General features: G+C 37.7%; 1 protein-coding gene across 4 annotated transcripts; it reads left to right on the top strand.

Annotated features, from left to right (window-relative positions):
* The first annotated feature begins 23,208 nt into the window (after positions 1–23,208).
* Positions 23,209–51,386, top strand: RAD21 (RAD21 cohesin complex component). Of its 4 annotated transcripts, none has more exons than XM_033126456.1 (14): positions 23,209–23,413; positions 30,682–30,856; positions 35,250–35,379; positions 36,421–36,520; positions 38,293–38,399; positions 39,091–39,297; positions 39,778–39,903; positions 40,251–40,373; positions 42,185–42,408; positions 43,720–43,879; positions 44,317–44,465; positions 47,119–47,262; positions 48,844–48,927; positions 49,658–51,386. In XM_033126456.1, the coding sequence occupies exons 2-14, from the start codon at positions 30,713–30,715 to the stop codon at positions 49,847–49,849; spliced, it is 1,890 nt and encodes a 629-aa protein (XP_032982347.1). In that variant the 5' UTR covers positions 23,209–23,413; positions 30,682–30,712; the 3' UTR covers positions 49,850–51,386. The 4 variants fall into 4 exon arrangements, with proteins under 4 accessions (XP_032982347.1, XP_032982346.1, XP_032982344.1 ...); XM_033126455.1 differs by having other exon boundaries at positions 23,210–23,413; positions 39,094–39,297; positions 47,113–47,262; XM_033126453.1 differs by having other exon boundaries at positions 23,211–23,413; positions 47,113–47,262; positions 49,658–49,849.
* Positions 51,387–72,089: the final 20,703 nt, after the last annotated feature.

The raw sequence follows: 72,089 nt of genomic DNA, 5'->3' as shown, positions 1-72,089 counted from the left end.
GATCATTGATATTAGAGGACTTTCTGTTGCCTCTTTGTCTTTTGTTTTCTGGTAACTTTGTATCTCCATTGTTTTCTTTTCCCTTGTGTTTCTGTCTGCTGTTTTATTTTGGTGATTTTCTATGATTTTTTTCCCTCCGTTTCGTATATATATATATATATATATATATATATATATATATATATATATATATATATAACATGTCTCAATTCTACATTTTTGTTTTGTGATTACCATTAGGTTACCTTGGTTATTCATGGAACTTGATGGATTGTTTCTCTGCCTAACCATTTGAGATATTAAACTCTTCTTTTATAGGTACTATTTTGCTTTTAACAATTCAGCGTTGATAAGTAGAGGTCTTTCTTTTGTTTTCCAGTAGATGGCGCGATAGCACAATATTTTGTTTTGTTTCGTTTTCTCTGATTTGCCTTACTGGGACTTTCAGGATATCTGTGGGGCACTATCCCCTCAGCCATGGAAAATGCCCCTTATTCCCTGAGGAAGTGGGGGAGTCCTCTCTGTGACCAGGTTGCCTCAGGGTACCACCTCTATAGTGAGAAAGGGTGGGCGATGGGGCTGCAGATCTGTGAGTTTCTAGTGCTGCCTTCTTGTAAGCAGAGGTTGCCAGCTTTTCTGTGGTATCTGAGGTGTCCCACCTGCTTCTACCCAGCTGTGCCTTGAGGGTAGGGGTAGGGCGATTGGCAGAGGGGAGGCCGTTCTCATGTCAGTGGCTTTCTTTTCTCCCTGGTAATCGTGGCTGCTAGGCCATGGCTGCCGCATCTGTGTGCCACATCTCTACCCCACCACTATGTTCATTCATAATGGGCACCAGCCACTGAAGCCAGAATGCTGCTTCTGCCCCTCCAGCCCTCCAGGCTGCTGAGTGTAGACTGCAGCCTGACACCTCCACCACTACTGCTCAACTGGGGCCACAGCAAGTACTGCACTGTGTCTGTGCCTCCCGTCTCTGTCCTTCCCCCCTTCCTCATCCTGCCTCCCCTGCTCATTCTGATATGTCCACCTTCAGGTATCTAAATGTATGGATCGCTCAGACATGTTTGTTTGTTGAGCAGGGAACCTTTTTTTAGAATTATGGTTGTCCTATTTGTTGGAACTTTAAGAGGAGAAATGAAGATGTCTTCTTACTCCACCATGATGCTGAGGTCACTGTTTGTAATTTTCTGATTATTGAATTGGATTGCAGGTATCTTGATAATAAGAAGGAGAATTGCAGCTGTTGGGCATGATAACATTGGTCACAGCAGTTAAATCTTGCTATTAATCAATCCATTGGCATTCTAGTATATGGATTAGTCTCTTGTAAGTTAGGAAAATGTATGTTAATACTAAAGTTAAGTATACACACACACACACACACACACACACACACACACACACTCACACACATACAAAGTTATAGAATCAATCTAACTGCTTTAACTAGAGATTGACTCCTCATTAACTAGATAAGAACATCTTGATGCTGTCCGGTTAATATTTCTTATTTGCTTCACGGTTGATTGTAAATGAGTTGAATAGAGTTATAGCCAAAAAAATTCCGGATGACGCTATGGACAATATCAAAACTGAACAATATCTATACGAACTAAGATTAACCAAAAATGTTAACCAATAACAAATTAGCTAAGGATGAATGTAACAAACAATTACACAAACAAAGGAAGATGTGACTTAGCAGCAGCATGTTTAATAATTTAAAAATCAGAGGATCTTTGATTGACAGTAAGCTTAGTGTGGATTAAAACTAGGATATAGAAAAAAACTAATATGAACTCAGCCTATTTTTAAATGCAGCTAATATGCAGTAAGTTCTTATTTTGCACTATAGTTGGGTCTCCTATGTCATTAAAGGTTTATAATGAGAGAGGGGATCAATCAGTTTTATTCTGTGAAGGTTGGACCCCATCTGGAGAACAGTGTTATGTTTAGAGCAAAAGGAAACAGTTTTGTATGTTGGAATTGCATGTTTGGGCTTGCAAGTTTTTAATGATATAAATTCTCCACAGAAAATGTTTAGCAGAGTATTTATTCTAGAAAGTCTTTAATAGAGAACTTGATGTGTGCCATTTGTTTTAAATTCTAAAAGGTGAAATTGTTAATATAACGGGAAGAACTTATAGAGAAAGTTGTTCATTTCTTACCATCCAAGGAGAGCTCTTGAAAAGTATCTCATAGACACAGACAATAGTTTAGTGGTTACCAGAGGGTAAGGGGGGAGGGAGGTGATAGATGAGGGTAAAGGGGATCAAATATATGATAATGGAAGAAGAACTGACTCTGGGTGGTGAACACACAATGGGATTTATAGGTGATGTAATACAGAATTGTACACCTGAAATCTATGTAACTTTACTAACAATTGTCACCCCAGGAAACTTTAATTTAAAAAAAGAAAAAAGAAAAGTATCTCTTAACCTCAGGTCACTTCAGCCTGACAGTCTAATGACTGAATCAACAATCTGTGATGGTAACTAACTAATTCTTATCTGTGTCATATCTCTGTTAAAAAAATATATTCACTTCATCCCATAGAGACATCTTCTTAAAGTAAAATAGAATGAGAATCACCTAATTAAATCCATGAGCAAATTGCGAGCTTTAGCAAAACCAATTTTAGCATAGCGGTGAAGTTTGTTGTTTTTTGTTTTCCCATCAGGGAAAAGGACTTTCAGTTTACCCTGAATTTAGGACAAGCTGTATGGTACTGGAGTTCCATGAGCTACTAATTTAACAGATAAGAACTAACTCCCAGATGTGTCGTGCTATTTAAAGAGAAAGATTCATTTGCCTCTGAGCTACATTCAGAAAACCTCAGATAGTAAAAGACTCCTTAACATAAATGAACTAAGAATATTACATGAAAGTCAGTTTGCTTTCCTACTTGGAAAGTTTTGACTTCTAGGATGAAGAAAATGACTATAACTCTATATAAATTTATGAATTCAATTATATGAATGCAAGCACCAATAATATATCTTAATGGAAACATGGGAAGTTATTGCTGGCATCCTATACTTCCCCATTAGAAAACCAAAAGACTCCTCCTGCTATCCCATATTTCATGCAATAGTCTACTTCTCTATCGCCTGTAGTTGGAACAAGCCATCAGAGTAATAACTGAAATCTGGAATGAGTTGTAAGCCACACTAGAAGTGCTGAAATTGCACAGTTTAAAAAAGATATTAGGGTTTTGATCCCATCTTTGGGCTACAAAGAGTTGTTTTGTTCCCATAGGACACTGCTAGTACTAGAAAAGACCTGCCGGATGCAGCTGAAACCACTGGCAAAACCAAATTTCTAAAAGCTAAGTAGGTATAACTGACGGTTAAGTCCATAGGTTAGAGTCAGACAGATCCAGTTCAAAGAATGAGTCTGTCACTTACTATCAGAGACTTAAATCTCCCTAGGATTCTCCATCTGTGAAATGGTATAAAAATATTACCTATATCAGAATAAATAACATATTATATATAAATATACATAATATGTGCACATATTTTATTTCTCTCTAGAAACTAAATGACGCGATGTCCACTTTCACTTATCACCTGTCAAAATGCCTTTAATATAGCAAATGTTCAAGAAATAGAAGTGGTTATCAATATCATCATTATTATGGGCAAGAATTACCATCATTAGCCCAGTGGTTAAAGCACAGTCTATGAAATTGGACTTCAGGGTTTAAATACACCCTCCCCTTTTCCTAGTGATCTTGGATAAGTTACTAAGCCTTGGCTGTCAGTTTCCTTGTCTGTAAAATGGAGACGATGATGATACTTAACTCTTTAGGTTTTCATAAGGATTAAATAAATTAACACATAAAAAAATGCTTCGATTTTCAGCTAATGGTGATAGAACTGGGCATTCACATGCAAAAAAATAAATTAAAAAAGGATGACCCTAGACACAGAACTTACACTCTTCACAAAATAAACTCGAAATGGAACCTAAAACACAAAAACTATAAAACTCCTAGAAGATAACATAAGAGAAAATCTAAATGACCTTTAGTTTGGTGATGACTTTTTAGATACAACACCAAAGGCATGATCTATGAAAGAAATAATCAATAAGCTAGACTTTATTAAAATAAAAAATATTCTGCTCTGTGAAAGACGTTATCAAGAAAATAAAAAGGCAAACCACAGACTAAAAGAAAATATTTGCGAAACACATATGTGATAAAGGACTGTTATCCAAAATATATAAAGATTTCTTAAAACTCAACAATAAGAAACCAACCCAATTTAAGAAAGGGCCAAAGATCTTAATAGACAACTCACCAAAGAAGATGTACCAGTGACAAATAAGCCTATGAAAAGGCGCTCCACATCATATATCATGAGGGAAATGCAAATTAAAACAACAATGAGTTACCATTGCACACCTATTAGAATGGCCAAAATCGAAAACACTGACAACACTAAATGCTACCAAGGATATGGCGCAACAGCAACTTACATGCATTGCTGGTGGGAATGAAAAATGGATAGTTTGGTGGCTTCTTACAAAACTAAACATACTCTTACCATACAATCCAGCAATCACACTCCTTGGAGTTTATGCAAAGGAGTTGAAAACTTATGCCCACACAAACACCTGCACGTGAGTGTTTACAGCAGCTTTATTCCTAATTGCAAAACCTTAGAAGCAGCCAATATGTCCTTCAGTAGATAAGTGGATAAACTGTTGTGCATCCAGACAATGGAATATTATTCAGTGCTAAGAAGAAATGAGCTATGAAGCCTTTAAAAGACAGGGAATAAATTTAAATGTGTATTACTAAGTGTAAGAAGGCAATGTGGAAAGGCTATATGCTGTATGATTCAAAATATATGACATTCTGGAAAAGGCAAAATTTTGGAGACAATGAAAACGATTCAGTGGTTCTCAGAGATTAAAAGGAGGGAGGGTTGACTAGGCAGATCCCAGAGGAAGATTCGGGCAGTGATAATACACAGTATGATACCATAGTGATGGGTACAAGTCATTATACATTTTTCCAAACCCACAGAATTTACAACACCAAGAATGAACCCCAATGTAAACTATGAAATCTGAGTGCTAATGCTGTGTCAGTGTAGGTTCATCTATTGTAACAAATGTCCCACTCTGGTGGAGCATGTTGATAATGGGGGAGTAACATGTGTGGGAGTAGGAGGTATGAGGGAAATCTCTGTAACTTCCTTTCAATTTTGCTATGAACCTAAAACTGTTCTACAAAAAACAAAGTCTTAAAATACCAAAAAAAAAAACAAAACCAAAAGTGCGTACAAGAGTGGCTGACAAAGTACTATATAAATATCGATTGCTACTATTAGTAATAGTATTGAATTAGAAAAATATAGATGATGTATTACAGAGTGGTACACTTGAAACCTATGTCATTTTACTAACCATGGTCACCCCCAATAAATTTTAATTAAAAAATTAAATAAAAAATAAACAGAAATAATAAAAGAAACATACAAGATCAGGTGCAAATTCACCCACGTGCCTTTGAACCAAGCAAAAGAAAAAAATACAAGGGAAAAAACATGAGTGTTATGTTTCCTGGAGAAACCATAACTTGAAAGTGACTTTTGAAGACTGATATTCCTGGTCACGTACAGCCAGCCAGGAGGACGGGAACAAGTACGAGGGTGATAGGAAAAGAGCCTCCTGCCACCTTACAACAAAGAATTGTCCAGCCCCAATTCAATGTCTCCTGTTAGTTTTCTCTTCAGCCCACTTCCCATATGTTCCTTTTAATCGCTACACTGATATATGATTATAATGATAAAGCAATGGTTTCTACAATAAGATCACCTTTGTCTCAGACAAAAACTGGTATTCCTAGAATATGTGTGTTACTTGTGAGGGTGGAATATTTGTCAAAAGAAGATAACTGTACATTGCTCTCGCCTACGGAAATGAGTTTATTTTCTCACTTACAGCCTTTCATTGAAAAGAAGTAGTGTGTCAAAACCAGACTACTTTTTATTCTCCACGCTTAAGACATGTTTCAGTGATGCATCTGACAACTTATACTCGGATTTTCTTCAGATATAATAACTGAACTATAATAAAGATAAAACCTGTTGTAAGAATCTTCCAAAAGATAGAATTCAATCATGTAACTCATTAATTCTTCACACAAAAAATGTTACATCAAAGACAGAGGGTGTATTTTTCAATTTTTTATGATGATAAAAATCTTAAAAAATAAAGATAAAAACCCCAAACTAGGTATGACATCTTTAATAGCACAGAATATTATTTGAAAGCAAGTAGCTTCAAATATATTGCTATTACTAAATCTGTTCTATCATTTCAAGAAGCATATATTAGTTTGACTTCTATCCAAATCTTTAAATATCCTCATCCAAATTACACAATAGCAAAACCAAGCAACAAATTACTTACGAAATCTCTGAATAAATTTCTAGTTTGGAATAAGAGTGAATCTCTGACAGAGGACTCATCCCCTTATTCACTCTACTCCAGCCACATTTGTGTTCGCGGTGTTTCTTCAAATTTCCAGGGGAGCTCCTATCTCGGAGCCTGTGTACTTCCTGTTCCCTCTCCCAGACACTCCTTGCCTGGAGACCCACATGGTTCATCCTCTCATTTCCTTCAAATCTTCAGATGAATATCACTTTGTCACGTGACCTTCCCTCACCTCCTCAATGCTCTCTACTCCCATTCTCTGCACTATTTCTCTCCATTGCACTTATCACCTTCTAATGTATTATATATTGTACTTGTTGGTTGTAATAAGTACTCAGTAAATTCATGCTGCATTCATTTACTAAATAAAAGGAAGGAAAGGTGGTGATTCCAGTAACATACATCTTGCTAGAGTGGATTTAGCAGGTGTGATCTGGCTCTGGAGTTTGAATGCCCGTGGCAGCTTCTAACTTCAGTCCATAGCTAAGGTGTGTTGCTGGAACCAAGTGTGCCAACAATGCCTTCCTTCCTGACTCTCCAGCTTTCTGATAGTTGCAGAGGTAGCCCTTTCTTTAGAGGGTGGTTCTTGGTTGATATTCTGGGAGTCATTGCTCTTGGAGACACAACTAGAGCCACCTATTCTCCACAATCATTATCCAATCTATCTTCGATGATCCAAGTGTTTTTTATTATCTAAAGTAGAGCCCTGACTATTGTATGCATATTATACTATTTATATTTATACTAATATTGTATTTCCATTTTACAAGAACACTAAGTATCAGGAACACTAAATAAGAACAAGACATCAAGCCCAAGTTTATATGATCCTACAAACAAGATGAACAATTCTCGATCTGTCTTCCAATGACACAGAAAAACCTACTCAGTCCCAAAAATTCCTCCTCCTAATCCCTCAGAAACATGAATTTCTGGAACTGATGAATAAATATATTCTTTTCAGCCCAGCCCTTTGCCGAGAATAGTTTGCACCTGCTATCGATATCTGTTAAGACTGCTCCCGACAGGCAAGAAAATCTTGCATCTCAATATTTGAGCACTTTGTATAATGTATCCTGTATGATATTTCTGTGGAATTTTCTGGATATGTTGTACTGGGAAATTCAAGTCACAAAAAACCGGCTGGTTATAAAACATTCATTTTGAGTTTACAGAGCATATTATGGATTCAAATCTTCTTTCAAGTACATATGGTTCGTTTTTCCTTTTCTGATTACTCAGTTGATGACTTGTGTGATTTGGGACAATCAGAGGCTGGGGTTCTGGCTGTTGCTTCCTATCTTTTGCACATTCTGTTGAAGCAGCTAAACACTTTCCACATCTACTTATTTTTTTGTACATCTGTGGAGTTTGCTCTTGAATCTGAAAACATTTTTCGAAGAGAAAACCATCTCAGAAAAACATCATGGGGGAAAATCTCCATTATTTATATAACATTATACAGGCAAGCCAAGGACAGCCTGCTCCTCTGAAGAGACATTTCTGGTAAGAGGAAATTCCATAATATAGAAAGCAAATAAAGTAGGAGGAATCAAAGGATGACTAGGGCTAACATATTTTTTCAGGGATATTTGAAAGTAATACAAGGTTATCAAATAAGTGTAAGATGATTATATTGCACTTTTAACACACACGTGTGTGTGTTTTTGTATTTAAAGAGTTATTCCATGAGTTTTTAAGAGTTGGTCCAAAAATGTACAGAAGGAACTATCCCTTCTAAAGTTGCAAGTTAGATAATGAGAAAGTGTCGTTATTGTTAAAATTTATTAAAAGAAAAGAGAAATTCTCTCTTAGCCATCAAAGTCAACAATAAATTAATTACTGTTCAAATGGAAAATGGATCCTAACAACAAAGAGAATGCCCCTTAAAAATATTAGTTTCGTATTGAATTTCATGTTAAATGCATAATAGTTTATTAGGTTTAAAAGAGAGAAGAGAAAAGAGAGAAAAATCTTTACTACCATCAGGAGAAATTATATTTTTAAAGGATTTTATATTAGAGAATTAGGTCACAAAATACCATTATATAAAATCTTGTCCTAACTATGTAGTACATATACAGAGGGTGCCAAAAAAAATGTGTACACATTTTAAGAAAGAAAAACTATTAAAATTGTAATTCTCAATATATATGGATAACAAAAGATGAATACGAGTCACATTTGACTTCTGCAATTACAAGAGGTGCTCAAAGTGGTTGCCATCAACGTCCAGACACTTCTGATTATGGCGAATGAACTTTGAGCAACATTGACCAAAGTGTCCACTTGTATACATTGTTTTGGCATCCTGGTATGTAAATAGGATAACACCAAAAATGTACCAGGAAGATTCAGGCCAGAGGAATTGCTTGAGTGGGCAGGGGTTACAGAAAGACCCTGCTCTGTGCAGAGTGCGGCATGTGTAGGGTGAAAAAGGAATCCTAGAAAAGAGAATTCTCATATTTGGATCTGCAGAATTTGCTTAAGGTCTGGGAATGGACCTTCTTTGATGGATCATTAAATTCCACAGCCTGGCACATTGCCACACACGTCATGTTCAGCGAATATTTGTCAGTTGAAGGCCAATAATGTCTGCTGAGCACAGATGCACAGGGCAACTTCTCCCTTCTTCTTGTTTTAAATGGTGAAATGATGTCTAGAGCAACAGGAGCCATGTTCCAACCATGAACCAACAAGCCAGTGTTCTAAGGATGACAGAGCAGAAAGACATACAAGGTCTGACAATTAAGTTCGCGAACTTGTTGCAACAATGTTGCACACTTTTTTTTATATATCAGAGGGATTATTGATCATGATTTTGTACCAACTGGACAAACAGTTAATTAACCAAGTTTACTATTTGGAAGTGCTGAAAAGGCTGCGTGAAAAAGTGACAACCTGAACTTTCCACCAACAATTAATTCATGGCTCTTGCATCACGACAATGCACCAGCTCACATGTCTCTCTGTCTGTGAGGGAGTTTTTAGCCAGTAAACAAACAACTGTATTGGAACAGCCTCCCTACTCACCTGATCTGGCCCCCAATGACTTCTTTCTTTACCTGAAGAGAAAGGAAATATTGAAAGGAAGACATTTTGATGACATTCAGGACATCAAGGGTAATATGACGACAGTTCTGATGGCCGTTCCAGAAAGAGTTCCAAAATTGCTTTGATAGGTGGACTAGGCACTGACGTTGGTGCGTAGTTCCCAAGGGGAGTACTTCAAAGGTGACCGTAGTGATATTCAGCAGTGAGCATGTAGCACTTTCTCTAGGATAAGTTCACGATCTTAATTGTCAGACCTTGTAAAAGGTATGGTCTTAGAGGCTCTACGGTACTACTTCCTCTGTGTAACCTATGTGAGATAATTAAATGTTCTCTATTCTCGAAACCACTGTTATTTATTACTTGCAGAAAAAAAATGGTCATTTATTACTTGCAGGAAAAAGCATTCTTAATTGATGTGCCCCTAAAAGGAAAAAATGTATTTTTCTTTAGATCCTCAAAAACAGGCCCAGTCTGATTTCACTGCTCCTTCACCACAGTATTCCCAGACAAAACAAACAAACGAACAAAATAAATTATTCATTTAATAGAACACTTTATCCAGAACATGTGATATAAACTCATAGTTAATTGTATAGGACCTGCTTTTGACATTATCTTGGTGTCTGTTCCAAGAGAAAATTTCCTGTTTGGGGAAATTTTTGGCTGACAAATTCAGGTAATCCTTAACATACCAATTTTTTAACTATTACAGATTTTCTTGTTCAGCTATCACTAAGCTTTTTCTCAAATTAATCACACTGCTACCATGTGTTGCATAAATAACCACCTCTGAAATGTTTCCTCATAAACCATCTTTTTCCTGGATTCTCCCCTCCAGTAGTCACAGATCACCGTCTGTGCCACTTACCAATTTATTGTCTCTCAGCTCCAAATCCGCCTTTCTTTGTCTTGCTTTGTGATCCAGGAGCTGAACTAAGAAAACACTTTGTTAGCTGATGCAATGCTAGGCTTTGTCAGTAGGGGGTGCGGAAGAGACATTGCTGGAGGAAAGGGCTGCTCTTCCTGTTTCGTGTGTGTGGTTTTTGCAGTTCTGGACGGCAGGCAGCGTAGGGGACACCCAGTGGCATTCATGCTTAAGCAAGTTTTGCCAGCACCACTTCAGAGTCTCACTCTGAAGAGGGTGGCTTCCCAGTTGGTTTCAGCAGCCGCCCAGAGAACTGATTCCCAGCTAGTTTCACTGAGGCCCCAACACAGGTGGTTTCCAGCCAGCCCTGGCTAGTGGCACTTCAGCAAATTTGTCTGCCATTAAGTAGGCTACAGCCACACCCTCTCTCATAGGATCTGGATGTCAGTGTTGGCCTCCTTCCAAGTCTTTTCCTTCCATGACTGTTAGCCTCAGCTGTACAGGTAGTAGCTTCTCCTTCTATCTGCTATTCTTGTATTCTATACAGTTCTCTTTATGGCTAAGTTGTAATCCCCTGTTATTAGTTCATTATTAATAATTTATCCCTTAGTAGTTAATCCCTGCTATTAGTTCATTATGAGGTAATAATTCTTTATATTGAAATGTGCCACTCAAATTACTGAGTGGTTTCTGTCTCCTGACTATACCCTGACAGACACATTGTCTCTAGGTCGTTCATAGACTTTCTGCATGGGGTAGCTTTATTGTACGCAAATGTCAGGAGCCTAACTGACTTCTAAAATAAATCAACTCATCAGTTGTAATTTCAAACATATAAGACCAAATTTCTGATCCTGGTAATCCAGTACGGTAAATGTAATCAATATATATTACTTTGCAAAGGTCCAGGAATCAGGAAAGACTCAGAGTCATTGACTTTTTGTTGTGGTGTGCTTCCTTACACCCATTAACTTTTATTTTAATTGTGGTTCCAACCAAATATTTTGATTCTCAGTCTGAGAACTAAGTTGCACATCTAAATACTTCAACGTTTGTGGAAGCGTTTGGGAATTAGAACTGGCCTCTGCTATTGCCTACATTTCAAGGGTTTGAAATAATTTTTATTTCTAATAATGAGTCTATAGGCAAACTACAATTTTTTTAAAAACTCCATTGCTTTTAGTTCATTCAATTGAATATTAAACATTGGAGATTTTTAGGTGCTATCCTTTGTCAAGAATGACCCAAAGTAAAGAAAATACTTGCAAATGATATATATGATAATGTCTAGTATCCAGAATGTGTTAAGAACTCATACAATTCAACAACAGGCAAACAAGCCAGTTAAAAATGGTCCAGGTATTTAAATAGACATTCTCCAAAGAAGATATATAAATGGTCAACAAGCACATGAAAAGATACTGAATGTAATTTGTCATTAAAGAAATGTAAATTAAAGCTAAATGCTACTAAATTGTACACCTGAAACTTCTAAATGCTACTGAATTGTACACTTTAAAATGATTAAAATGGTGAATTTATACGTGTGTGTGTGTGTGTATGTGTGTGTGTATGTCTATAACCACAGTAAAAAGATTGATTATGGGAGGGAAGGAATTAGAGGTGGAAAACATGAACAATTCTTTCAAGTTTTGTTGTACAGGTTGCTGAGAAATGATGCAATGGCTGGAAGAGGATGTGGGGTGAATAGAAAGTTTTTAAAATATTGAAGATAGTGCTATCATATAATAATTATCAAATAGATGCTTGTTGAATGGATGGTTACCAGACAGATGTGGAAGATGGCAGAGTTCACCTCAGGATGAATAGATGAAGACTGCCATTGATCTATTAGATCATTGACAGATAATATAATGACCCACCTTTGCCACTGATACTCATGGTCTCATTGTGCTAAAGAAGTGCATATTGATAGTAGGGAAGCAACATGAAATATGGAAAACAATAGAGACTAACTGATGCGTTGATTAAAATATCAATTAGGTTTCATCCCAATTCATCTTTCCATAGTGTGATAATGGATGAAGCTCACTGATTTGTTCTCACAGCAAGATAGGAGAAATCCTATTTCCAACTGATTGTTGGTAAATAAAACAGATGAATAACTTGTTGAACTGGATGGTTCCAGTTTATATATTTATAAAGTAAATATACTTTATAAATTCCAAATGATCTAGAGTAAATGCTGGTTGAAAATTATTCTGTGACACTTTGCAAATTTGCTTTTCATAGTTAAAATTATTCTTTTTCACTTTTTTTATTTCTCAATTACAGTTGGCATTAAATATTATATTAATTTCAAGTGTACCGAATAGTGGTTAGACATTTACATAATTTACATAGTGATAGCCCCAAAAGTCTTGCATCCTCCAGGCACCATATATAGTCATTACAATATTATTGACAACATTCCCTAAGCTGTACTCTACATCCTCCTGACTATTTTGTTTTAAGTTCCAATTTGAACTTCTTAATCCCGTAACCTTTTTCACTCGGTCCCCCAAATTCCCTCTCACCTGGTAGCCATCAGTTTGCTCTCTATATCTCTGAGTTTGTTTCTGTTTTGTTTGTCCATAATTTTGTTTTTTAGATCCCATATATAAGCAATATCATACTTATTTTACTTAGCATAATCCCTTCTACGTCCATCCATGTTGTTGTAAATGATAAGATTTCATTCATTTTTATTGCTCAGTAATATTCCACTGAATATATGTACCACATCTCCTTTATCCATTCATCTTTTGATTGGAACATTTAATCCATTTACATTTAAAGTAACTATTGATAGGTATGTAGTTATTGCCATTTTAGTAATTGTTTTCTGATTGTTTTTATAGTTCTTCTCATTTCCTTTCTTATTCTCTTTCTTCTCTTGTATGTTGATGACTTTCTATAGTATTGTGTTTGGATTCCTTTCTTTTTACTTCTCGCATATCTCTTGTACATTTTTGGTTTGTAGTTACCATGTGCTTTATATATACCAAGCTGTGTTTATAGCAGTTTATTTTAAGTCGATGGTTGCTTAAGTTAAAACACGTTCTAAAATCACTGCCATTTATACTCACCACGTCCACATTTATGTTTTTGTCATTATTTTGTACTTCTTCTCTGTGTGTCCCTTAATTTACTGTTGTAATTACACATGATCATCCTATTTTTGCCTTTTAACCTTTGTGTTAGCTTTACTGTTGGTTGATCCACTGCTTGTAGTATGCCTTGTCCATGACAATTTTTTTCAGTGAGATATTTTCTTATTCATATTTTTAATTTATTTTCTTCTTCTTCTTCTTAAAGGCATCCCTTTAACATTTCTTGTAATATTATTTTGGTGGTGATGAACTCCATCAATTTTTTATTGTCTGGGAAGTTCTTTATCTCTCCTTCAATTCTAAATGATAACCTTGCTGGGTAGAGTAATTGAGGTTGTAAGTCCTTGCTTTTTATCACTGAATATTTCCTGTGAAACCCTTCTTGCATACAAAGTTTCTGTTGACAAATTAGCTGACCGCCTTATGGGAGCTCCCTTGTAGATAACCAACTGCTTTTCTCTTGCTGCTTTTAAGCTTCTGTCTTTGTCTTTTTGCCTTTGCCATTTTAATCATAATATATCTTGGTGTGGGCCTCTTTGGGTTCTTCTTGTTTGGGACTCTCTGCACTTCCTCTGTTTATATATCTATTTCCTTCTGCAAGATAGGGAAGTTTTCAGTCATTATTTCTTTAAATGGGTTTTCAATTCTTTATTCTCTCTCTTCTCTTACCCTGTGATGTAAATGTTGTTACGCTTGGTCTTCCAAATCATGATTTGATTCTCTGCTTCATCTAATCTACTATCTAATGTAGTCTTCATTTTGGTTATTATATTCTTCATTTCTGATGGGTTCTTTCTTTATGTTTTCTATCTTTTTTTTATGTTTCCTAACTTTGTTGAAGTTCTCACTGAGATCATCTTCTCCTAAGTTATATATCCTAACCTGATTATAAGGTTGAGCATCCTTATAATCAGTGTTTTGAACTGCATCTGGTAGATAGCTTGCCTCCATTTTATTTAGTTGTTTTTTCCCTGGAGTTTTGTCCTTTTTTTTCATTTGGGACATGTTTCTTTGTCTTCTTGTTTTGGCTTCCTCCCTGTGTTTGTTTCTATATTTTAGATAGATCTGCTACATCACCCAGTCTTGGCAGAGTGTCCTTAGGTAATAGGTGTCCTATGGAGCCTGGTGGCACATTCTCCCTGGTCACCTGAGCCAGATGCTCCAGGAGTGTCCCTTGTGTGAGTTGCGTGTGCCCTCCTGTTGTAGTTGAGCCTTGATATCAGTGGGTGAGATTGATCCTCAGGCTGACTGGCTGTGAGGATTGGCCTGACTATAGCAGACAAGCTGTTGCTTGGGAGCTGACCCCGCAGAGCAGGATTCACTGTAGCAGGGCTCTGGTGCTTGCCGAGTTTACCCTTTGGGTGTATTGTTTATGGTGCTAATCGGATGGTGCTTTGGCATGGTCTGACCACCAGGTATGTTTGTTCTTGGGCCTCTTGGGAGGGGTTCCAGTGCAGGCACATGTCAGCCTAGGGCCTGTGTCTAGCCTAGGGCCACCTGGTAGGAGCTACAAAGTGATCTGTCATTGACAGCTGCCTGTGCTGGGCTTGGAGGTGCCTAGGAGTGGTTATGCTGTGAACTAAGACTGGCTGCCACTAGTGCTGGACTTGGGGCTGCTTAGCAAGAGGTACAGGGCACACCAAGAAAAGCTGCTGCTTGTTTGAGGTTTTTGGACATTTGAGAGATTTTAGGAAAGTTTGCAGCATGACCCTAGGCCACTCGCTTGTGTGCATTAGCCTCTGAAAGAGGTTCACGTTAGGTGTGTGAATTGGGTGGGGTGAGGAGTTCTCAGAGAATCACCAGTATAGGGTGAGAGCATGTTAGCCAAATTAATGGAGACTCAGATTTGGCACCTACCTGCATCTTCTAGCTGGGTGAGAGGAGGGCTCAACAAAGGAACAATGGCTCCTGCCAGCACTTTAGTCACAGGTAGAGCAGCCCTCTCCCTGGAGCCAGACAATTAAGTTCCTCCCCATATGCCGCTGGTGCTTTCTGAGCTGCTGCCCCTACTCTGGAACTCAGGATGAGTGTTTGTGAGTGAGTGAGTCTATGCTTGGGCTCTTTAAGAGAATGCGTGGGACTACAGCAATCCTCCATCTCACCGAGGCTGAGTCCCTGCTGATTTTCACAGCCCGATGTTGTGGAGACTCCTTTTCACAGCACTGATGCTCCAGGCTGGGGAGCTTGGTGTGGAGCTGGCACCCGTTACTTTTCAGTGAGGATCTCTGAAGCTGAGATAGCCCTCCTTCTTCTTAGCTGCTACATGTAGGTGTGGGACCAGCATTTTCACCCCTCTGTCCCTCTAACCAGTATTGACATGTCTTCTTCAGTATATCCTTAGTTATAGGAGTTCTGTTCAGCTAGTCTTCAGGTGGTTCTCAAGGGTGGTTGTTCTATAATTTAGTTGTAATTTTGATGTGGTCATGGGAGGAGGCAAACACAGTGTTTTCCAACTCTGTCATCTTGACTAGAAGTCTCCAGGTTAAAAATGTTTCTTCTTGTCTCGATCTCATTTTTAAATATTTTTAAGCTTTTTATTTTGGAGAATTTCAAACATATGCAAAGGTAAAGAGAGAAAATTAAAGTGATCCCTCGTATACACTTCACTCACCTTCAACAATTATCAACTCATAACCAATCCTGTTTTATTTATACTTGCACCCACTCCTCTTCCTACTTTTGGGGGATTATATTGTAATACATTCCAAACAGCGTATCACTTAACCTTTAAATATTTTGGTATGCATCTCTAAAGGATAACAACATTCTTTTAAAATACAACCATAATACCATTTTCACATCTAAAATAAACAATTTGTTGATATCTTTTTGAGCCTTCCCTTTCATTAACTAGTGGACAAAGAGTTTGTCCAGTTTGAAAACATTTATTCTGCAACTTAAAATCCTACCAGTGATTGAAGTAACACTTTAACATAAATTAAATCCAGTTAACTATATACGAGAAGTACACAATGCATCATAAAAGAGAAGCGTTTATGTCAGATGCACCTTTGTCCATGAAGGGTGATTGATTCTGGACCATTGAGAGAAGCCGCGATAGTTACCTATATTCAATTGTAATGCTAAGAAGGAAAAGGTACTAGTTAGCAAACTCTATCCCAGGAGTAATCCATAACCATTGCACCTGATAATTCTCCTGAAGAGTGCAGAGACTTTTCTGTACAGACTTGACATGACCAAAGAGAAATGCTGGTAGGTTTTGGAGGCAGCATCTCAAAGGAGATATATAGAAAGCTTTCCAAAACTCAGCAAACTTACAAACCACTAACAATTTCAGATAACATGAAATGCTGCCTTCAAGGGAAACCTGCAAAGTATTGCCAGTGAGCCTAAAGTCTAGAATAGGTAACTGCCATGTCTTAGGCTTATACTTGTAAATTCAGTTTTCCACCATGAAGGTGGTGATTGTGAAAGCAAAAAGATACTGGAAAAGCCGGCTACCACTACTGATTTACAGATCCTGATACCTCTCTCCCTCCCCACCACACACGTGGTTTAAAATGTTATTTTTAAAAGAAGACTGGAATATATGACAAAGACTTGGAAAAACATTTGGTGTGAGACTTATCAGCATAATAAAACGAAATAATGAAGAGAGCTTGAAAATGAAGTTTATAGGGGACAAAACTCTCCCAATGAAATTATAAAATAGTACTCTATGAAAGACAGCTAACTTATATGACATAGAATACTGAGCTACTTGAAGTTAGAGACGAGACATTCATTTTTATATCCCTTGTATCATGTAAAGCACTTGAACCAGTAAGTGTTCATAGCAATGAAGATTAGATACAGCTGCAAATAACAGAAAAAAAACAAAAATGTCAAGACATGACTTTATTTCTTATTTACATAACAGAGCTCTGGAGGTAGGCAGTTGAAGAGTTACATGACAGCTTCAAGTTGCCCATCTCACTGCTCCACTATCCTTAGCATAATTCTTGTGCTTATGGTCCAGTATGGCTGCTGGAGCGCTAGCCATCACATCCATGTTCCAAGCAGCAAGATGGAGAAAAGAGAAGGGTGAGATGCTCCTTTTTAAGAAATCTAGGAATGCCCACATAACACTGAGTAGAACATACTAATTTGGCCAAATCTAAATGTAAAGGAGGTTGGGAAATGTAATCTTTTTAGCTGGGTGCCATGTGCCACACTGAAAAAAAAAGGGAGGCGAATGATGTTGGAACGGAATTCTCAGTTTTAGTTCTATAACTAAACTCAATTTAGAACTCAATACAGAATAATGATCAACAGTGAAGGAGAAAATCAGTAGGTCTCAGAAGGAAAGAATAGTAAATATGTTGAGGAAAATAAGGCTGTCATTAGATATCCAGATATCAATAATAGTTACTGCAATAATATTAAAATAATAACTATTATTTACTGGACTCAAACAATGTGCCAAGCACTATGCTAGATGCTTCAGATATGTCATCTCATGTAATGAACACCACAACAATAAGGGTGTAGATATAATTACCGTGATTTTACAGATGAGAAAACAACCTTAGAGAAGTTACTGAAGCAACTTACTGAAGGTCACACAGCCTCTAGAAGGACGAGCCATGATGCAAACCCAGATCTACCTGGCTCCAAGTCTATTCTTGCCCCTTGATGTGATCCACATGCCAGCAGCCTCAGAATTATCTGGAAGCTTGCCACACACACACACACACACACACACACACACACACATATTCCTGGGCCCCACTCCAAACCACTGGATGCAAATCTGCATTTTAGCAAGATCTCAAGATGAGTTGTAAGCCCACCTAAACTAGAAAAGTATCACTGCCATGCTTCCATGAATATATTAGACCTCTCTGATAATAAAACCGCAACTTTAGCGTTCTGTTACAGTGTGAATTTCTAGAAAATGCTAATTCCTCACATACGATTATCAGAAAGAAGAATGATTTCCAAATAACATGGAAGTTACACTAGTTCAAGTTTTCCCCCAGCACTTTATTTTTTGCCCCCATTAAGATGATGCAAAGCACACTAACACACCTGAGCATCTGGCCACGTACACAGGACTGTACATGATGCCCATTCACTTCAAGTCACCCTTTGGCTTGGGTGAGCCCATGCTGTGTCTTTGAAATGCTTACTGACGGGGTTTCACATCTCTGTGCAATTTGCCCTCGTCTCATAATTTAGCAGCTTCTGCCTTTCCTTACACCCCTTCCATCAAACTACTGTCACCTTTTTAGGTAAAATACTATATTCGCTATATTATTTCCTTGATTAGTGGTAATTTAACATGTCTTTTTAAGTTTGCAAAGATTTTTTTATTAGGATTGTTACTTTTTTTATTTTGTATTTTTTTTATTTCTTTGGTGCATAGGTTTTACGAGATCTACCCCAACCCTATTTTCCTGGTTTGCCCTACTATGTTTAGCAAGCAATTTTGCAAAATGGAAGGAACAATGTATACTCCCTTATAACAAAAATGCCTGCATTCTGGAATGACTGCAGGGGTTCCGAGGAAGCACTATCTATCTGCTTTTGGATAAGTACCCATTATTCTCAAAGATGTTGCGTTATTACATGAGAGATGATGGGCTTGAAAATAGAGGAAATGCATCATAATAGTCAATGACAAAAACTCCCAGCTAAAGAGCTACCATGGCTCATGGTACTGAAATGTTGTTAGCATAATGAAATTTATGAAAAAAGTCCCAGTGATTAACATAGACTCTGACCCAGCTTCTGCCTCTGCAGCTTCCCCTGCTCTCAAACTCCATCCTTGACAAGCTCACAGCCCCATGTGGCCCAGTGACCGGCAACCTCCCTGGGCCCGCTCCTGGGCCCTGGTGATTTTTCTTGGCTGACACCTACCTGCTAGGCAGAACTTTAATGCAGCTTTGACAGAGATGTTTGCAGCCCTTCTCCAGAGCACAGTCCTGACTCAAATCCTGAAGCTGAGCATGTGACTGAGAATGAAATCTACCATTTCAATGGCCTACAAAACCCTATGTGTTAAGAATTGATATTTCAGTACTGATGTTTTGTCTTTAATCCCTCTCCTCCTTATATAATTTCCATGCCTAGTTATAACATTTTTGACAATGATTGTTGTCCTTAAATATGTTCCCTTGTTAATCAAAATATTACCATCTCTTTTAGGGATGAAAAGATATTGTTGACATTTAAAGAAAAGACAGAATCTACAATTTTTTTCAGTCACTTTCTGTCCATTTTTGTCTGTTTAACCCAAAAATCTTAAACAGGCTATTCACTCTTTCTGGGCTTTTCTTTAATGAACTTTTGAAACTACTTGCAACAAATATTTTATACTTTGACTTTTATTTAAATACAATTTTTAAAAAATTCTGGTGCAACATACTTAATGCTCACCCATTACTAACATTGAAATAATCATGAAAATCATTTGCCTATTTCTCTCTTAATCTGATCCCTCCTACTTGCTACATTATTGTTTCTGTTCTGTTTTAAAAGTTTGACAACTCAGAGGAACAGTCTACAAAATGGCGTGTAAATCTTAAACAACTCTGCTACTATGTGTTGGTCATCACTTTCTGTAAATTTTTATTTCACAGAAAGTCTCAGTTTTGTGAGTGTGTCATCATGAAATAATAAGACATAGAAAGAACACAGCTGTTTTATAAACATACTCAAGACAGTGGCAGCTTCCAGTTTCAGATAGTGATTGTCCCAAACCATAGGTCATCAACTAAGTAATCAGAAAAGAAAAGCAGTCCATTTTCAACTGAAGGAAGATTAATTCTGTAATTTAAATCTGGCCTGCTGTGATTTTAGTCAAACAAATTCACAATTATTAAATTGACAAATGTACATTTATTTAATAAGTATTTCCAAGTAAAAGAAATATTGACTGCAGCTAAATTTTGCAGCAAGAAAAGTTAACTCGACGTTTTAGTATAAGGAGATGAATGAATATGTTAATAGGATGGGACTTCAAGCCAGAGCAGAATAGATACCTTGTTGAAATAAACCAAATCCAGCAGATTCAGGTGACTAGAGTTGTATGTGAAAAAACTATATAAAAATCCATGAAAGGAAAGTTAGGCTTGGATGCAGAACTATTGGGTAAGAATAAATGTTTCAGCAGAAAAGAAGTGGTAGTACCTTGGGAGTTCAGTACTGGAGAAAGAGGAAAGGTCAGAGGCAGAGAGACAGAGAGGTAGAGCCATAGAGATAGGGATAGATATATAGCGACAGACAGTAAGAGAGAATAACTTTTTCAAATAATGATTACAAATGGGCGTAGAGCAAAGCATAGTTAAGAGGGGCATTTGGAGTATCCATGTGTTTGCTGATATTCTTAAAAGTTGTATATCTGATAAATATTTGCCATACCTTGCTAGCTATTTCATTACTCAGGAGATAGAAGGAACAAGAGCAATTTACTGAGTAATTACTCAGTTCCAAACACTATGCTGTGTGTGTGTGTGTTTGTGTGTGTGTGTGTGTGTGTGTATGATCTCGTTTAATTCTTTCAACAGTCATGCAAAATATTATCCCCATTTTTATAGATAAAGAAATCAAAGACCAGAGATGTTAAGTAAATTACACATGGTAAAATACCTGGGAGGAAAAAGAGATGAATTTGAACCCAAAACCCATCCTTCATAACCATCTTTCAAAGACAGAACTGTTAAAAACCCTGGAAGGGCCCAGGATTTAAGGGTAATTCTTGGTGATAATGAGGAATGTATGTGCTTAAATAGTATCAACTTTTCTGCATATTTCTTTACTTTAAAATGCATCTACACTCAGAAACTATGACAGAGAAATAAATTATTCCTCCATTTTTTAAGAAATTCCAAAACAGGCAGTTTAAAAACTAACACACAATTGGGCTGGATTGAAAAAGTATTAGGTGTCCACATCAAAAAATGACATTCTCACTATCCTCAACTCTGGCTAGGAAGATTTTATCTAATTGTGGATGCCATTCTCTAGAAAGGAAAAAAAAAGAGAGAGAGAGAGGAGGAAAATGGTGATAATAACAATAAAAATAGTAATGAAAATAAATTATTTCAATATGCCCTGCACCGTTCCAAATGCTTCTACATGTATTAATTCATGCATCCTCACAATAACCTCACATGAGAAACGCAAAAGAAACACAGAGTTAAGACACCCCTGGTCATATAAGTGGTAGTTGGCAGGGCCTTTTTGTAAAGCCCTGGAATTTGGGGCAGACAGGGGACCATTTTTTACAGTAATAGTCTTACCCTCAGTAATACAGAGGATTAGGGAAGACTATCTTGAGGAAGTGACTTTTTAACTAATTTGTAGAAGGTCAAGAATTAGACAAAAGGAGAAGGTATGGAAGTGCAAGACCGTTCTCCCTAAGCACTGGAAACAGCAAATGCAAAAACCTCAAGGCAGGAGAGCTCATGGTGCACTTGACAATTGAAAAGGCAGAGTGGAACACCCAATGAGGAAGAGAGGGGCAAGGAAGGAAGCTAGAGCAGGAGGCAGGGGCTAGATCATTGTATCATCTTAAGCATTTTGAGTAATAGCCTAAAAGCTACAGAAGATTTTATAGAAGAGGAGGCGAGTGATCAGATATGTGCTTTGCAAAGGTTCATTTGACTGCATTGCAGATAATCGATTACTGATGGATGACAAGTCTGGAGGTAGAGACACCAGTTAAGGCAGCCAATGAGAGAATTTGAAGTTTGACGTTAGATGGGTGAGAAAACAAAACAAAACCCTCGTATAAAACCTCTTCCATCTTCCCTCAGTGTATGTCTTCCCAGTCTAGTCCATGTAATCCTACAAGCCCCAAACCAGGAGGAATCAGCTTTGCAACCCCCTCTACCACAACCCCATAAGGAATCAGTCACCAATTCTTATTAGTTTTATTTCCTAAAAAACAAATGAACACAAATAAACACAAATTACATCTGGACATTTACTTTAGTCCTCTTTAGTATACGTGGATGGTCTTTTTAAAATGCAGAAGCCTCCCTTAGTGTTCGGACACAGGGGCTTTCTTTCTTTTCCTTTCTCCCCATCTTGCTCTCTACTGCCACAGGGCTTTTGCTGTTCCCTCTTCCTGGAATTCAACCCTCTTTCTCAGGGAAGACCTTCTCTCCCACTGCCCAACTTCCCCACTGTCAGGTGGCCCTCTATACCCGGCTTCTGCTTCGTGACACAAATAAATATTTCTAGAAAATTTAAGATCCCTTCCTGGCTATACTGCAAGCTTCATGAATGTCTCTCTGTTGTATTCATCATTATATCCCAGATCCTACCTATCACATTATGTAGTTCAGAGAGGACCATGTATAATATAGGTCGATTGAATGAATGAGACCCTACATGTTATGGGACTTGCTTAAGGGTTTTATGTTACTTTCGCCGCTAAGAACCATTAAAGTACATTTTTTGTGTGTCAGGGACGCACAAAACTGCACAACGACAGTTCTTTCCTTTAAAATAAGTGCAATAAAGCCGAACTTAAATCACTTCATTGGCAAGCACTGCGCCTGCGCTACTTCCCAGTTTGACAACGGGGGAAGACCCTCTAGCCAGAGAGTCACCCTTGCGCCTGCTCAGTTCGGCGCTGTACAACCCGGAGGCGGGTTCCAAAGAAAAGGAAATGGTCAGTGCGCCTGCGTCGCTCCGTCTGGGGCTTACGCTCACTGCGCAGGCGCACAGGTACCATTTTGACCGTAAACATCCTGCCGATTTGAACCGAGGATTTGGGCGGCAGGAAGAGTCGCGGCGTAACGGCAGCCATCTTGTTTGTTTGAGTGAATCGGAAAGGAGGCGGCGGCTGTGGCGGCGGCGGGAGCTGCTCCGAAGCTACACCTCACAAGGGCTCCCCCCCTTTCCCCGCCCCCTCCCCCGACCCTTTTCCCCTCCCCAGGCCACCCAACCCGCCCAACTCCCGGCGGAGAGCGAGGTAAGGTACTCGGCGGACCCCTTCTTATTCTCCGGCTCCCTCCCCCCACCCCTTCCCCGCCGTCTTGCGTTCGGGGAGCCGGACTCGGCTGGGCAGGGGGGCGGGAGGAGGCGGCAGTCGCCGCGCCCTGGGCCGCGGGCCGCGCTGCCACTCGCGGAGCCCCGCCAGCCGCCCCGGCCCCTTCGTCCGGGGCCTGCCCTCGACCAGGACCCGTGCAGCCTGGGCCCGCATCATCGCCTGTTCGGTAACAAATGGTCCTGGTCCATTGCAAGGTGCGAAAAGCCGTTAGTGCGCGGGTCCCCCGGGAAGCCGCATCTCCCCGAGGAGGCGGAGGGCACCTTGGGCCGCCGAGGGAGAAGAGCAGGTTTGAACGAGCCCGCTCTGGGGACTGGGCCGCCTACTCCTCGGGTAAAAATGGCTGTCTGGGAAGACGCGGGATCCGGGGTGGGAGGAGGCGGCGGCGGGCCCGGCGCCAGTAGTGCCAGCTCGGAGGGGCGGCGAGCGGCCGCCGACTTGGCGAGCGTGGGTCGCGGACCTGCGGACCCTGCCTTTGCGGCCACCGGGGGGCCGGAAGGTGGCGGCGGGCCCCTCGCCAGGGACTACTGCTCCTGCTCCTCATCTTTTTTTTTTTCCAAAGGAAGAATTTCATGTGGGGAATATTAAATGTTGGACAGACCAATAGAAAACGCGACCAAGGGAAGTTGCTTCTGATTCTTAGGAAATTAGCATAATCGGTTTTCCCCGGGACTTTTCTAATGGTGAAGGATATTGAGTGTTGTAGAGACGCATTGGGGAGGTGTGTTTCTGATAAATACTCTTGTGTCTTTTACCCCGCTGAGCAAGGTTTTGCGAATGATTGCTGCGATAGCGTGGGGTGACTGTCGAGTGGTGCTGCCAGACTGAGCGGCATTCTTCAAATTTGAAAGGCAGTGTTGGAGAGTTTGGTCACCTTATGATTTGCCAGGCTGTCTTGAGTGTTCAAAAACGCGGTTGTGTTTTTAAGGGTTTCTGGTAAGGGATTGTGTTTAACGACTTCTCTTTGCAAGCGAAAGTTAATGTTTGCTCCTGTTAACACGGTTTAGAATAACCACTAAACTCCAGAAAAAAATTCCTATCTTTAAAATGAATGGAAAATGCCAGTGAGCTGTGTGAGTCTGCAGAATTTTGGAGACAGGCTGGAGAAGCTTTCCTAAGTTGTAGCGTCATTCAATTTCTTTGTTTAATGTTGGAGGTAACGAAGTAATTGTTTTTGAAAAGACATTGATGAGGCATATGACGCATCCAGTGATTAACAGTGTGTAGATAGTTGAGGTGACAGCAAGTCACTTAGTAACTAATGGACATAGTGCTTTTTATACACAAGTCAAAAATAAACTTGGTAGCGCATGACCTTCATTTACCTTTTTTGTGTGTTTATAAAAGGCAACACATTAGTCTAGAATTGTTTTCCACCTAGAGTGGTATATGTTGAAAGTATTCTTAACATTGAGAGTTTCTTTCCTGATAAATTCCTATTCATTGGAGCACAAAAATCCTGAGAAATTTTTTTCTTTATAGATTGGTACAGAAGGGGAATTTCTAATAAAGATTTTGTGTTTTTTTAATAAGGTCAAAATTGTTAGGCACGATCATGCTGATGGCGTATGTTGTGTGATTTTTTTTTTCGAACTTACTATTTGCATGTACAGTGGCACTGTGTTAGGTATGCTGTTCTATTTAATACTCATAATTCTGTTTGGTAAATATTCCCATTTTATAGAGAAAGCTGAGACTCAGATGGGAAATAATTTTTAACCATTACAGAACAACTAAGGAGGGAGCTGAATTTGAACCTGCGACTCTCCGATTGTAAAAAATTCTTGTTCAAAGAATGTTAGTACCAGAAGGGAGGGGAAGCTCTAGTGTGCAGGTTTGGAAATGCCTTCTGTCCCTGAGACACTCCTCCAGCCCTCCAAAAAGATAATTCCATTCTTATCTGAAGTATTGACATTTTCCAAAGGTAGTAGATCACCGAATTTTCAACCTTCCTGGTTTACATAGTTAGGGAAAGTGAACTACAAAGATTAATTAACTTGCTAGTTAATGGCAAAGCAAAATTGGGTCTTGACTCCCAATATAATAGTTTTTACTTTGAATAGGTGATGTATGTGTATGCCCCAAAGTATAAAAAAAAAAAAAAAGTACAAAAAGATAGGCCTGACTTTCCAGACCTACTTTCCAAAGGTAACCAGTGTCATTAATTTCATTTGTACTCTACAGATTTATGCTTATGCAACCGCATGTAATTTATATAGAGAGAGGCGCTTCTTTAATACATATATCGTGTTTAAGGCTGCATAGAATTCTGTGGTGTAGCTGTATTAGTTAAAAGTCCATTATTGCTGCCCACGTAGGTTACCGTATTGCTAATATTTTGCTATTAAAAGTCATGCTGGGAAGGCAACATAGTGTTGTAGTTAGAGTCGTGGGTTCTGAAGTTCATGTACCACTTGCATTAAATACTAGTGACCATTTGGCACATTACTTATCGTCTCCTTCTCTTTGTTTCCTGGTCTGTAAAATGGGCAGGTATAAATTTACCTTGTAGGACTGTCATGAAGAGAATGGACACATAAAATACTTAAAGCTTAGTAGGAATTTTTTAAAAAATGTGTTACTAATATGCATCTCCAAGTACATATATTTTTGACATTACTGGCAGTGAGGTTTTGGTTAGAAAGTATGAGTGTTTGAAATTTTCATAAGACGTTGACAAATTGCTCTTCAAAGAGGTCATACCAGTTTATACAGTGTCCTGCCTTGCTTCCTAACAAATGAGTGAAATACTGTAATGACTAATATCATTGTAGAAACATGAGCTGTAGTTTGACTGGTTTTTTTGCAAAGATCTTGAAGAAAATGCCCCCCCACCCCCTGCTTTTTTTGCGTTTCTGAGTATGTTCTAAAATATCAGTCTTTCTGCCATTTCACATCAGACTTAAATTTTATTTTTTAGGACTAGTTTAAAAAAGTAGTTTACTGCTTTAGAGAAAAATTGAGAAATCATGAAATTGTTAAACTATGGGACCAAAGGCAGGCTTTCTGCTCAGTCCTTTTGTAAAGGATTAGCAGAATTTTCAGTCTTCAGAACCTGCAGAGATTAATCAACTTTTTTGTTTAAGGTTGGGTAAAGTTTGGTATTAGTAAGAGAAACAGTGGTTTAAAAGGCAACAATGATTACACTTTCTCCTTATTTAGGTATAAGCCAATAGTTGATCCAGCACTGTGCCTCAGGCTTCCTTTAGTTATTAGGGTGATTTCCTCTTGCTAATTGTTTCCCAGAATAATTGTAACACCACTCTGCTTTAGTTACCCCCCATGCCATGCCAGAAAAGCATCTATTTAGGAATCTGCCTGGGCATAGCTGGGATATTTTAGGCATGGTGCTCTGGGCAGCAACTGAAGTGCTGGCATAAGCCACGACACCTGTTGAGAAGTGTTTTAATTTCTAAAATCTCCAGAATTGTTTACATATGTCAATTATTAGATCACTTGGTGTAGTCTATTTCATTATTTATTAAGCACATATTTAGTAGTTGTCACACAACAGGTAGCATTATAGAAGTTTTTATTTGGAATACAAGTATCTTAGGTAGTGAAACTTGTGACTTGTGTGTGACAGTGACTATATTTCTAAGAACATACTGCCTTATTGGATTTCTCCAAATCCTGTAGATTTTGTTTATAATGCCATAGAAGCAGCTTAATTGTTGTGCTAACAAACTTTAAGGCTTGAAGTCAAAGTGCTGTTTGCAACATGGGAGGCTCTCTTTGATTATGGGAATCATAGTATTTTGATCTATAAAATACTGCTGAGAGGGAAACAATGTAACATGTATGCTTGAGGTTTTATTATTTAATGCTTCTACTTCAGTGTGTGCTCTGAATTCTTCCTAGCTTAGTATTCCTTAGTTTTCTTTTTAACCACATGTGAGAGAAAGTGTTCACATTAGGCAATTAATGAAGCCTGTTTTATTTTTCCTTTTGAGAAAGTTTTCCTAGCAATTAATGATCCCTTAGGAGCATCTGTTCAGAGAATGTCAGAATTTCAGGATCCTTTGCTATAATGGAAAATGGAGATGAGGCAAACCTGACTGAATTACTCTTGCACCACCGCCCTCTGCCCTCCTGAACATTTTTGACAGGCAGTTAATCTGTTGCCTGTGATGCATTTAACTAATGTTTATTTTCTGTACATTGGAAAGAATGGGCACAGTTTTTAATCGAAAGTACAAAAAAGCAAAGTTCTAGTTTTAAAGTTTGCAGTCTCATTGTCAAAACATGAAAATTAGAGTTAACTTACTCTGAATCTTTTTTTTAAGCTAATTCAAAAGGAAGTTTATATTCCCACTAGCAGTGTATGAGATGCAGCTTCTCTGTATCCTCACCAGCACGTGGTGTTACCATTAATTTTTATTTTAACTCTTGTAATAGGTGTACAGTGGTATCTCATTGGGTTTTAATTTGCATTTTCCTAATGACCAGTGATGTTGAGCATCTTTTCTTGTTATTATTTGCCATCAGTATATTCCCTTCTGTGAAATTTCTCATTTCTTTGCCCATTTTCTAATTGGATTTTTTTTACTGTTAAGTTTTGAGAGTCTTGTATATATTCTAGATCAGATCCCTGTCAGATATGTGGTTTGCAAATTTTTTTGCCATTCTGTGTCTTGTTTTTGCATCCTTGGTGGCGTCCTTTATAGAGCAAAAGTTTTTAATTTGATGAAGGCCAGTTTATCGGGGGTTTTTCTCTTATGGGACATGTTTTTGTTGTGCTGTCTAAAAATTCTTACCAAGCGTTGGGTATAAAAGGTTTGCCCTATGCTTTTTTCCTAAAAATTTTGTAGTTTTACATTTAAGGCTGTGATTTATTTTGAATTATCCTTTTATATAATGTGTGAGGTTTGGGTCAAGATTTTTTCCCCCTATGGATGATACCACTCACTCAAGTACCGTTTGTTGAAAAGACTAGTCTTCCTCCTTTGAATTGCTTTTGCATCTTTGTGAAAAATCTGTTGTCCTTATTTTTATGAATCTATTCTAAGTATTGAAATTGGGTTAAACTAAATCTTCCCACAATATTCTTTTTCAAAATAGTTTTAACTATCTAGTTCCTTTACCTTTCCATATAAATTTTAGAAAAACTTGTCAAATCTCAGTAGGATTTTGATAGAAGTTGTATTAAGTTTCTTTTAAAACTAAACATGCACTTACCATACTCTTAGCAATCACATTTCAGGACATTTGTCCCAAAGAAATGAAAACTTAGGTTGTCAAAAAGTCTATACACAAATATTTAAAGCAGCTCTATTTGAAATAGCCCAAAACTGGAAACAACCAAAAGTCCTTCAATAGGTGAATGGCTAAGTAAATATCCATCCCATGAAATGCTACTCAGCAATAAAAAGGAACATACTATTGATACATGCAACAACTTGGATGGATCGCAGAAGCATTATTTTGGGTCCGAAATGCCATTCTATAAAAGTCACTTACTGTATGATTCCATTTATGCAACATTTTCAACATGACAAAAATCAGAGATGAAGAACAGAGTGGTAGTTGTCAGGGCTTAGGAGTGGTGTACCGAGCAAGGAATGGATATGGCAAGGGCTAGAGAGGGGGAGCTCTTCGTGGTGATGAAATAGTTCTGGATCTTACTCGCCTGGTGGTGAATTACCCAAATCTACACATGTGATAAAATAGCAAAGAACTATTACACACATGTACCAATGTCAGTGTCCTGGTTTTGATAGTTTTATGGCTATGTAAGAGGTCACCATTGGGGAAAGCTAGTTAAAGGGTACATGAGACCTCTCTCTACTATTTCTGGGATTCCCTGTGAATCTATAATTCCTTTCAAATAAAAAGGATTTGCAAACTTTTTAAGTACTTTTCATGTGTTATGGGTGTGCTTGAGTTTATTTCTGTAAAAGCGTGATGTGTATCTTATTCTAGTCATGGACGTATTAGAAAAAGATAGAAATTCACTTGGCAAATGGACTTTCAAAAATCTATGAAAGGGGAAAATGAAATACTGGAAATAGCAATTTACACAGTTACCGTGTTTCCCAAAAAATAAGACCTACCCCGAAAATAAGCCCCAGTGAAGATTGTCAGCCAGACATACAGACATTTAGTACGTTATGACGATGTTCCAGAAGAAAATGACATGACTGTATTTGAATAAATGTAGATTGTTGTACATGAGAAAAATAGGACATCCCCTGAAAACATGCCCTAATGTGTCTTTTGGAGCAAAATTTAATATAAAACCCTGTCTTACATTCAGGGAAATACGGTATAAGACCCGGTCTTATTTTTGGGGAAACACGGTAATATATTCCAACCTGAAGTTTTAAGGCTGCCTTTTTTTCTTACGTATTAATACATTAGATTGCTGAAAGAAAAATAAAATATGAATAACATACTTGTATTTCTACTGAGACTGTTTCAATCATATGATAAATGTTATACTGCATCACTGTCCTGAATTTAATTGTTAAATTATAAGTAGATAAGTGCTTTTCAAGTTGAAAAGTTCTTGAGTTGAGAAAACTGTATGTAATACTTTATCTTTTTAAGCCTCCGCCTTTCTCAACTTCTCATCATGGCACCAGCACACCTACTTGTGTTTGCTTGGTAGAATATGAAATGCTCAGCACAGTGCTCATGCTGAGGTGGTAATGACTGTATAAAGCCAAGATTCTCAATTTTTAATGGGGTTCTAAAAATGGAAGTTCCTACCTCCATTGTGTAGTAGAGTAATAATATTTGTGCCTGTGTGTTTTTCTTTTTGGCCAGTCTTTTCTTGCCAGGAAGAATATATTCTCTAGCTTTTGGCCAGAAACAGACTTTATTTCCACAGTCAGTAATCAGAAATGTAATTAACACTTTATGGAGCTTCAAAAAAATATGAGTTTTCTGATGACAATTTTTACTTTGTAAAAAAAGTAGCACTTTTATTTTAAGATGACAGTGAGGCATGAAAGTAATTTGACTCTTTTGTCCCCTTTCCCTTCAGCTCTTACTATTTTGCAGTCTTTTTCTTGTCCTCCCCAAATTAAGCAGTAGGTGGTGGTTGTCATCATTGTTGTTCTAATACATCCTATATTTAATTCAAGCCTTTCATAGTTCTCATATCAATAATAGAAAATTTTATTTTCAGGTTTCTTATGATAAATACTTCAATTCTCATGGTATTTATATTAACTTTTTTTCCTCTTCAGGTTTCTTCCTGTTTCATAGTCAACCAGAACAATGTTCTACGCACATTTTGTCCTCAGCAAAAGAGGGCCTCTGGCCAAAATTTGGCTAGCGGCCCACTGGGATAAGAAGCTAACCAAAGCCCATGTGTTTGAGTGTAATTTAGAGAGCAGTGTGGAGAGTATCATCTCACCAAAGGTATGTTTGATGTTCATATTTTTGTCTATTTTGTCGTTTTTTTATTGATATGTAAGCTACAGTGCTATAAAACAACTTTTTAGGTAGGCATCTATGGATATTGGAGGCAAAGAAAATCTATAGATAAGCCAGAATTCCAGTTTGATAGTCTTTTCCCTTTAAAAAAATCTACAAATACACAGATACTTTCATTTGCATGTTTGGTGTTAGATAAGCATACGGTAGTGCCCAAATATTTTATTTTTGGCTTTCTAGATGTTTTTATACTAAAATAAGAGTGTGGGTGTTTCTCACTTAGGAATTTACAAAATATTCAAAATAAGGACCCATTAATTCAAAAAGGTTGCAGGGGCAGATATATCTTATCCAAGTAGCAGAATAGTATCCATACCACTTGCTCCCCCTAAGCTTCATAGGCCTACTTGCTGATTCTTGAAGATACCGAGCATTTTCCCCACTTTAGAACTTTTTAACTTGCTGTGCTCTTCCCCTAGATACTTCATTACTGTCTGTCTCCCACTAGAACGGAGCTTCATGTATGTCCTTAACCTTATCCGTCTTGTTTACTGAGTACTCTGTTCCTAGAGGAGCTTTTATTAACGTCTTCTGAAACTTCTGAAGCAGTGGTTTCCACCCTTGGATTTCACAAATAATATAACTTGGAGTAATATGGGGGTTTTATGTTGCCTAGAAAGGACCTTTAAAACACACAGACACAATTACATCTAACATTAGCATTTCACTAGAACAGACATATTCAAAAATGTATGAAGGACTAATCTCAAAGGAAATCCTTAAATATAATTTGCGTTTTGTGTGTGTGTGTAACATCTGTGTTCTAAAGGTCGTATGTTGACCTTGTATTTGTACATACATGCACTAATGTCCTCTTGTGAAAACATTACACATCACCGTAGTCTGGACCAGGATTGGGAGCTATGCTTACAATTGGCAGTTTGGACCATGCTGGCATAATGTGTTAAATAAATAGAGTGTTGTTTATTGCTGAAAGAGTGAGGTGTTCTCAGACGAATAAAGCAGGGATGTTGCAAAGACTTGTTCAGAAAAGTTAAGTGGAGAAGTGAAAGTTTGCATTTTGAATTAGGGTAAATTATAAAGTTTCTGTCTGTGGAATTTTGACTGGTTTTAGAATTGTAGCTAGTGAAATTTATCAGTTTTAAAGACATTTCTATCGTGTTATTTCTAAGACAATACTAATTTCAAAACTTTATTAAAACGAAAACTTCACAGAGGAATACAAGTGACCCATAGTCCTACCACCTAGAGAAACCTTTAGTATTTTGATATGTCTTCTAGACTTTCATTTGCATGTATTTTATACATAAATTTTCGTCCTTTTTATGCATGTACACAAATACTGCATTAATATGTTTTGTAACAAGACTGCATTCAGAAAAAGCTCTGTTCATAGCTCTGCCATCATTTTTAATGGTTGCATTGTACAGTATCATAGTCTCTTATTCACAGAATTTAAGTACCAAAAGCAGAAACAGATTTGACCAAAATTGACCTGAGAGCATTTGAATACTCATAGATTTCCTACAGAAATACTAATGTGTAGGATTATGGGAGGCCGCTCCAGACCTCTCCTAGGAATGTTTAATACATGGCATATGTACTCTGTTACCTTTATAGTATTCAAAGAGCTCTGAATTCCAAGCTCATTTGGCCCCTAGGATTCCAGATAAAGGATCATGGACCTGTAATTGATTAGTTTGTGTGTGATTGATTGAGTTTGATAATCCATATTTTTTTCTAATTTTTTGAATTTTAATTGCTCTGGTGCTACAATGCAGACATTAAAAATTACAGTGTTACGAACAGAGCCTTTTGTAAATGCAGCCTCACTACAAAACAATGTGATGCAATTTTTATATACACACATGAAAAGAAAAACATGAGTAGTACATGCACATAAAAGCCTAGACAGCATACCAAAATATTATTAAAGATTTCGCTAGGTGGTAGGATTATAGTTTTTCTTTTATTTCCCTCTTTTTAAAAAATAACCATTTAGTAAACGTTGCCTTTTAAATCTTTTGTTCACATCCATAAGTCTTTCCTTAATATTGATGTTTAGGAATATAATTGACGGGCCAGGAGATAATCTTATTTTTTTAGATTTCTGATATTATTAACAATTTGCTCTTTGGGGAGATTGTACCAGTTTGCACTGCTGGTCGAATTGTATGGGAACATGTCTTTTTACTTTTTTTTAGGTATGCTTACCAAGATAAGTGAATAGAAAAGGAAAAATTTAGCTCCTTTCTTGAAATTGATATATGAAATTGAAGTGGCTAATCTTTAACATCTCTAAGCAAATACTGAACATGAATTGGCTTAAAAGGACCACACATTTTTTCATAGTATGTGCAGAGTACTTCGTAGTCTATTAGGGACACTACAAAAGAGTACGAGACGATCTGATATATGAAGGTATGCATTAACAGCTGCAAAAGAAGGCATACATAAGGTTCGAGAACAATGTAAAAGACTGTAGACTATATATGAGAGAGAGAATAACTTACTTTAAGAACCATTTCCAAGTGGATTTTTATATGATTGATTTTGTTGTGTTGTGATAGAGATGTCCACAGAGTAAACTGACCTGCAAAGTTCTAATGTTTGCTCTTGGTGTGCAGTTCCTGTTAGGGGGAAATGTTGGCTTAATTGTTGAGAGCAAGTGTCAGACATATGACTGAGTTGCAACTGCATACCTTTCTTGCATCCTTTCCCTTCTCTCTGGGTGGCACAACCACTGGCAACCTCTGCAGCGCTTTCCCTGGATATATAGCCTGTGTTCTTTTATTGTACCTACACTCTTCACATGAGCTAGCAGCTAAACTCGGAACCAAACTAATCCAGAAAGAAAGCCTTTGCCCAAACGTCACTTTGAAAGGTGGTGAATTCTGAATAAGATAATGGCAAGCAAAGTTTTTTTTTTTCCTCCTCTCCTCCTTTCTTTCTTAGGTGAAGGTGCAGTCAATATTAATTTTAAATTTCCTAAGACCACATCATGAAAGTAGATTCCCGTTTTCCATTAGGAGCAATGTTTTAATAAGGGATTATTTTTCATATCAGAGATTTATCATCTGATAAGTCTTAGATTGTATCACACGTTACACTTTTAGACACCTAAAAATTTATAGCAGTAAACTTCATAATTTATGCTGCAAGTCATACGAAGTCATAAATATAGAGCCCAAGTTATTATAAATAGAATTCCTAGATGCTATGGAGAGTACACATATAACTTAACAAATAACGTTTTGTTTTATAAGTAATATAATTTATTCATAATTTAAGCAAATGTTTAGTAACGTTCTTTGCTACCTTAGAATTTACTAAATTTTATGGTATGATTTGGAAAACGATCTGGGAGAGTTAGAGTTCATGTTGTCTTATTCTTTCAAAAATTTTCCTTACTATGGCCAGGGGAATTTTGAATCTTTCTAATTCTCTCATTCTTTTCCCAACTACTGTGTCTCATCCCACATAAGCATTGATCAAGTTCTCCCTCAAAAAAAACAGGATGGAGGAGTGTATTTCCTTGTGAAAAAGATGGGTACCGTTATCCTTTACCAGTATGCTTTTCAGTCAAGTAATAAAAACCCAGTGAAACGTGTCTTAAACAATAAGGAAGTGAACAGTCTTACTTAATTAGAAGTTTAGAAAGAGCAAAATTTAGGATTGATTCAGCGGTTCAGTGATGTCATTCAAGGACTCACTGTTCTTAGTTTGTTGGCTTTTTGTCCTCATACTTAGGGCCTCGTTGTTACAGAATGACTGCAAGCCCTCCCTGTGTCACAACACAGGAAAAGGAGAAGGAAGAGAGGGGCGTTCTTTTAATGGGCAAATCTTTCTTAGAAATCCTGACATACTTTTACATTTCTCTTGGCTGAACTAGGTTACATGCCCACGCAAGGACAAACATTAGCAGACGACTGAGACGATCAGTCATCCTTTGAGGCTGGGGACATTCTGTTCCCAAACAAAATCATTTCAGTTAGCCAGCAAGGAGCAATGGCTCTGCTCTGGATTAGCAACCCAAAGTGCCACATACTTCTTAATGTGCTAATGACAACAATCCATGGGCCACCTTAGTACCCGCATCACAGCTACCTTCACGTCTGTGTTAATGTATGAATTACTGCTAGTCTATCCTTTGGGGATAGTCAGGGAATTTACAAGTAAAGGCAGTGAGGAATATAGGTGATTATGAGGTATCTTCAAATAAATGGTAAAAAAATCTGAAGAGATAAAGTAAAAACTGCCTATAAATTACACAGAATAGAAGCTTTGAAGTATGATTACCTCTAAAACCAGAAAATTAACTTTATAAATTAGATTAATATTAACGTTTTATTCACAGGTAAAGATGGCACTCCGAACATCAGGACATCTCTTACTGGGAGTAGTTCGAATCTATCACAGAAAAGCCAAATATCTCCTTGCAGACTGTAATGAAGCATTCATTAAGATAAAGATGGCTTTTCGGCCAGGTATTAACCTTTTTTTTTTTTTTTTTTCAGTTTCTAGTGTTCAATGTGAAACACTGCTAAAAGATATTCTAGATCAGCATGTTTTGTTTTAATTTCAATATAAGGGACCCTTCAAAATAGGGCATGGCTGGAACAGGCAGTGGTTCAACGGAGAAACATTTACTTATGTTATACCTATGTAATTATTTTTAACTTAAGTTGTTGAGAATTTATTAAATGTTCTCTGTAGTTTTTTGTTATTTTACTTTAGGTAGTAATTGATTCTAAAACTGGACTCTAGCAACCAAACTTCTATCTGTATAGGTAACTACTAGGTATTTAGCTAAATTCATATATCATTCTGCAATTTTTTAAAGCATTGATGAAATTTTATTCTAATTAATTTAAATGTATAGGAGAGATGCCTTATGTGTTAGTTTCTATTGAGGTTAGTCTATTACTTGTATTATATGAACAGTGAAATTTTTGAGGTATTATATGAACAGTGAAATTTTTGAGATCTAAGATTTGACTGAAAAATAAAATTTAGGCAGAGGCTGTGATACTTGAATGATTTCTAACACATGGCTACTAAGTGCATTTTATTTAAATAACATGCTTTTTTATTTTTGTCTTTTAAAAGCAATGCATATTATAGACAGCTTGAAAAATAGGGGAAAGTATAAAGAAAATTAAAATCTTTTAGTTTCACTTTTCCCAAAATTACCAACTCCTGTTAACATTTGAGGTACTTGTTTGTAATCATTCCTTTTTCTCTTCAAAACTTTCATGCTTATTTAAAAAACGTATTATATTTGTTGATATGTCCTTTCAAAGACTAATTAGCTTAATGTATAATTAGTGCTTCGACCTTTTTTTGTAAAGTAAGTAGTATAGCTTATGATTACAGAAAAACAAAAATACTTGTACTTCAGGGTACTTAGCATATATTATCAACCTTTTAGAATATAACCTTAGGAAGTTATACGGACTTGACCTTCCTTTGATCCCTAGATAAGCTATGATGTAGCCAGGCCTTGAAGCTTCCCATTTCTTTTCCAGGTGTTGTTGACCTGCCTGAGGAAAATCGAGAAGCTGCTTACAATGCTATTACTTTACCTGAAGAATTTCATGACTTTGATCAGCCACTGCCTGACTTAGAGTATGTGTCTCTTTTTTTTTTTTAATTGGTAACTTGGTATACAAAAAAATCATATTGGTTTCCAGATGTACAGTTTTCCGTGGAATGTTTTGACATTGAATTAATGTTTAGCTGAAATACATATACTTTTATTTAGGATAGTATATAAATATGAAATGCATAACCTAGAAGTGCTTTTTCTGTAAGAAAATAGTGTAGAAGATGTCAACTTTAACACAGCTAAAATACAAGAATTCTGATGTTCTTAGGCCAAAGCTTACGTAAACTGAACAGTTGTCCAGGTGTGTGCTTTACATAACAATATTAGCAAACTTGAACTATTGACTTCATGATTTTTCTCCAGGGGACCTGGTTATTTTTGGGGACCAAGATACACTCAGCCACAATTTTTTTTTTTTTAAATAAACATGAGATAACTTGCTCTGAAGAAATGAAAAGGTCATTGTCACAACACACACTTAAGAGGAGAAAGTTGTAGAGATGGCCATTAGCAGAGTGCTGTGGTATATCCTTCCTCAAAGTCCAGCTGTCATTACCGTGACAGGGAATGTGACTTTAACTTTCCAAGTAGTTGATGAGCACAACTGACAACCAAGAGTCCTTCTATACCAAGACCCTTTCTTTATTTTTGGACAAATTTCTCTGCTTCTTAAAATGATCTATGACTCCTAATTAAATTTGATTTATTTTGACTTGCATGTATATTAATTGATTTGACCTGTGTGTGTATTAATTAGTGCTAGGCACTGTCTAGCTGCTTTATTGCTTCTTTACTCTTCTTACACTTTTTTTTTATCATGGAGAATTTTTAACATAGTTAAAAGTACAGGGATTAGTATAAACCCCATGTATTGATCATCCACCATCTTTAATTATCAATATATTGCCAGTTTTATTTCATAGGTATTTCCCCAACTTACCTTCCAACCCTTACTGGATTATTTTAAAGCAAATAATATATATTATTTGTAAATACCTCACTATGTGTCTCTAATTTATAGGTAAGGAATTTTTAAAACATATTCATAATAACATCATACCTTTAGAAAAATTATAGTAATATTTTGATATAATATCCAGTCAGTCCCAGTTGACATATAGAGCCTTTTTTTCCCCCCCCTCTTCCAGTTTGTACGAGTTAGGGTCCTTACAAAATCTGCAGACTGCACTTGCTTAGTATATCTCACAAGTCTCTCTTAAGAATCTGTACCCGCTCTGCATCCCTCTTATGTTTTTTCATTGCCATTTATTTGCTAACCGAACCTGGTGACTTGTTTTTAACTGTTTTACATTCCGAATTTGGCCAATAATATTGCACATTGGTGTTTAACATTGCATGTTTGTTGTTTTTTTAAAAAATTCATTTAATATTTTTAAACAGTATGAAAGGTTATTTGTTAGAGGAAGAAATAGTCTCAGAAAAACTAGGTAACTTTAGAGTTCACACAGCCTGTAAGTTTCAGGGCCCTGATAAAAAGCTATGCCTCTTTGTTCCATGCATTTCTAAGTTTTTCCTTTATATACCATATTGCCTTACATAGTGATTTCAACATATATTTAGTTTACTGGTCATTGATGGCTTTAAAATTTAAGTGAAAATCACAGTTCTAACTCATTATTCAGATTTTTGGATTGTATTTATTTAGAATAAAATATTAAGGCTTCTAAACCTAAATAGGTTATGTATATGATTTTTTCTTATAGAGGAAATTGCTTTTTTTCTTATAAATATAATGAAACTAAACTAAAATTTATTTGAAATTCTTTTACAGTGACATTGATGTGGCCCAGCAGTTCAGCCTGAACCAGAGTAGAGTGGAAGAGATAACCATGAGAGAAGAAGTTGGGAACATCAGTATCCTACAAGAAAATGATTTTGGTAATAGAGAAACATATCACTAGCCACTAGCTGTAATGTTATAATTATGTTTGGCACTGCTAGCAATTTGAAAAAGAAAACCAGGCATATGTCACATTCACAGAAAGAAAGACTTTAACATTTCATCTTACGCATTTTCATCAGGAAAAGAATTTGCCTTCCTACCAGTGTATAGCATCATTTCCATTTATGCACCAAACTTCATCTTTTGCCTCCTCTTGCTCCACATAATAGTGTTTGAACCTATATATTGATGAGTGGAGAAAGTCCCAACATTAAAGTGATGTGCGCTTTTAAACTAATTATTTTGGAATAGTTGGATTGTGTACATACTATTCTTTTGGAATAGTACTCAAAACTGGTACCAAGCCAAATCCTTTTATTGATGAAAACAAGAAAGTTTAAGTCTGTGAATGTTAATGCAACCTAACAGATACACATATTTAGATGTATTTAATACATTTAGGATAACCTGCATTTGGATCTTAACAGTTGAATTCGTTAGTCGTGCCCTAGAATCAGTTTATTACAGATGCTAAAGATTTAAAGTTGAAACTAGATGTTTTGTCATTTAAGGATAAACAAGACTTCAGTAAGCACATGTGACATAATTACAATAAATCATTAACCTTTTTCTTTTGTAACAATGATGTTTCTTTTTTCAATTAATGACTGACTGAAATTTGTTCAGGAGACTTTGGAATGGATGACCGTGAGATAATGAGAGAAGGCAGCGCTTTCGAAGATGATGACATGTTAGTAAGCACTAGTGCTTCTAACCTCCTGTTAGAGCCTGAACAGAGCACCAGCAATCTGAATGAGAAAATTAACCATTTAGAATATGAAGACCAATATAAGGATGACAATTTTGGAGAAGGAAATGATGGTGGTATATTAGGTAGGTCACAACAAGTTGGTTTCTTTATTCAGTTCTTAGAGTAGCGCAGTTGCTAATTCTGAGTATTGAGTAACTCTCTAGGTATATATGTATGAATTGTGACCATATGGGTCAGTAAAATTTTTCTGTAAAACCATAGCCTAAAAATGTAACAAGCCATGATTTTGTTTAAAGGTGCTTGTCTTAGAGTTCTAAATTTTACTAGTTCTTGAAACTGCTCTGCTTGTGTTTGATATCTATATTAAGTAAATATATCACGTAGATACTAGCTAGAAAATATAAATTAGGAATGAGAAATATTTTTATATACTGTTTTATAATTTTGTACACTACTTTGAAGAAAAACACATGCAAATTGAATACAAATTGAAATTTTTAAATTTAATTCAGTTTAACCTAATTTTGTTTCTCCGGTGATTGGCTATTGTCCTTTTAGCATTTCTTTTATAAATTATAACTAAATTACATTCCCTATTTTAGATGACAAACTTATTAGTAATAACGATGGCGGTATCTTTGACGATCCTCCTGCTCTGTCTGAGACCGGGGTTATGTTGCCAGAACAGCCTGCACATGATGATATGGATGAGGACGATAACGTATCAAGTAAGCATTGTATACTCGGTGATCTGGGCGTGACTATATGATATCCAGAAAGATGTGACATAGAAGACCACAGACTAAAAGTTCCAACTTTCAATGAACTATGAATCTGCTTAAAAATAGTGCTTATGATTGATTACTAGTTCTGATTGTCTTTGGTTTTTAACTTTATGCCCCTCCCCCTTTTTTGGCTGGTAGGGTTCAACTTGGGCAGCATGTCCTCATAACTAGAAAATTTTTTTCTTGGTACCAGTAGGTTTCTTTCCATTTCTCAGGGATTTTTTTTTTCTACTTGTAGGATATACATTAAATACCCAAGCCTTTTGTGACCAGATTTCTGTCTTTTACAGTGGGTGGGCCTGACAGTCCTGATTCAGTGGATCCTGTTGAACCAATGCCAACTATGACTGATCAAACAACACTTGTTCCGAATGAGGAAGAAGCCTTTGCTTTGGAACCTATTGATATCACTGGTGAGCATACTTTAGGACTTAACAAAACTTAGAACATAAGGTACTAATTCTGGCTCTTTCCCACTAATCTGCTTACATTTCAGATAACTAAGCTTCTTTTTCCTTTGTGACAGTCGTCTATCAGAATCTTTGTTTAATTCAAATATAATTTGAGTATCTTACAGAATATTTGTACAAGTTGCTATGAAACATGAATGGATAGAAGTTTTCTGCTAATAATGTATCTTAGTCTTTTGGGATTCCCAAAATGCTAGCAGGTCATGTTATGTATAACATTTAGAAAACATTGTAAGGCATTTTACATTCAAGTATAAGACTGACTAATCAATTATCTTCCAAAGTTCTAGATTCTGTATAGTTGTGCTACAGTCTAGAAAAACCTAAAACACTTTTTTTTTCAAGCTGGAAATATCAAAGGTTCTAAAAGCAGTAGTCTGTTGCTTTTTGTCCTTATTAAGAAACATAGCAAAACATTTAATTGGTGGTACTACTTGTGAGTAAAAGGCAATTTGAGATACATAATATGGTTGTGAAATTTTAAAATTTCTAGGTGGTTTATGGGTACAGTGTGAAAGAATACTTGCAGTCAGTTACAGTATAATTTGAGATAACAGTTATTTTAAGTAGAACAAGATTAACCTTTTCGGTTTCCTACTTAGAATCTGATCACCAAAAATTATTTGTGACTTGGGCTTCTGGTTTTAAAGAGTGCTTGCTATGTACCTGACTGTTTAGGAACTAAAAATGTAACAATGAACGAGTCTTTATCCTCATGGAACTTAAATACTAATTAGGGGAAGCATGAGTAGTTAAGTAAATATATACTGTATTAGTGACAAATATTACAAAGAACTCTAAACAGAGGTAAGGGGGATATACTACAGTGTTCAAAATAGGATAGTCAGGCTTGGCTGGCTGTTTGAAGAACTTAAACTTTTACTCAGGGTGGGAAACTCTTCAGTAGCTGGAGGACGACGGGTTAAACAAAGGCTGTCACTCTGGCATCTTTTTGAATCTTGAATTTTGAACCACATGATGAATATTTTATGTATAAAAACTTATGGGATATAACATATCTGACAGAATGAAATCTTAAGGAATTTATCTAATCCCACGAGCTTTTCTGTATCTTCAGAGATTGAGAGAATGTTACCTATTTTGCTAAGTTTTAGTAAGGATTAGAAATGAAGATACAGAAAAGTGTCTACGATGGAGTTGCAGATCTTTCTGACTAGATTTGGGCTTGTTTCACTTCATCAAGCTGCTTGTACAACTGCCATATATGAATTATAACTTCCAATGAAACTCATAGTAACTGTAACCATTTATGGAGGACTCAATCTGTACCAGTATATTAAGTATTTTGTAACTCCTGCAAGTGGTTGGCTGTATTTCAAACCAGAAAATGAAGAGGTAAGCAAGATGAAACTAACTTTTCTTAATGGTCATTTAGCTAATAAGTGGCAGAATCCAGGACTTGAGCCCAAGTGTGATACGTTCCATGTTTACAATTTACAGGTACATGGGCAAATGCTGTATTGGCTCTTGAATTATTTTACTCATTTTGCACTAAATACATAATTATTCTGCAAAGTTTTACTGAGCACCTACTGAATGCCAGCCTCTAGTCTACATGGTGCCTAGGGAACCTCATTTAAAATACATTTTGCCCTCATGAGGCTTCACTTTTCTGGTAGGTGTATAGAAAAGCAGGATACAACTAGACCAAGTCTGGTTCTTGTGTGTTTCATGCTGCCCTCTCAGGAAAATGCCTTTTTTTCTTTCTTTATTTTTTTTTTGAATCATTCTAGTCAAGGAAACAAAAGCCAAGCGGAAGAGGAAGCTAATTGTTGACAGTGTCAAAGAGTTGGATAGTAAGACAATTAGAGCCCAACTTAGTGATTATTCTGACATTGTTACTACTTTGGATCTGGCACCGCCCACCAAGAAATTGATGATGTGGAAAGAGACAGGGGGAGTGGAAAAACTCTTCTCTTTACCTGCCCAGCCTTTGTGGAATAACAGACTACTGAAGGTAAGATAGTTTGCAGAATTGTTTCCATATACATTTTGACCATTTAAAAATATATTTTTAAAACCTATGAACAACTGTTTTTCAACTATAAGGTATCTTCTTTTTTTCTTTTTTAAATCCCAGTATACTGACCATAACTTGATCAAAGATCATGATAAGTGAGTGGCACCTGCATTTCTAAAAGGTGCAGAATGAACTTGCCATATATTAAAAAGCTACTGACATTTTTAATAATAGTTCTCTCTCCTCAGCCTCCTATGATAAACTGCTCTGTTGCCTTAGTGTGTACTGTGCTTCAAGTCTGCAATCTTTAGGTGTTGCTTTCTGGCGAAAACGTGGTGGTTCTATTTTTCCCCACAATAAAGAATTCTGGCTTTGTGAGAATAGGCCCTTTTCTGCTCACTTAAGGTTCCAGAGTATTCCAAAGCAAGATTCTGAGGCATCTCATGAGTGATACAATGCTCTTTAGGCTATTATTATTCCTAAAGTTGAAATGTGCATAGAACCAATTGATTTTACTTTATATTTTACTGTATTCTAAAGTGCATCAAAGCGGCAAGGCTATGGTTAACTGCTATTTATAGAAAGTACGGTCAAATAATATTTGGAAGATTTATATTTTTTGACTAAGTACTAAGTTTTAAAAAAAAAAAAAAAACAGGAGTTTTTCCTAAGGAATAGGAAATTTTACATAATTCAAAAATATGGAAAAGCCATTTCTGTGAAGATGTTCATTACATTGTTATTTACAGTTAATTTTTTTAAAAAGAAACTTAAATACTGAAAAATGATTCAAGTGTGAGATACATGTTGTGTGTAGTGTATATATATAATATATATACACACAAAACTTATATTCACTCAGTGGAATATTATGCAATCATTAAAAATATTTAAATAATAATAAGAGTACCATATAATAAGTGGAAAAAGCACTGTAAAGCTGTTTCAAATGATCCAGTTAGACTAAGTTTTAAGTGTAGCAGTATAAAAATAAACTGCAGGCAAATAAATTTAAAACTTAAGTGTTACCTCTGAGTTACAAGACAACGGATTAAAAATTTTTCATTTCTTTTCACCTTTTCCAAAATTATTGCAGTTATCTGAAATCCTATATTTAAAATCATTTTAAGATGGAATGAAGTGGGAATGTTATAACATTAAGTGGAAATCATGTAAAATTATATACACCCTGATTACAACTGTATTAAAATTTATGGAAAATAGAAATGTCAGTGGTGGGTGTTCAGTTAATGTGGTTTATTTTATAATTGAGGTTTTTTCTTTATTTTTCTTTTTTTTTTTAAATAGCTCTTCACACGCTGTCTTACACCTCTAGTACCAGAAGATCTGAGGAAAAGGAGGAAAGGAGGAGAGGCTGATAATTTGGATGAATTCCTCAAAGAATTTGAAAATCCAGAGGTTCCCAGAGAGGACCAGCAACAGCAGCATCAGCAGCGCGATGTTATCGGTCTGTGGTGTTGGAATAGTTCCCTGACAACGCTGACGTAAACATTTGGCCTAAAATTTCCCCATATGATGGCAAAGTTAAAGAAATCAGGAACAAAGGCGTATACCCAGATTTTTGGATGGGGAGATACATGCCTTATTGTGTGACTGCTTTGCTAGAGAGGAAGTTTTCTGTGTTCAGGACTGGCTAGGTGATAATCTGCTAAAGGATTGTCCTGCATTGGACGGGAGGTGGGGCTTGTTCTTCTAAGGCCCCTTCCCACCTTTAAGTGTATTGTTATAAATTGCGTAATATTTGTGGACGTAAAAGTTTTTCCAGCCATCTTCATTAGAGAAAGTACCTATGTCTTGTTATGTTAGTATTAAAAATAAATGGTTCTAAAGTAATTGTTTAAGGCTGTATGATCTCAGTCTCCTCTTCATATGACCACATTGCAGATGAGCCCATTTTGGAAGAGCCGAGCCGCCTCCAGGAGTCAGTAATGGAGACCAGCAGAACAAATTTGGATGAGTCAGCTATGCCACCACCACCACCTCAGGGAGTTAAGCGAAAAGCAGGGCAAATTGACCCAGAGCCTGTGATCCCTGTAAGTAAGCACACCTCTCCCTCACGATGTTTAGGGGTGTTCATTTTAAAACCCTAGAAATAGTAAGTGTTATTTAAGGAGCCCTTTTGAAGTATCTTGGTTTAAGCAGAAAATGCAAAGGAATGGGTCCAGAGAGGAAGACTAGTAGCCGAGGATATGAGCACAATGTGCCTTAAGTGAGAGAAGGTGCTTAGGAATTTTCAGTCTTTCTGACTCTTCTTGGATAGTCTTGCTTCACAGTGACCTAAAGTGAACTTATAACTAGAAGTTGCACTCAAACCAGCATCTCCCATTTCCCCCAGTAACCACCATTCTCTTTGCTTTTGTGAGTTGGGCGTTTTTAGATTCCACATCTAAGCAATGTCATGTAGGACTTCTTTCTCTGACTTGTTTCACTTAGCATGATGCCCTCAAGGTTCACCCATGATGTTGCATATGGCAGGGTTTCCTTCTTTCTCATGGCTGAATAATACTCCATTTTATATGTGTATCACATTTTCTTTATCCATTAACAGACACTTAGGATTTTTTCCATGTATTAACTGTTGTAAATAATGTTGTAGTGAATATAAGGGTGCAGAAATCTTTTCAAGGTAGTCAATTTTTCCTTCAGATAAACACCCAGAAGTGGAATTGCTTAATCATATGGTCGTTCTATTTTTAATTTTTTGAGGAATCTCCAAAGTGTCTCCATACTGGTTGTTCCAATGTACATTCCCACCAGTAGTGCACAAGGGCTCTCTCTTTTTTCTTCACATCATCACCAACACTTATTTCTTGTCTTGCTAATAACCATTCTAACAGGTATGAGGTGATATCTCATTGTGGTTTTGATTTGCATTACCTTGATGATTGGTGATGTTGAACATCTTTTTATGTACCTGTTGGCCATCTGTATATCTTCTTCGGAAAAATGTCTGCTCAGATCCTCTGCCTATTTGTAATGATTTTTTTTTTTTTAATGCTTGAGTTTTATGAGTTCTTTATCTGATAAGGGGTTAATACCTAAAATACTGTCAGTGCCAGAAAAATGTATACACATTTTAAGAAAGGAAAAACCTATTAAAATTATGCTGATGCTTACCACTTTGAGCACCTCTTGTAATTGCAGAAGTCATATGTGACTTGTATTCATCTTTTGTTATTGGTATGTATTATTACAGTTAATACAGTTTTTCTCTTTAAAAATGTATATACATTTTTTTGGCACCCTCTGTATATGAATTGCAAATATTTTCTCCATTTTATAGGTTGCCTTTTCATTTTATTGATGGTATCCTTTGCAGAAGCTTTTTAGTTTGATGTAGTCTCACCTGTTTATTTTTGCTTTTGTTGCTTTTGCATTTGATGTCAGATCTAAGAAAATCATTGCCAAGATCATTGTCAAGGAGCTTACCACCTGTGATTTCTTCTAGTTTTATGGTTTCAGGTCTTAAGTCGTTAATCCATTTTGAGTTGAATGTTGTGTTTGGTATAGGAGATTAGGGATCCAGGTTTTTTGGCACCGTTTATTGAAGAGACGGCCCTTTCCCCATTGTATATTGGCTTCTTTGTTGTAAACTGACCATGTAGGTAGGGGTTTATTCCTGGGCTCTCTATTCTGTTCCGGTTTCTGGTTTAATCTTCAGCAAACATTTCTGCGTATCTTCAATATTAGGTAGTTTTAGGCTACGTTACGAAGTAATCAAAATATACTTTTCAAATTGCTGAGAAAAAAGTAAAGCAATATCTGGCTACTTCACTCAAACTGGTACCATTAAGTCACTTAGGATAGGAAAACTAAGTACAAAGGAGGTAAGGTCTGGTTTAGGACTTCCCAACCCTAAGTCTGTAGAATAAATGAATCTGAGCAAAGGGAAGCTCTTGGGGAACCGTGGACTCTTGGTTCAGCCTTCGTCAAGAGATACTGGAAGAATACTCTGCCAGTTTGAAGAACATTCTCTGTGCCCTCTGGTGGTAAGGAGTTGTCTAAAGAGTATTTTTCTGAATGAGCTCAGGAATAGGGATGGGAACAGGTAGGTGAGGAGAGTGGGTTATTCTAGTACCGCTCTGCTAGTAATTGTCCCCTTGCCGTTCCTTTGGACTGGGATTGGGAAAGACTTCGTTTTTTACTCTTCTCAAATATTAATATTAAGCCTGAGAGGAAGGAAATTCAAGAGATAGACCCAGAAAAATAGTCTCTCCATTCCCGTTTGCTGCTGTAAGAACTCACGGTTAGTTGTGATACCTTAAAGCAATTTTATGCAGTAATGGTTGACAGTACCAGACTAATTGATGGTAAAGCGTTTTTGTACTGCCCTGGAGTCAGTTATGTTTTGTGTGTTTTCCCCAAAAATGCTACTACAGAAAGTTCTTGGGATTTTTACTGCTTATAGTTTTTCTTGTTATTTGCAAATGTGTCACATAGACTTAACTATTTGACTTCTAAAAAGTAAGTATTCTAGAACAAAAGTGGATTTTTTAAAATAAGATAATGGATTAATTTCTTTTGTAAATTATAGTGCTTTAATGTTGTAGCTTTACAATAAAAAGAAAATGATACATATAGTATAATCAATTTCTGATTATTTCTTTCCATTTTGAAAACTTTAAAAGAAGCCACCCTTTAAATGTAAATCTTAAGTTGCCTTGTTTTTATTGCTTTGAGCCTCAGCAGGTAGAGCAGATGGACATGCCTCCTGTAGAACTGCCCCCAGAAGAGCCTCCAAATATCTGTCAGTTAATTCCAGAGTTAGAACTTCTGCCAGAAAAAGAAAAGGAGAAAGAGAAGGAGAAAGAAGATGATGAAGAAGAAGAGGTAAAGAAACATGGAGATCTAGAGAATATATTCCATTCCAGCTTTAGCAAAAGTCTTCAACCAGTTCTTTTACTTTTCATATTGGACATAATTGATGTTTAGCATCAGTGATGAAAAATGCTTGAATAGAAGGAAAATGTAACCAAATTCTTAGTAATCTAGCTCGTTGAGAACATCAGATTTATACTGTGCTACATAACTCATTGGCTTCCTCATGGACTTTTGAAGGACATGGGCCTGCCCTTCACTTTTTTTTTGTTTTGCTTGACTTCTAAATTCTTTTCCATGGCCTGAAAATCAGATATCCAAACGTTTTTCATTTGTGTGGGTTTTGTTTTCAGTAGACTGGCGTGGGATGTGACTTGGCTAAAATAGATTGGAAGCTTGAATGACTTGTTTTTTTAAAAAGTAGAGGTGCTTTAGAAATGGATTTCCTCTCCCTGGGACATGTTTTGGCTGTTCAAGGTCTTGAGGTTGTTGGATAAGATTTAGAATACTTATTGTTCTATTTGATGTTCTGTCAAATATTTTATATAGACCTTTATTTTAAAGTGTCGTCCAGATAATATTGAAGCTTTTTAAATTTATTCCAAGCCTTAAAAGTTACGGATTGGACACATTTTGATGTATTTGTAATTTATTATTATGCCAGCCAGAAAGTTCGTGACCACTTAGTCCTTAGGATTTAATGACCATTACATTGTTTTAAAGTCAAAATTTAGCTCCAGAGTTACTCTAGCCTATGTACTAGAGTGCGCTATTCTCTCAGACTATGTGTAAAGCTGTTTAGTTCTGGCTCCTTGGAACATGGTGTACCGTGTTTCCCCAGAAATAAGACCTAGCCGGACAGTCAGCTGTAATGTGTCTTTTGGAGCAAAAATTAATATAAGACCAGGTCTTATTTTATATACAACCTGGTCTTATATTAATTTTTGCTCCAAAAGACGCATTCGAGCTTATGGTCTGGCTAGATCTTATTTTCGGGGCAACACGGTATATAGTTCTAGCATAGGCTGGGAGCATCTCAGCTCTGGCCCACACCAATTTTAGAAAGTCATTTAGGTAGCTAGCTAGCAGTGACTAAGAGCTAGGCGGCTCAAGTGAAATACGTATTATGGGTTGTAGCCCATTTCTTTTAAAACACCATATAAACTAGTACTGCTTATTCATTTTTGCTAGTTTGTGGGCACTTTGGTACTCGTACAGAATATAAATCATCTAGAATATTATTCTATTAAAAAAAAAAATACATATATTTAGTTGAAATAAACTGTTTAGTGGCATAGTTGATTTATGTCCCAACACAAGTTCCTTATCTTAACAGGGGCCAAATAACCACCAGCAGTAGTCTGTGGACCACACTGTGTAGACCACGTCCTTATAGGCCAGTACAGAATCATATATTCAGCCAAATGTTTGCTTACAGGTGCAGAGGACTTTCTTCTATAATTTAAGAAAGACATACTAGATCTAAGTGATTTTTTTTTTTTTTAGCAGCAGCAAGTTTAATTTCTATTAAGTTAATTTAGAATTTTTGGGTGTTATAAAAATTTCAAATGTGTGGGGGTCATTTTCATTCAGGACGAAGATGCTTCAGGGGGTGATCAAGATCAAGAAGAAAGAAGATGGAACAAAAGGACTCAGCAGATGCTTCACGGTCTTCAGGTATGCCGGTGTGGTCTTCGAAGTCTTCATCAGAGACTTCTGGCGTTGCCCCTCAGAAAACAGCGACATGCTATATAACCAGAAAACCTACCTTTGTGGAACTTTTTCCACATCTACCTATTTTAATACATAAACTGTTAGGCCCAGAGTAATAATCCTGGAAGGTATCCAGGTGAATACTTAACTGTGGTTATATGAAAGGCAGAACTGGGGTGGTGATTTATGGTACTCCTTTGTGTGTCTATATCTTATTTTTGGTTAAGCAAATTTAATGTGTTTGAATCATTACATTTGTGGGATTGTTGTTGTAGTGTCAGATGTCACCACTTGGGCCTTAAGGTGTCAGATAGATATGAGGTATCTTAAGCATCTATGACATACCAGACAAATTGCTCAGGGGTTTCCTAAAATAATTCAAAGGATGGTTGGAATAAGTTAGCAATTGTAAGTAAGTGTTAGATTTTACTATTAGAGTACATTACATGTCCAGAGAAGTGAGTCATTTTAATATTGCTAGAACAATTTTCCTAGTTTCTTCGATTTGTGATTTTAGACATGCCGTGGTACACTTGCTTTTACCTTCCGTTAATGTGAGAATCAGTCTCGTGCTATTCAAAGAAGTCCACTCCCAGCCCCCAACAGGATGAATATGCAGTGTACTTTTTCTGGTATCCACAACTAGCATCTTATTTTGCAGATTTCATTTGATCCTTTTTTTGTTTTATTTCAGCGAGCTCTTGCTAAAACTGGAGCTGAATCTATTAGTTTGCTTGAGTTGTGTCGAAACACGAACAGAAAGCAAGCCGCAGCGAAGTTCTACAGTTTCTTGGTTCTTAAAAAGCAGCAAGCCATTGAGCTGACACAGGAAGAACCATACAGTGACATCATTGCAACACCCGGACCGAGGTTCCACATTATCTGAGCAGCTTAGAAGCATTAGAGCTAGTGTTCATGTCACTAGTGTGTACAAATTGCCCCCATGTGTAGGGCACACGAAACCCTTTCAGAAATTTTAGATTTTTGTCTGTACAAAGTCTCTGCCTTTTTCTTTCTTCATTTCCAGTATTTTAAATCTGTCAGTTTCATCTTTAAGGGAAACTGCTTGTATGGATTGTGTTTGTGTTCTTACGGAGAAAACAAGCACCCAGAAGATTATTTCAGCAGTTCAGAACAGATGTGTGCAATATTGGCGCATGTGATAATGTTGAGTACCAGTCGAAAGTCAGGATTTTTGTCTTAGTTCTCCATTACTGCATTGGAAATGGAAAACTTGTCAGGAAAAATGCCTGACAGTTTAATTAAGAACTGTGCTGTGAGTCTTTGACAGAAACTGTCTTTTCTCATCAGTAACATCGGCAATCTTGGTAACCACTTTACTTACAGATCGTGCCCAAAACAGAGATTGTCCTCTTATGTGTTTTAAAGTAGAATTCCATAATGACCAAGGGGATGTGTGAAATTATGTTTTAACTACTCCCCTTCAACTACAAAAAGATAGAACTTGGTTTAAAGTGTTCTCTTTTATAAATCATTCCACTTGAATCTTTTTAATGAACCTTACTATCCTGAAATCTGTTGTTTTAGTGAAGCTCTAAAATGAGCAAAAATAGGCTTTTTAGAATAGAATGAATTTAAAAAACATTTATGACTTGCCAGGAGCTATAAATCAAAGTTTTAAAAAAATGTTTGGATATATTTGAGTATTCAGATCATGAAAATAGAAATTGCTATGCCAACTAAAAGGACAGACCGATGGGAAATTATACACCTCGTTGAACCGTTGAGTGGACAGTGCTGTAAAAACTAATGGCTTCTCTGATATTTATTATAAGTTTTATTACTGACCTCTTTTTCCAACGCTGCACACTCCTGTGTTTGGAACTTTTTTAATAGCTTTGCGACAGAAATCCTATATCCGGTTTCCTATAATTTAAGTGAAGAAAAACACATCTAGATAAAGGCTTTATTATTATTAACAGACCAGATAGCACCAGAAATTATGTGACTATTATGATTATCAAAACATGTCTTAACTTTTTAGGGCAAAAATACACTGAAAGTTCTAGCTTAAGTGTTGGCACTTTTGTGGGGAAAAAAATCACTTTTGAAACTCGTAATTTCAGTGTATATCCAATAATTTAAAATTATGTGAAATGTTTTAAATTTGTGAACTCGTAATTACTGTTTGATGATTCATTTTCTTGAGAATGGTAATTGTATAAAATTGCTATTGCAGCTTTATTTTCAATATGATGTGCCTGTAAACCATGGATTTTCCTCCCTTTGTAAAAAGACACTGTAGATAATTGAATGTTTGATTATGGAAGGTCATTAGTTTCTTGTTACACATTTTGTTAGTCTGGTTTTTGTTGCTTATTGGGTTTAATATTGTTCTTGAAAATAGTTGATGCTATGTTATGTATAACTTTTCTAATAAAAGTTGTGTTATAAGCTGTAAATTTTTGGAATATTGGTTATTCCGTTAGTGGTGTTCCCCATAGAAACATTGATGAAAGAAGTTAATTATGCCTCATCTTTTTGTTTGCCGTATCTAGAATAAGTATCCGTGCAAATTCTAAGTAAATTTTTCAAAAAGTCTCAGGCTAAAAAATGAAAGACTAAAGTAGAAAGAAAGAAGAGCCATGTGATCTGAAACTGACAGAACTATTAGAACTTTTAAGGGGCACAGATACATCTCTCTTAACTAAGTACATACATACAAATCATGACATGCCTGTGGATGTATATCCTGGGGGCCCTGAACAGACTTAGCCAAGAAGCATGTTCTGGAAATTCCTGGGTCCATCTGAAAAGCCTGCTGAAGGCCACGGCATTCAGTAACTTGGAATGTACCCACCTTTACATTCAGGCTTCTGACTTGTCCCATCCCCAGCAATGAGCTTTAAAACACCGAGACTGCATGCTTAGGCCAAACAGGGCCTCAACCATAACCAGTTTGATGCTGTTTATAATAGGGACAACAGTGTTTACTAAGCGTCAGTTATCCTCAAACCCAAAGAAGCTTTATTTGAGGGCTCACCACCTGTGGTAAAGACTAGTAAAGAATTATAATCGAATAATGAAAGTGGTGGGAGCCTGGAATACCACATGCCAAAGTGCCTGGGGGTAGTCCAGAAAGCATTCGCAGATGATGAAAAGGTTGCAAAGATTTTAAGGCGACTCAGCATAGTAAGTAAAGTGAAATGGTTTCATTTTAGATACAGCAGAACCATGAGTATTTAATTTAGGACTTAAAAGTCTAGGTGGAGACAATATAATCCTGTCGATTTCTATCCTCAAATTGAGAGCTACCAGAAGGGTGCAGTACAAAGCAATTGGCCAGGGGTCTGGAAATAGCTTCTCATCTTGTCTAAAACTCAGAAAACTTCATTATCTAGGCCTATTTCTAATGAAAATCAGGTAACACCTGTTTCCAGGAGTTGTGAAAGTCCTCTGAGATAGCTAAAAGCAATTTGAAAACCAGCTAACCTTTGTATGACAGGGATGAACATTGGTTTTTTTCAGGTCACTCGGGTGCACATGATTGGGCAGGTTCTTAACCTTCCTGACCCTAGGGCACCTCAATCCATCTAAAACTGAACTAATCAGACTTCCTCTTTCAGATCCCCTAATGCTTTATCTTGGTAAGTGGCTCCTTCACTTTCTACATCTCCAGTACTTTACAACTAATTGAATTACCTTTCACATATCCAGTAGCCACATGTGACTATTGGCTACTGAATTAGCACAGCTTTAGCATCACATTAAAATGTTGCACAATCTTAAGATAATACTCCTAAACCTATGCAAGGTGCTTAGAGTCTAAGAATGCACAAGACACCACTCTCTGCCTTCATAAAGCTTACATTCTAGCATGGAGACAGATAATGAGCAATACACGTAAGTTGAAAATTAATATGTTCGGAAAGATAGCTTGTGGTATTAATAGGGTGGTCTGAGTAAGCCTCATTTAGAAGAAGTTCTGAGCAAAGAAAGACTTGAAGAATGGTAGAACAGGTTTGTAAGGGACGAGTGCTTCAAAAAAGAACGAATAACGAGAGCAAAAACTGGGACGTAAGTGTGCCTGGCTCGTTCAAGGTAAGGCAGGACCAGACACTGACTAGAACAAAGTGAGTGAGAGGGGAAGTAATAGAAACAAGGTGGGAGATAGAACAGGCGAGATCTTGTACAGCAGAGAGGTGTTCAACCTCACTGCCCTTTGCAGTCAGCCAGGGAGCTTTGAAAAATAACATCTAGGCTCAACTCCCTGCAGAACATTGGCCAGCTTCCTGCTGCCCTCTGAATGTAAAACGGTTGAATGGATGCATGGGTGGAAAGAATGTATACAGTAATGGGTCACCCACCACAGTCTGTGTGGTGTTAATCTCCTGGAAGGTGTATCTTGTTTACTGTGTGGTTTCGAGTAATCCCTGACACGCTGCCACCAGTACCTTATTAGAGAAAAGTCAAGTGAGAAGTAAACGTATTCACAAATAAATGGACCAGGGGTTGCCTTGAGACTCCATTTACTCAACTATAAATCTGGGCCATTGGTGAAGTTGCAGTCTTGTGAAGGTTACGTGAAATAGAGTGCCTAAGACAGTGGACACTCAATAAATAATGGCTACTGTAAAAATGTTTAGAGCCACGGATTCATGCTAGAAAATGGAGTTTTCAGAATATGAATTTGACAGAGTTGGATGCAAAAATAGAGTGAAGACACTAAAAGTAGTTGTAAACACTGGAATCTGGGTGAAATGCAAACAGGAACTTACAAGATGGTCTCCCTCTGAACATTTCCTGCCTTTCAGCGTACTTTCTTCCCTCTGCCTGCAACACCGTACGAGGTGAGCAATCCTGGGCTGCTAAGATGATAACGTAGGAGGCTCCTGAACTCCCCACCTGCCATGGACACCCCAAATGGAGCAATTTCCTCTGAAAGAAATCCAGCAACTAGCAGTGACACATTGGGAGAACAAGGAAATCCCCACATTCAAACAGCAAATGCTGAATCACTGCCACCATAAAGCCCACCTCCAGCACAGTGATACACAATTGGAGGGAACTCATGACCCCTAGCTTCTCTCTGAAGAGTGAAGGAATTGGACCCCACATCTAGCACCACAACTTTTAAGACTCACCCGAGGGATGGGCCCCCAAAAGACCTAACACTAAAAGCCTGTGGGCACGTATCTAGGAGACCCACAAGACTAGCAAACAAAGAAATCCTTAACAGGTGCCACAGCATTCAAGGGAGCAGGCAAAACAGCCCATCTCCCAGTCTTCCCCTGAGAGGGGCCTATTTGCATACTTTAAAAACTACTGCCTAAGGATCAGGCTTCTAATTTAGCTCTCCTGTTGGGGCTGACCATGATTCTCCCGAGACCACAGAAACCAGAGGACACTTCCCCAACCCTCTCCCTCTAGCCTCCTCCAAGTCTCCAGTATCTCCCTGAAAAAGAGTATGTACACAAGTCTGGTGCCCCAGCTTTTGTGGCTGCTGCCTAAGGGAAGGGCCCCCAGATCACCTGACTCTGATAGCCAAGAAGGCTTGCATTCACAAGTCCCACAGAACTGTAGTAAACAAATCTCGTAGGCAGGCATACGTGCGTGCCTGTATATAAAACACACACACACACACACACACACACCCTCTTGCTGCTACAGACCCAGGCTCAAATCAGAGGGAGCAGACAATACCCATCTCCCAGTTTCCTCCTGTGAGTCCTAAATACATGTATCTTTCCAGCTGCTCCCCAAGGGTCCAGCTACGAACAAGCCTGCATCTAGGTACTGACTGTTAACACATCTCACCATACCCTCAACTACTGGGAACTACTAAGAACAAAGAAAGCAGCTTGGACAGTCACAAAGGTCTAAGAGAACCAGGAGTATGGGTCATGCTTTTGATGAGGTTCTCCTACATGAGACCACTCTCTCAAGACTGGTAGAGGTGGCTGTTTTATCTAATGCAGAGAAACCAACACAAAGAGTCAAAGAAAGTAGAGAAATAAGTTACAAACTAAAGAACAAGATGAACATCCAAAAAGTCTTAATTAAACATACATAAGTGATTTATCTGATAGAGTTCAAAATAGTATAAAATGCTCACTGATGTCAGGAAAACAATGCATGCACAAAGAGAGAATTTCAATTAAACAGAAAGGCAGTACCAAACAGAAACTATAGAGCAGAAGACGATAACTACTGAAGAATTCAATAAAGGGGTTCAACAAAAGACTAGCTCTAGCAAAAGAAAGAATCAGCGAACTCAAAGAAAGGGCAACAGAATTCATCTACTCAGAGGAGAAAAAAAATGAAGACAGTTTAAGGGGCTTATGGGACACCGTCAAGAGGACCAATATACACATGACAGGGATCCCAGAAAAAGGAGAGAGGAGAAAAGCTTATTCAAAGAAATCGTGGCTGAAAACTGGCCTAACCTTGTCCCACTGGACAAAAATTAATATAAGATCCAGTCTTATTTGAATATAAGACCCCGTCTTATGTAATATAAGATATTACATGTTATATTATATTACATAAGACTGGGTCTTATATTAATTTTTGCTCCAAAAGATGCATTAGAGCTGATGGTCCGGCTAGGTCTTATTTTCGGGGAAACACGGTATATGTTTCTAATACTTTACAAGCTGCTTCTTGAGGGTCTGGCTTCCAATGAGCCTGAATCTAGGTGCTGAGTGAGATCTTGGAACACTGATAGGTCTTGACACATTCTCAACTACTGAGAGCCATAAAAAATAGGCTTCTTGGACAATTGCAAAGGTTTGAGAGAAAACAAAAAGCAAGGGCAGGGTTAAACAATAAGTTTCATCTCCATGAGGCCACTCCCTCAAGACTAGGAGAAGTGGCTGTTTTACCTAATCATAGAAACCACCACAGAGAGTCAAGAAGAAGCAAAGAAATAGGTAACAAATGAAAGAACGAATTAAACCTCAGGAAAAAATCATTAATGAAATGAATGTGATTGACCTGATAAAGAGTTCAAAATAATGTTCATAAAGATGTTTACTGAACTCAGGAGAATGAATGAACACAGTGAGAACTTCAACAAAGGGAAAGAAAAATCTAAGAAAGTGCCAAAAAGAAGTCAGAGAGCTGAATAACATAGTCGCTGAACTGAAAAATACACTAGAGGGGTTAAACAACATACAAGATGAAACAAACAAAGGATCAATGAATTGGAAGACAGGGCACCAAGTGAGAGCAGAAAAAAAGAAAACAAAAAATTTAAGTGAAAATAGATTAAGGGACTTATAGGACAACAAACACCAAGCAGGCCAATATTCACATTATAGGGGTTGAAGGAGAAGAGGAAGAGACAGGGGCCTAAAATGTATTTGGGAAAAAAAAAAATGGCTGAAAACTTTCCTAACCTGTGGAAGGAAACAGAAATCAATATCTAGAAAGCATAAAGAGTTCCAAATAATAGGAACCAAAAAAGACCCACCGACCGAGACACAGTATAAATTAAAATGTCAAAAGTTAAAGACAAGAAGAGAATCTTAAAAGCAGCAAAAGAACTTTTTACATACAAGGGAACCTCCACAGGCTATCATCAGATGTTTCAGCAGAAAGTTTGTAAGCCAGAAGGGAGGGGAATGATATATTCAAAATACTGAAAGAAAAAAAGAAATCCAACCAAAAATACTCTACCAGGCAAAGCTGTCATTCAGAATTGGAAAGATAAACTGTTTTCCAGACAAGCAAAATTTACAGGACTTCATAACCATTAAACAAACTTACAAGAAATGTTAAAGGAACTTTAATTTGAAATAAAAGGGTGCTGATTATTAAAAAGAAAACATATGAAATTATAAATCTCACTAGAAAAAGTACATATGTAGTACAGGTGGTGGATAAATCATTCATAAAGCTAATATGAAGGTTAAAGGACAAAAGAAGTAAAATTAACTATAACTACAGTAATTCATTCATTAAGAGATACAAAACATAAAAAGATGTAAAATGTAACATTAAAAACAAAACGTGGAGGGGGAGAGAAGAAAAATGTAGAGCTTTCAAATGTACTCAAATTTAAGTTATCCACTTAAAATAGACTTTTACAAACATAAGTTGTTATATGTAAACCTCATGGTAACCATGAAGCAAAAGCTATAGTAGATACACAAAAGATTAAGAGAAAGGAATATAAAAATACCACTAAAGAAAATCATTAAACCACAAAGGAAAAGAACAGGAAAAAAAGAAAGGAACAGAGAAACTACAAATCAGCCAGAAAACAATCAACAAAATGGCAAAAGTACGTAACAATCAAAAATGTGTTTAAAAGCAAATGGACTAAATTCTCTAATAAAAAGACAGAGTGGCTGAATGGATTAAAAAGAGAAAAAAACACAAGACCCATCTATATGCTGCCAACAACAGACTCACTTTAGATGTAAAGACATACACAGACTAAAAGTGAAGATATGGGAAAAGATACTCCGTTCAAAAGGAAACCAAAGAAAGCTTGAGTGGCTATATTTGCATCAGACAACATAGACTTTAAAATAAACACTGTAGTAAGAGACAAAGAAGGGCATTATATGATGATAAAGAGGTCAAACAAGAGCATATAACATTTGTAAATATTTATGCACCCAACATAGCAGCATCTAAATATACAAGGCAAATCAATTATAAGAATAAAACTAGAAAATTCACAAATACATGGAGATTAAATAACATTCTACTGAACAATCAATGAGTCAAAGAAGAAATCGAAAGAGAAATAAAAAAATCTAGAGATACATAAAAATGAAAATAAAACAGACCAAAATTAATGGAATGCAGCAAAAGCAGTTTTCTAAGAGGAAAATTCAAAATGATAAATGCCTACATCAAACAGAGAAAAAGAAGACTAAATGAAGCCCAAAGTTAGTAGAAAAAAGGAATAAATGAAATAGAGACTAAAAGGACAATATGACAGTAAGAGCTGGTTCTCTGGAAAGATAAATAAAATTGACAGATCTTTAGCAATACTCACCAAAGCAAAAAGAGAGGATTCAAATAAATAAAATCAGAAATGAAAGAGGAGATATTATAACTTAAACCAGAAACACACAGGATCATAAGAGACTAATGAATAATTATATACAAATTTGACAACCTAGAAAAATATATAAATTCCTAGAAACATACAACCTACTAATAGGGAACCATAAAGAAATAGAATCTGCATAGGTCTACTACTGGTAGGAAGATTGAATCAGTAATCAAAAACTATCCAAAAACAAAAGTCGAACACCAGATGGCTTCACTGGTTAATTCTATCAAAGATTTAAAGAAAAATTAATACCAGTTATTTTCAAACTCTTCCACATAACAGAGGATGATGGATTCCAATCAGAATATTGGAAATCCTAGCCATATTAGTCCAACAAAAAAAAGAAAGAAAGGCATACAAATTGGAGTAGAAGAAAAACAGTCATTATTTGCAGATGACATGATGCTCTATAGAGAGAACCCTAAAGACTCCACCAAAATACCATTAGAACTGATAAATGAATTCAGTAAAGTAGCAGGATACAAAATTAATATTCAGAAATCAGTTGCATTTTTATACACCTATATTAGAAGGAGGAATTAGAAAAATAATTCCATTTACAATTGCATCAAACAAAATAGTAAAATACCTAGGAATAAATTTAACCAAGGGGTAAAAGACCTAAACTAGGAAAATTATAAGACATTGAAGAAGGAAACTGAAAAAGATACATATAAATGGAAGGATATGCTCATGGATAGGAAAAATGAACATTGTTAAAATGTATATACTACTCAAAGCAATCTATAGATTGACTGTAATCCCTATCGAAATACCAATGGTATTTTTTCACAGAACTATGAAAAATAATCCTAAAATTCATATGGAATAACAAAAGACTCTGAATATCCAGAGCAATCTTGAGAAAAAAGACCAAAGTTGGAGGTATCATGCTACCGGATATCAAACTATACAAGACTATATATAATCAAAATGCCATGGTCCTGGCATGTAAAAACAGACATACAGATCAATGGAACAGAATAGAGAGCCCAGAAATAAATCCACGCCTATATGGTCAATTAACCTGTGATATAGGAGGCAAAAATATACTGTGGGGTAAAGACAGTCTCTTTAATAAATTGTGTGGGGCTCATCAAAGATTCAGCCCATTCACCTACTGAGCAACGTGTGATGACCATAAGGAAAGCAATTTTGGGTCACTAAAGCAAGGTTTCCCTGGACTCTTTCTCTCAGTCACTGCTTCAAACACCACAGCCTGGCTGCTTCCTCTGTAAAGAACACCGTCTTTATTTTCCCCACGGATTCTCCAGGCCCATAGGGATCATTCTTGACTTGAAGCTTCAGGTGATGCCCTGCTAATATCTTGTGCGATAACTGCTGTATAAGCATCAGACAAGCATATCACCTAACGGAAAACTCCGTGTAGAAGCAGGGCTAGACAAATTTAAGCCTAGATACAAAACTCTCATCCTGTCAAATCTCCCCAAACCAAGCAATACTGTAATTCTCAGATGTTATGAATACAAGAGTCCTGCAGGACACTGTGAAGCTGTAGGCTTGAAATTTGGCCCAGAAATCTGCATTTTTAGCAAGCATTCCCATGGTTCCGAGGCAGGCAAGGAACCAGCTGACATTTTCAGATACCACAATTTAGCCTCGGAGCTGCCATTTTGAACAATTGCCAGCATCTGGAGCTCTGACTGGTGGGAGGAAGAGCCCTCCCTGATCAGCTATTATTTATGCTCTAAGACTAATTAGTTCTCTATTGGCCAACAGCTGTTTAGTGGGAAATTGTCATACATTTCAGGGATGGAAGGAAGCTCTCCAAGTGGAGCAAACTGGTACAGTGTTATTTTCAGAGGGCTTCTGGCCAAAGGGGTTCTCATTTTCCATTCTGATTATCCCAGCTGCTGATAGTTTCCTACACGCTAGGAAAATGAACAAGGGAGCCAATGGATGGGTACTAACCACAGCCATAGTGATAATCAAAACATCCATGGATTCTCTTTATCGAGTAAGTTTGGCCTGGTGGTTGAAGGCATGGGATTAGAGTAAGAGAAAGGTAGGTTCAGTATCAGCTCTGCCTCTAACCAGAAACCATGGCGACTGCCTTCCGAAGTCTTGGTTCCCTCCTGCAGAAACTCATAAGGCTCCTGCACTGGTTAAATAATACAATGCAAACAAAGCACTTAGCACAGTGTTCCACCCATGGGAATTGCTGTATATCTACTAATTGTTACTCAGGCCACAGATATTTGAGCACCTTACCCCAGGCCAGGCACGATTCTAGCTGCCGGGTGTACTGACGTGAACAGAACAGACACGGTTACTTCCTGCCCTCATAGAGCAAGGTTTCTCCTAAGTTCAAGGGAATCCGGACAGCTTCTCCAAAGAAATCAGCCCTCCTTTGATTCCTCCAGAGAAATCATTCTGCCTGTCTTCTCTGTTACAATATTTTATTTTACTTCTTTTACAAAACTTATCAAAACATTCTGTAATTTATCTGCTTACTTATCCTTTTGACTACTTTGACTATAAACTGTTGGAGAACTTGGCTGTAATTCCAGAACTTCTTAGCCCAGGAAGTGACTGAATTGGGATGTGATCGTTTTTTATGGTATTAAACATCACCAAGGGCAAAGAAGGAAAATAAAATAACTCATCAAGCCAGGGTCCGTAAATATTGGTCTTAAGAGTGGAACATGAATTCTCATGGTTTTTAACAGCTCGTCATTTTTTTCCCTCATATTTTATATATTTTGGGTAAGGCATAACAACTGTACTGAGGATAGATACAGGCCTTTTTTGATACGAAAAAGATCTCTTATAACAGCTCCTCATTTTGCATTAAAAAAGAAGCAAGGGAGAAAAACTAACAAGGAAGGGAGACTCATTGATCTCCCAGCTTCCACCTCCCAGGGGCAAAGATTTGCTCCATGGGACATTAACTACCCATCCCTTCTGGGACCACCACCCAGGTCTCCTGCCTCATTTGTTATGGAGAAGCCCCAAGGCTGGAGGCTCTGGTGGGTTTGCTCTTTAAAGGTCATTCTGAGCCCACTTAGCAGACGTGGCTGGATCAGAACAAATAGGCCCCAGATTTAGGTAAAGTGCTCAAATATCTGTACATTGACCAATTTGGAAGAGAGGCCCTCAGAGTTTAAATAAGTGGTAAAACACAGGGGAATACTTGATTTGGGATTCCAAATCCCCACAATAATTCTTGGTATGGAACTCTGCTTTCCAGGAAATAACAGTGTCACCTTCCCCATGCTGTTTGAGAGATGATAGCAGCTAGTAATCCTGAGCATCATTGTAAAGCTCAAATGTGTTTAGATGGACTCTGCCGAAATAACAGGTTGCTGTATTTACTCGATTACAGCAGTGGCATTGAAATGTTATCCCCTACTTTACAAAGCCTCAGCATGATGAACACTAAATAAGGTCATGTATGTGCACATATACTTCAAATGGGCGTGCTCCATGAATGCAATTAAAGTAATAATACAACTTCCTGGAAGAAGAGATACCATATTAGATGAAGACAACGTAGGCCTTAATTTGAAAGTCAATTTCAGCAAGATAAGAGGACAGCACATAGTTAAGATTGATATATTGGGCTCATTATTGCAAGTTTTAGGAACTGAAAAGTTTGAGCAGATTTCAGTACTTCAGGCTTTTTCTTCATGAGACTCTGGGCCAGAAACAACTTTCCCCGATTTTTTTTAAAGCTTGTCACAGCCCATGGCCTCTATAAACATACTCTAGAGGATAAACCTAATAAAGAGGGAGGATTTTCAATTTGATAAACATTTATTAAACACCAGATGCTATGCTAGGTGCTGAAAGCATATGAAAACATAACCCTTGCAATTATACCTTCAACGATTTCAAGGAAGCAGTGAGGTGGCATTTGAACTAGACCTTGAAGAATGAGTGGGATTTCATTCCACAGGTGGAGTACAGGAGACAGGAGGGAAGGGTGTTCCAGGAAGAAACAACAGCATAGCACAGATGAAGGTATGATAGTAAAAAGGAGTAGGGTTGATTTGGAAGCCTGAATATAAGGAAGCAAAGCCAAGATAGCAGGCAGCCGGGATTCACCCAGCTTAAGCAATCTTGCTGGACTTCCTACAGGTTCTAGGCTGAAGGACCACCTAGCATTTTTCTTCAGCATTGTCTCCTTCACATTCCTTTGTCCACCAACAAATATGGCCTCCCAATAGCCTCTTCGGCGCTCTGCTTTTAATGAGGTCATGTGGGATCTTTATTCTGCCACACACCACACGGAGGGTAGAAAGCTGGGAAACATTTCCAGACAAGAGCAAGTCTGCTTGCTGACTAGCATAGTGTTTATATGTCCTTCTGGCTCCAGTTATTTACACATGAACCTTAATGCCAGGAAAACTGAGCTGCCCCATCCTCTCACGCTCTGAGAGACTCACGCTCTGAGATTCCCCGCGTCTCACGCTCTGAGAGACTACATGTGTGGGAAGAATGCTGAGCCCTGGAAAATCAACTAGAAGAAAGAGCTGGAGACTTCCAATGTCTTCAGACGTCTTCCTGGGTTGCTGACAGAGGCGTTCATGGCCAGCAGTATTGGCCAAAGGGGTAGGCCAAGGGCAGTGGCTGAGGGCAGAATGAGTTTCCTGGAATCTTTTGTCGGTGGCTCTTATCTTGGTCGTGAGCCAAAGGTCAGGGTAGAATGCCTCCATCATGGCCCAAATGTGATAAATGGTTAAGAGCTTAGACACAGTCCCTTTTGCTCTTAGGAGGATCACACAATAATAATAACAATAATAATAGTATGATTTATTGCCCACTTAATGATAATAATAATTATCCTGGGTAGAATCGATATTAATACTTTCTATGGGCCAGGTTCTACATTAAGCACATCACGTGGATTATCCCATTTAATCCTCCCAATATCTCTATGAGATAAATTCTATTATTATTATTAATAATCTCATCAACAGATGTGTAAACTGAGTGTGGAATAGACTATAATGGTCAATAAAGATTCCATTTTTCTCCTCTACATTTTATGGTTCTACTGTGGTTAGGTGGGGCCTTGTGACTTAACTCTGGCCAGTGGGCTCTAAGCAGAAAAGAGACCGTGAAAAGCCCATGTGCACATCTCCCATCATCCCTCTCTTCCCTTGAGCTCAAGTGATTACGGAATGTAGGAGTGCCATGGAAGTCACTCGCTGGTAGAACCTCCATCAGGCTGGTCCCTGAGTGGATATGGGCAACACAGCCTTCTCATAAACCTGGGGTACATATTAGCAGGAGCAAGGGATAAACCTTTGTTGTGTTGAGCCACTGAGACTTCAATGTTAATATATTATTGCTGCATAATCTAACCTATCTTGATGATATACTGTGGTCCTGAGAAGTTTAGTAAATTGCCCTAAATAATAGATTTAGTTAAGTGATGGCGATGGAACAAGAACCAAAATTTCCTGGTCCCTAGGCAAGTCTTCCCACTCCACAAATGCAACTCTGGCCGTGATAAGGGCCCTAGTTTCTCTTGCACCATCCACCATGTGTGCGGGAATGATTCCAGAAACCTCTCCATGACAGACCCAGTCCATATGGGATGTCTCTTAATGGCAGCTAATAGGTTAGCTCTGACAGGGCAAGCTGGTTAGAAGCAGATGTGAAGCCTGAATTCCCAAGCAGACTCTGCATGTGACAAAGCTGAAATATCATTAAAACCAGAGTGCAAGCAGAGGGACTGCTAAACAGCCTCACAAGGTGACATGAATTCACCGCAGCCCAAGGTCTGGCCCTCAGGCTTCACCTCTGACACTCAGTCCGCAAACCCAAAGCAGATTCAGTGCTCTGGAGCCACAGAAGACTTAAACCAGAAATCCCATTTGCTGCAGAAATCCCATTTGCTAATTAATAATAAGAACTATAACGGTCACATGGCCCACATAGTTTTGTTGGCCTAATTAGTGCCTTCTCACAGTTGAAACAATTAATTGATGACGCATTTCTCTTAAAATATATTCTTGACCTGGCTTTAGGGATATCTTACTCTCACTCTCTTGATTTTTTTTTCTTTTCTACCTCACCAGAAGCTCATTCTTTTATTTCTTTGCAGATGCCTCATCATCTCCTTGTTATTAACACTGGAATGCCCCCAAGACTGTCCTTGAACATCTCGTTTCTATCTGCACATTCCCTTGGTAATTTCTTCCAGTCTCATGGCTTTAAATAGCATTCACATGTGACGACTCTCAACTTTCTCTCTCTAGCTGTGATTGTAATCTTGAACTCTTGGCTGCCGGTTTGATATAGCCACTTGGGATACGTATTCGACAACTGACATTGAACGTGTCCAGAGCTGACCTCCTGATCTTCACCCACTAGCAAGCTCCTCTTGCCACTTCATCGTCATAGTTAATGGAACTCTGTCCTGTGAGTTGCTTAAAGCCACAACCTTGGACTCATCCTTTACTCCTCAATTCCTGTCCCGCACCCCACGTAACATGTTCCAACGATTCCTGCCGTTCTGTCTTCACAATATCCCCAGAATTCAAGCACTGTTTACCACTTTGATTGCTGCTATCCAGGTCACCATCATTTCTTTCCCTGGATCACCGGGACAGCTTCCCAACTAGTTTCCCATCCCAGTGAGCCTGCTCCCTCGCTCAAACTCTGCCCAACAGAGCAGTCCGAGCGATCATGTTAAAACCTTTGTCAGAGCCCATCCCTTCCCTGTTAAAAACCTTCCAATGACTTCCCATCTCACTTTGAGTAAATGCCAGTTCTTATAATGACTACAAGGTCCCATGCCACGTCACTCTTCCCATCCCCCATTATCTCTCTGATCACATTTCTTATTTCTTACTTCCTTTCCCCTTGTTCGCTGCACTCCAGTCACTCTGGCCTTCTCATTATACCTGGAACAAGCCGGGCCCATCCCACATCAGGAATATTATCTTGGCTATTTCCTTTGCTTGGACTAGTCTTCTCTTGGATGCCCACATGGTTCTCTTCCTCACCTTCTTTAAGTCTCTGTGTAAATGTGAGCTCTCGAAGACCCCTTACCTGATGACCCTCCCAGAAACTGAAACACCCTCAACACCTCCTATCTCTCTCCTCTGCTTTAGTGTTCTTCATAGCATTTACCCGCAAAGTAATATGTAGTGTGTTTGTGCGTGTATGTACACACGTGCTAGAATAAATGTCAGCTTCATGAAGACTGGAATTTTTGTTTTGTTCTTTCACCTCTGTATGTCCAAGACCAAAACAAGTAACCCTGAAACATAATAGATATTTAGTCTTTCTCTTGAATGAATGTTTATCTTACAGCAGATATATGTAGCTGAACTCTGTACAGAAAGTGGTTTGGTGAGCATAGATTTGAGCAAGAGACAGTATCTGATGAGCCAAATACTTTAATGACACCATTTTAGAACAAGGATGTCCCTGTCATAGGGACCAGAGTGTTCCAGACGTAATGGCCACTGATTCTCCACTGCCAAAGTCAAAGTCAGCTTTTTCCACCTTCCCAACTAATGTAATTCTCCTGACAAACTGACCTATTTTTTTTTTCAAACACATTACTGTCACCACTTAGGTGATAACCAAAGCTGGCTTTGGTCCAGGAATCATTCTGCCAGTTTCTATAGTCACATTGCATCCTTTCTGTGCTGATTATATAATTTAACTCTCAAAGAACAGCTGTATTTGAAATTCCCAGTTTCAAAGTTGAGAGCACTGCCCTTTGTGAGGCAGGGAGAATTCATGCTCTTGTCTTTCACTGAGGCTCCATTCAGCTGAAGTGAGTTCTTCCTTATTATGTCATCTGGCAAAGGTGGTGATGGGTGTTTATGGAAGTGAGCTGGCACCCTTGTGTGACATCATTTTATCATTGCAGTCAAAGAGACATTTGTACAATTTTCAACCAGAAGGGCATCTTACAGTCTGATTCTCTCCTATCCCTTTATGCTTTCCTGAGGTGGGGCATAAAACTTCATAACCAGTGATGATGGGGAAATTCCACCTACTTCACACACACACACACACACACACACACACACACACACACACACACACACAGAGTTATACAGATAGGTTTCAGCCTGTAGCACTGGTCAATACTACTGGTCAAACCCTTGCTACTGCTTGTACTTTTAATGACTAATTAAAAAGACTTTCCCCAAATTCTTCACTCACACTCATCCACCTCTTCTTCCTTGCACTTAGCAAATAACTCACGACATACTTATAAGAGAAAATTGAAGCCCTTAGCCTCACTATATCTCAACAACTACCACCAGCCTATAAACTTTCCTCCGCCCACATCCATCCTTAACTCACTTCCTTCAACCGCAAAAGAGGCTTCCTACTAAGTAAAAGTGTAATCAGCTTCTATGTCCTTCAGCTCCCTCGAAATCCTTAATCCTCAATTACCCTGCCTTTTCTTTTTTCCTGCATCCAATCCATCCATTCTCTCTCTCTCTCTCTCTCTCTCTCTCTCTCTCTCTCTCTCTCTCTCTCTCTCTCTCTCTTTCTCTCTCTCTCTCGATATGGCAGAAAGGAAATACACACACACACACACACACACACACACACACACTTATTTATTTATTTATATTCATATGACAATTTGTTTTCCTGCAAAATTGCGAAAGTACCTTCCTCTAGTGTTATCCTTATAATTAAAGAATTACTTTGAGAAAAATTATAGTATGAGGGCTCCCAAGTAGTTTTTTTATTTTTTAAACACCATGTTGTATTCTTTTAAAAATGTCCACCATTATCCCCCTCTCTGAATCCACACTGACAATCACTCTCCCACTGAGTTTGGGCTTGGCAATTTGACTTGTTTTGGCCAACAGGACAGTAATAAACACGATGCAAAACAAGCTTGAAACATGTTTGCATCGGGGCTTGCTCTCACTTGCTGCTCATGAGAATCCTGTGAAGCCTGCTAGAATATGAGTAAATAAATTAATAGAATAACTAAATGGTTGTGGTCTTAAGCCACTAGATTTTGTGATTCTGTGTTATACAGCAAAAACTAACTGATACTAGCACTATGCTATGTGCTTAGATCTCTCCTGACTTGGGAGGCCCTTTCAGCTCTTCAAAAGTAGTCATTCTGAGTTCTTCACTGGGTGTCTTCACTGTAGCAAAAGAGTTTCCATATTATTCTCAACATTTTCTTTGATGTAACCCACAGTTGAATTTTTCTTTAACATATTTCTCCCAAAAAGTCAAGAAAAAATGATCTAATTATGGTATTTTTCATCTAGGGGGAAGGGAAAGGAGGCTATATATATATATATAGCCCTAGGAGAAATATATATATATCAGTGTTTATACTTTTTTTTTTTTTTTGGTCTTCCTAGCATCCTTTTCTTTAGAGAAATACTCTTCTGTCATTTGATGGCTCTGTTAGGTTTTCAGTTATAGTGGCATATCCTAGTCCTTTCCACCACCCCCCAACCCCCATTCATGACTCTGGTATGGCTAAGACTCAGAGAGGCTGGTCCAGAAGAGAACACATGACCAATCAGAACCAATCAGATGCCTTCCCTGGAAGTGATATATGGATCTGGGTTTGGGGGCAGGGAGAGGAAGCCCTTCGTCTGCTGGAGGATATAAATCTGGAACCAAAAGTCAGTATATTTCCCAGCACATAGGGAATGCATGTCTGCAGAATGAAACTCATCAGGAAAAAAAGGAGAAAAGCAAGGCATTGACCCAATGGTATTGAATTCTTGTTCTAGTTTGTGAGGTCCTGGTTCTTGCAATAATTCATTCCATTCTGCTTTATACCAATATCCTTTTTGGATAAGTTATTCAATAAATTCCCTTTTTCTTAAGCTAACTTGAGTTGAGTTTCCACCATTTGCAGCCAAAAACTCTGACTGGTTTGAAACCTGTAATAACTATTAAATAAACCCATCTTCTCATTCTATTCCCAATTACCATCTTTAGCTGTCAACTCTTGAAATGCTTCAAAACTTCACCAGAGAAAGTACTTGTCATGAAGGGTCATGGAGAACGAAGGGAAAGAAGGCTAAAGAAAATGAATGGACCACTGGGATAAGGAAACTGATAGGATGAAAAATTACCACTCAGAATGGCCTGACAGGAGAAAAATGAGACAGATAAATGGGAGACTTTTGGCAGCCAAGAAAGTAAATGAAAGGATACAAAAGATGACACAGTATACTAAGAACAGTATTACCTGAAACACTCACAGGAGTAAGAATGAAGAACAATGGATTTGGGGTTGTCCATGGTTGTCTTTTGGGAAAATATACTTAGGATCATCATGAGAAAGAAAAAAGAAAGCAAAGAGTGATGAGTAAGCAATCGCACGGCACATTAAAATGAAAAATGGGTTGTGAGAAGAATTACTTCTTGATAGAAGCATATCCCTGTTACTTTTAACTTTTGGTATTCTATCAAAAATCTATTAAGATAATACAGGCTTATCCTCCCAAGAAGCTACATTATACACTGGTCTCCCAAAGGATGATATTGTAAAGTATATTCTAGGGCAATTATGTTCCAACTTTCTGTTGTTCTCTTTGGCGTATAACTAAACTCCTTTTCAAGTTGCCTATCTTGTTTTCTAGTAACACCCTAAATTTTTTTCTCCCCAACTTTTACATTTGTTTGACAGTGTTTCCCATAATCTCTGTACCCTCATCCTCATCAACCAATGAGGTCCAGACCAAGTTTTTATCTTCAAACACAACACCCGTCTTCCTACCCTAGAACCATTTCCACTATGATACACACATAATGTAAATACTATCCCAAACTTAGTTTCAGTATGTATACTATTATCTACGTAATTTGTTTACAACGTTTTCATTGTAGAGGAAGGGGCTCTTCAGAGGCTAAGGGAAGCTTGACTTACAGCTGTTATCAACAATCCCCCGATCACATATAAGTACAGAATCTCTGTTTATACTCTAGAATTCATTTGAATGTGAAATAAAACCATATATGCAAAATTGCTTTAAAAAATAAATCTAAAATGAATTGAGTCATAATTAATGAATATAAGGTATTTCTTATTTGATGTGCTCACTCAGTATGGCTTGTCTCCAAGTTATGTGGAAGTACTTTGTGACTAGCGACCTGTTAGATTTATGGCACAATGGTCCCACCTAATCTGTTCATAGGAGGTAAACCCTGGCATCATGGAGATGTGTCCAGCACTCCTTCCCTAGCCCGGCAGCCTCTTTGTGCTGTCCCTGGCAGGTGCCTCCAGCATGCAGACCCAGGCCCCTCAAAACTATTCTCTCATGAACCCCATCCCACACATTGGCTGCAGCCTCAGGAGAGCTAGCCTGGACAAGATATTTACTCAAGGGGCAGTCGGATGGCTCAGTTGGTTAGAGCGCGAGCTCTTAACAACAAGGTTGCCGGTTCAATTCCCGCATGGGATGGTGGGCTGTGCCCCCAGCAACTAAGATTGAAAACGAAGACTGGACTTAGAGCTGAGCTGCGCCGCCCACCCCCCGAACTAGACTGAAGGACAACGACTTGGAGCTGATGGGCCCTGGAAAAACACACTGTTCCCCAATTAACATTTTTTTAAATAATTACCTATTTTTAAAAAAAGATATTTATTTAATGAAATAGAGATACTCATGTTAAGAAAAGAAATATTATGGGAACCAATGTAGGAATGGGGATCAATTTAGAGCCCAATGGAGAAATGAGAGGAAGACCTGGAAAACAGGAAAGTTTCACAGAGCTGTTGAAAAACATAGGTTTGAGAATCAGAATATCAGATTCAAATCCTAGGTCTGCTGCTTATGTGCTCTAGAACCAAGTACATGATAGTTGCTCACTAAATACTGGTTGAATAAACCGAGTTAATTAAATTTTCAGAACTTCAATTCCTCATGTGGAAGTAAATATCTGCTTCAGAGTGTTACTGTAAAGATTAAATAATGTATAGAAAATAAATAGGAGCATGACTGACACAGAAATTGGTGATCAATAAAGAGTATCTACTACTACCACTACCATTATTATCCTAAAAATGATGAAAGAAAACATATCCCTGGTTCCCTTCAATAGCTGGCCCAGATGGCAAGGTATTCAACATTATAACTGATTTATCTTTAGGTAAATGGTGGCAAATTACAAGAAAGTCCCAATTTTCCATTTTTGTGTTGGGGCAATAAAAAAATAAATATTAACCCAACCGAGTCCATCATGATCTTGTTTTAAAAATTCTCAGGGGAAAAAAAAAGGCTAATTCTATGAAATGAAGTCCATCGTGGAAGAACAATATCCAGGACTCAGGAAACCAATGTTGAAGCTCTGATTTGGTCTCGAACTCTCATTCTACACTTTGGTTTTTCAATTGAAGACACCAGAAGCAGGGAGAGAAAGTGCCTTCTCCAAAATGCTGAATGATTCCTAGGTGCCTTTCGGAGTGAGTCAGGACAAGGGTTCTTTGAATGCGCCCCGGGGTGGTAAGGATCGGCACTGTTATGGTCTCCTGATACCTTTCTAGTTAGTGACTCGACAGGGCAAAATTGGTCAGTCAACTGATATTTCACCTGCTATGATTTCCAAATGGACCATTTCCACCTGACTGTCTTGGGCTAATGGTAAAGTTTCAGGCTTACCAGGGTTTCCTAGCACTGTTTGTTGACAAAGCCTTAGGGGAAAGTGGAGTCTGCTTTCCATAAGAGGACATCACAAAGAAGCCCTTTGAGATTTAAATCACTAGTGTCCTGATCAGAATCATCTGGGGAATTTTTAAAAATTACAGGTTCCTGGGGGCAACTCCTGAAGATTCTGACAATGGATCTGTGGTGCAGCCCAGAGTCATGTGCGTTTGAAAAGCTTCCCCCAAATGTTTACAGTGAGCATCCAGATTAGGGAACAATTGTCTCCATAAGGAATCACCAACCCAAATTCCTATAGAACTCAGGCAAATAAGGCTAAAAATAAAGTTCTCAAGGTCCACTTTTCACTTCCCCATTTTTGAGAGAGAAGTGCATTTAAGAATTAATTGTTTTCCTTTCCTCTTGTAAATCCACTATAAGAAAAACAGGACAAAGAGAATAATAAATAACTGACACCCAGCTTTAATGCTGGGGAACAGTAGGGAGTGGTGGAGACTGCAGTACCCTGGACAATTCACACGCCACCTACCAGAAGCACCACTACTGAGCTCTAGCAAATTGTTGCCTAACAATACAGTGCATGTTCCCGGTAACCAGACCTGTTCATTCATTCCAAGTGGGGAAAAAGTCAGGAATCTGGATTTTGATGTGAAATTTACAAATTTCTACAAGTTAGAAACTCACACGAGTTCTTTTAAAACACCATGTTCCAAACACAAAAGCCAACGAGCCACACATTTGAGATATTTCATCTGTTGGCACATTCACCTCTTCCTATAGCAGAAACTACAGGGCAACGGAACTGGCATTGCCTCTGGAGGCAGAAGTCCTGGGTTAACTCCCAATTTGAGCACTTTACAGAGTTCGTTTTGAACCTTTCAGGGCGGGCTCAGATATCTCATTTGTCAAATGGGAGCACAAAAACTTGATGTACACAATGGCTCGGAGGATAAATGCAAACATAACTAAGAAAGCACATCATAAACTGTAAAATAGTAGTTCTCATTACCACAGTTAAAATAGAACACAGAACGGCAATGCCGTAAAATAGTCTCAGGTGACAGACGCTGAAAAGTTTTGTCTTCGGGTTGATCTGAGAGAAGGGAAAGTTCTGGGTCAGAGAGTTTTGTGTTCAAAAAAAATGACAAGATCAGAGACTTTAACTCAGCATGCACTTTGCTTTTGGCCTGATTTTGTTTCCATTATTTTTGTCAAACGGTGAAAGCTGATAGCGTCTCTCCATGGGGGCCTGCAAGGCTTGGATGCTGGAACCCTCTGGTCTGCTGGCATCATCACCTGCCACAGCTGGAGGGAGTGTGGACAGAGAAGAAGGAGTGTTGGGAGGGCAGAGGCAGAGTTAGAGGCAAGAGAGGGGGTATAGGCCCTGTGCCCTGAATAGAACAGTCAAAGATAGAAGATGGCATTGGTGCTGATTAAACGAGAGAGGAGGCCCCCAGCCCAGAATGTCAGATTTAAAGCTATTTCACTGATGTGGA

This window comes from Rhinolophus ferrumequinum, chromosome 14 (assembly GCF_004115265.2).
Source record: "Rhinolophus ferrumequinum isolate MPI-CBG mRhiFer1 chromosome 14, mRhiFer1_v1.p, whole genome shotgun sequence".
NCBI classification, from domain to species: Eukaryota; Metazoa; Chordata; class Mammalia; order Chiroptera; family Rhinolophidae; genus Rhinolophus; species Rhinolophus ferrumequinum.
The sequence above is the reverse complement of the archived record's forward strand: the minus strand, read 5'-3'. Positions and strand labels throughout refer to the sequence as shown.

Bases quoted from the DNA above. Each gene is read 5' to 3' on its own strand.
- RAD21 (XM_033126454.1), top strand. From the start codon at position 30,713: ATGTTCTACGCACATTTTGTCCTCAGCAAAAGAGGGCCTCTGGCCAAA. The intron at 30,857-35,249 runs GTATGTTTGATG...TTTTATTCACAG, and splicing joins AGAGTATCATCTCACCAAAG to GTAAAGATGGCACTCCGAAC. The intron at 35,380-36,420 runs GTATTAACCTTT...TTTCTTTTCCAG, and splicing joins AAAGATGGCTTTTCGGCCAG to GTGTTGTTGACCTGCCTGAG.